We start from the raw sequence: 72,089 nt of genomic DNA, 5'->3' as shown, positions 1-72,089 counted from the left end.
TCTGCTAACAGTCATTGGATCTCGACCAACGTGAGCAGCAATGTCGCGATACGATAAACCGCAATCGCGATAGGCTACAATCCGACCTTTATCAAAGTCGCAAACGTGATGGTACGCATTTCTCCTCCTTACACGAGGCATCACAACAACGTTTCACCAGCCAACGCCGGTTAACTGCTGTTTGTGTATGAGAAATCGGTTGGAAACTTTCCTCGTGTCAGCACGTTGTTGGTGTCGCCTCCGGCGCCAACGTTGTGTGAATGCTCTAAAAAGCTCATCATTTGCATATGACAGCATCTTGTTACTGTCGGTTAAATTTCGCGTCTGTAGCACGTCATCTTCGTGACGTAGCAATTTTAATGGCCAGTAGTGTATCTTAATTTCACATTCAATGGCTTACCTCGCGCTTACATTAACCTGTGATCTTGCAATGTTAATCACTTAAATGTATCACCTACATAAATATATTTCTGAAATTTCATTCCTCCACGTTAATTATTCTTGGTGTCACAATTTTTTCCGTCAGTGTATTAATATGTCGCTGTGAGTAATGACCAGCACGGCGTTCCGCGTTGACAGTTACGCCGTAGTTGCAAATATTGTCTCTCCCTACAATCCGTGATAAATATTGCATCGCTCGACTCGCTGGTAATCTCTCTGCGCGCCTGTGTTAGAGAGCAGCCAGACCGTTCCAGCGGCTAATTAAAGCAGTAGCATTCACCCTCTGCTGTGTCCCGGGCTTTTGACTATTCATGACGCAACGTGTGTCCGCCAAGGGGATAAATGTTATACCAGAGCAACGGCGGTACCCCTACGCAGCGCATCCGTATTGTTGCAGCCGTCGCAGAGATTCCACTGATTAATGAGAACAATAGAAGTGTCTCGAACTACCCTGAACAGTAGGAAAATACCTAACAATACAGCTATGCTGTTTCAGTTAAAATATGCAGATATGTTGATTTGTTTTGTTCAATAAAATTTAATTCTGAAATCTGTGCCAGTAGTGGTAGGATGCTAATATTCGCTCTGATGTGTTTGACGTTTTAAAGCCATCACGTTAGTCGACATGGCTCGCGGAGTGTAATTAGATTGTTGCAATACCGTGTGAGGTAGAGCACCTCTAGCGTACAAAATGTTGTCGGGCAGAGAATCATTAATTGTGGTACCAATAAGAATATTGATGCATGTCTTGAACATTCATTATTTTGTTGATACTAAATACATGAAAAATCTACATTATTTCATATGAGTACAAAGAAACTGCGATTACCCACATACAAACAAAAAATACATCCCTACATGAAAACGATTTTTTGTGTAAAAGGTGAAGGGCAGTCCTATGTAAGAGGAAAAGAATGACGAAAGATATCTACGAAGACTGGTTTCACACATAAGGCTTCTGATTCTACAACTGCCAAATCTGCTGAAGTTTAGATCGTAAAACGCAGCTGCGACAGGAACCGTCAATGAATTGTCGTAAATTTATGTTCAGAGTGGGGGAGTATTTCACAGCCTCATAGAGATCGTCCATAATTAACCGGTTTTTCTCTATCTGACTAACAATATGCATCGCTTTGAGAATTTCAATGATTTAAGTGGTTATTCTCGCGGCTGACGTTAAAAAGCGCATGGGATACATAAACAGTATTGTTAAGATACGCATCGTGCTAAAGGAGATGTCTCTATAACTTGATACGAACGCAACTTTTACCGCGAGCTGCAGAAATAACTTCCTTGGCTGTGATAATAATTCATTACTCTGTCATAGAACGTAATACCTTTTGAGAATCCCTGTATAGCCATTACATCGTCATTCAATGTTTCTAACGTCTTGTAATGATTTTCAATTACATTACCGTATGTATCAACGTACTATGGCTTCCTGTAAGTTCCTCAGTAATTTCCAGGTTCCTGTCACAATATCCTTCTGCTCTGAACCAATCGTCTATATAGAATCTGATTCTTAAGTTGCTAAGAGTGATAGTAAAATCTTAGTGTCTTCAGTATCGTTTTTAATGTACAGTGCGCAACACAATTTAAAAAAAATCACTTTTTTTGAGACTCGGTAACTGTCTCCCATTGAAAATTGGCTCAAACGTGCCTACAACATTCCTCTGTAATGGTGCTAAAGCGTGGCGCGCTGCGACATCACCATCGCGTTTGGCGACGCTTCCAACAGCAAGGTAGCGACTTAGTGCCGAAAAATGGCCAGAGCTCACACGTTCACTTGAAGTGTGAGGTGGATTACTGATGTCACATTGGCACCAAATTTCACAATAGTTCTGCCAACGCCATCGGGCACACATCAAGTGATGAGGAGGTCATCACATTCCCTCTCCCCCACATTTCACCCATTATTTTGACACCTCCGAGAAGAAGGTCAGAATTGCAACACTCAGGAATGAATTCACTCTGTTTTCTTATGGGTGGCCGAGGAAAATATAGCAGACACAGCTCTGTTGAGAATCGACATGTGAAGGTAGGAATAGGCCGTCAGTGTAAGAACCCTTCCAATGAGGCGTCGATTCCCATACCTACGCGATCGAAAACGACAGTCTGCAGTGCGATCAGCAACAGGATGGCGTTGTTGTGAACGTTACACACTGCTGACACCCTCTCTACGAATCAACCCTTCTGTAACGACATAGTGGGGCTGCAATCCCACTGAAGATGCTACGGTAAACAGTGTGGAACCAGTACGAACCATTCGGAATAATTCGTCTAAATCTGAACGTGATCAGAAGCAGCAAAGAGCGTTCATGCTGTCTCAGCCCCCTGTCTTCTGACTCTCTCTTGGTTTCATCACGATAGAGTGAAACATTGACACACGCGTAAATAAAACATCCGAGGGTCTCTCTATGACCCTCCATTCTGCAACACTCTCAGCTGAACCGAAACTTCGACGCCCTTTCACTCGACAGACGCTCCACTGCTGCTGTAACGCCTGAGAGCAGGCAACCCCTTCGTCACGCCTTAGATTCGGAAAGGCTGCTCTCACGCGCCAGAACACTAGCGGAGTTCAAATCAGGTTAAGTATCTTTACAGGAACATTTTTAAAGTGTGCAACAAAGGTGCAGAGGTGGCACTAAGAGTGCTCCCAATCTGGGGGTCTTAGAGCCATCCTTTGTCGTTTTATTCACAGATGCGTCAATGTTTCAACCCACGGCTGCCGTCACCTGTCATTACGCCACAGCAGGGCTCGAAAAAGGAGGGCTGCAAATGTATAGACACACTTTGCTGCTTCGGATCACGTTCAGTAATCTTCGAATGGTTTTGAACGTTCCCTATTGGTTCCAACCTGTATACCAGAGCTAAAACTGTGCTCGTTCTACACATCAAAATGGGCAATGGCCTTGCCACAGTGGATATACTGGTTCCCGTCAGATCACCAATGTTAAGCGCTGTCTGGCGTGGCCGGCCATTTTTCGGGGTACACTCAGCTTCGCGATGCCAATTGAGGAGCTCCTCGAAAGAATAGTAGTGGCGCCGCTCAACCAAAACCATCATAACGACCAGGAGAGTAGTATGCCGACCACACGCCCGTCCTATTCTGACACGGCGGTCGGAGGGTCCCGATGGGCCACTTGTGGCCTGAAGGCAGGGTGCTACACACCAAAATGATCAGATAAAGTTCAATATGATTGCAGCTCCACTACAGAAGGAATGAATTATCTGATGAGTGTCAGCAGTGTAGAAAGCTGTTAAGGCGTCTTTCTGTTGCTCATGAGACTGCGAACTGTAGTTCCTGTCGGCGAAATATGAGGTACTCAAGACTCCAAGGGCAGGGTTGGTCTCATTTACTCTAGGCCCTTTACACCGCACGCTGAATCCATTTAGTGTCCGTTCTGAGCGGCTGAGTCTCTGAAATGTTTTCCCTGCCCACCCATAAGAAACCACATGACGTCCTGGGCGTCGCCGTTCTGACCTCCTCCACGGAGGCGTCAAATGATGGGGTGAAATGTGGGGGAGACGGGGTGCGACGAACTTCCAATAGTGTGACACATCTACAATGGCGTTGCGCACATTGGTGAAATTTGGTGTCAATGCGATATCATTAATTCATCTTACACCTGATATGAAACTTCTGAACTCTGACCTTCTTTCTCGCATGTGCCGAGATATTGCTAGCGGAAGCGTCGTCAAGCCCGAGAATGCCGCTTTAGGGCGCGACGGTTTTGCAGCATTTGAGAGTAATGTTCCAGGCACCTCTGAGACAAATTTCAAATTTATGCGTCGCAATGGGAGACAGTTACGGAATTTCGAAACAGTGATCCTTTAATGGCGTTGTGCAGTGTAGTTTTCAGAAATGAAACGATCACAAATATTAAGAAATCTTTGGCAATGTTCGTGATGTGATACTGATCCAGTGAGAGAAAATTTGTACGCTTCGAGTAATTTAGGGAAATTGCAAAAAGCAAGTCACTCAATAGGTAGAGTGCGAATTTCAACACTATAACTTTAGTGTGTTTTTAACTGTCACAGTATCACAATAAAAGTGGCTTAGCGTATTGTTGGCAAAAGTGCTACAACAAATGTCTTAAAATAGGATTTTTCGCTACCTTCTGTACATACACTAGCTGTCTAAATGAAACTTCGGGAAATAATAACAGCAATGAGACAAGCTCCGCCCAGTTTGAGACTTTCGTATTAAAATGAATGTAATTTATAACATCCATATTTTGGCATCTACTGTTCCTGCAAAGCAGTCTGAAAGACGCTGAACTATAGTTTTCTTAGTTTTGCCTTGTCATCTTTTCTGGTTTTTAGCAATTCTCGAATTTTGGAAACAGCAGGAAATAATTAACATATTTTGTAAAAAATCTGGAATATTATGGGTATGGGTGCTTTTTTCAAACTTTAAATTTACCTTTGAGCACGAACATTGTATATCGCAAATAAGTAATGAGGTATTGTTTTAATTCTACTTAAATAATGTATATATTAACAAAAATGCAGATGCATTGTCGATAAAGAAAAGAAGTCTGACCTACTTGCATTAGAGAAAACGTAAAGTAGTGCATTACACGTATAATATTTAAATCGTGTACATTTGGTTATAAACTTCGAAAACTTTTAAAACGTGAATCTCGATGGACCAATGCAGTTGGTTTGAACGCTAGATGTTTCACAATGACCGTACCACTCTGGTTCGTGCAAAGGTGTTTCATTTTGTAATAGGAGTCGGTGACAGACAATGACATTACGAGCAGGAACGATAAAATTGAAGATTCCTTCGACAATGAGATCATCACAAAGGAGGACAAACTCTGAAAAGGGAAGGTTGGGAACGAAATCGTTCGTATTCATTTCATATGGACCAGAAAGGCATTACCCTTATCCGAGCTTAAGAAACCATTAGACAACCTAAATCAGGGTGACCGCACAGAGATCTGAACTTGTATACTTCAGAATAAGATCTGCGTTATCTTATTATTGATCGGAGGTATCCACAGCGGGTAAGGTGCTTGTGGTTGTTGTTAGTGTTGTTGTAAGGGTTAAGGGAGCTCAAAGTTAACAGAGGCCAATTGAATGTGCTCTTCACACATTATTCCAACTTGAATTTGTAGAATGAGTAGTTTCTCATTTGTATGCAAGGATATCCTTGATAGAGACATTGCTTAGTAGCGGTGGGTAAGGGAGTTCGGTCTTTAACAGCCTTCCCAGTGCCTACCTTGCTCGGCCGATGTGGTTTGGTCCTGGTGTGAAGAGTTACTAACTTTGTAAAGTATAACGAATTTTTCATCGTCGTCGAACGTCGTAAGTGTTTAGTCGAATTTGAGAGACACGTAGTTGAGGTATCGCAATGCGGAGTGGATATAAAAAAAATCTTTTAAAAGACATAAGCTTTTCTGAAAAAGAGTAATGTGACACCAGCAAATATAAATGTCACTGTTAGGAAACCACTTATGATTTTTTTCGAGTTACATCCATCTCACAGTCTTTCTGTCCTTAGTTGCATTAAAATTTCATTTTATTCGATATTCTTCACTACTGCACATTTCAGTTTCTTTAGCCTTTATGAAGTCAGGCATTTAGGAAGGCGTTATGGTGACACTTGTATACGTAGGTCAAGTACAGCAGCTTTCGAAATGTCACATTACAGAATAATGCTGAACATTAGAAGAGTATATTGATTAACTGGTGGATGGAATCGGATAGAAAAGATGGTTATGGCATAATCTGACGAAAAGGATGGATAGGTTGATAACATCCTGAGGAATGAATAGTTAATTTAGTAATGCAAGGGAAGTATGTGGATTAAAACTTATAAAAGACTACCAAAGCTTGACTACAGTATGTAGTAGTTCCTGTAGTAATGCAGAGAGAAAAAAATGCTGCACAGGACAGACTATCGCGTAGAGGCACACGCAGGCAATACTTGGAGTGAAGGCAACAACAATAAAATGTTGGCGGTATCATTTTCTGTGAGTGTAAGTTTCGTCAGCATCGAACAGATCAGCGATATCTGGGAACCTCAGTTCTACAGTGCATGTGTGGGAGGAACTAAGGTGGTGAACTGCATTCCGTTGTCTGATATCGTAACACATCTCCGCTCGGTTGCACCACCACGACAGATACTGTACCTTGTCAGTGAATGACTGAGAGATCGTTCAGAAGGTATGCAAAGCGTAGGATAAATCACGTAAGTCTTGTATTCGTTACAAAGGAGATTTCCGGTATTTTTTAAAATGTTTCTATTCGGCCTCGAAACTACTGAATATTCGACATGCGTCTTTTGGACACTGTCTAGTGTCACAATTTATTCCCAAAGCCTTAACTACCTGTTTAAGCAATTCTGCTGGATGTACAGCTAATAAGTACTTACCAATTCATTTTGCTTTAAATTCAATGATAATGTATAATTTAATCTTTAAAAAGGAGTTTAAAATCTGTTTTGAAGTGTCCTGTTTATTATAAATGAAGAGACTGATAAAAATGTTACTGATGGTCACATATGCACATCTTTCATCGGAGAACTTAACGTTGATTTAATGTAATTTGTTCCTCAGTGACTTTTTTAGAGATGTCTTCACGAATTATAAATTACAGCATGAATAAGAACTAATCCAAAGTAATTTATAAATATGTCTTTCATTATTTTGCATGATAATGCAAATACAAATTCTAGCAGTAAATTCTAAGTATTACGGATCAAATTTATCTCTGGAATTTTATACAGAAAAAATGGTTCAAATGGCTCTGAGCACTATGGTACTTAACATCGGAGGTCATCAGTCCCCTAGAACTTAGAACTACTTAAAACTAACTAACTTAAGGACATCACACACATCCATAGCCGGGGCAGGATTCGAACCTGAGACCATAGCTGTCGCGCGGTTCCAGACTGAAACGCCTAGAACCACTCGCCTACAGCGGCCGGCTTTATACAGGAGGAAGAGATAGATTACACTGGAGAATGAAGTGGAATGATCAGCATAAGGGACATGTCAGTTTTGTTAATGCAGAAATAAGTTGTATCTTTTGGAAGGATAGCTATTTTTTGTGTGGAATGATCCGATAAAAGAGAGTCGAAGTACTGAGAGAAAGAGAGAGAGAGAGAGAGAGAGAGAGAGAGACAGAATCAGTTTTGTAAGTTCAGCTACGAGAAGAGTGAAGATGGTGCCGCATATGAGTAATAGTGTAATTGTTATGATGAGTTACCGAATTTTTCGAAGAAACATCGAGGTTTGTAACTTTTCAATGGAGAAGAGAGTTTGAGGAGAGAAAAGAGGAGAACATGTATTAACTGACACAAAAGATTTTTCAAGATAATCGACATAGAAGATCATCACGGACGACGTAATGAAGTCAACGGAAGAAGAGAACTGTCCGCAGTTTCGTCGATGAGTGTCGCTGTGTATCTGGAGGGTAACAGCTGTGTTTTTTGATCGAAAGGAGGAAAGACTTAATTAACTACACTGAAGTGATAAAAGTCATGGGGTAGGGATGTACATACATACAGAGAGCGGTAATATCGCGTACAGAATATATAAAATAGCAGGGCATTGACGGAGCTGCCATTTCTTCTCGGGTGATTCGTGTGAAAATGTGTCCGACGTGATTATGGCCGCACCACGACAATCAACAGACTTTGAACGCGGAACGGTACTTGAAGCTAGACGCATGGGACATGCTGCTCCAGAAATCGTTAGGGAGTTCAGTATTCCGAGATCCACAGTGTCAAGAGTGTGCCCAGAATTCCAACCTTCTGGGATTGGCGAGAAGCATTGCCTCTCGCCACGCACAACGCAGTGGCCGACGTCCTTCACGTAACGACCGAGAGCAGTAGCGTCTGCGTAGAGTTGTCAGTGCTAACAGACAAGCAGCACTGTGCCAAGTAGCCGCAAAAATTAATTTGGGACGTACGACGAACATATCCTTTAGGACAATGCAGCGAAATTTAGCGTTAATGAGCCATGGCAGCAGATTACCGACGCGAATACCTTCGCTAACGGCGCGACATAGTTTTCAACGTCTCTTCGGAGCGTTCACCATATCGGTGGGACAGTAGACGACTGGAAAATCGTGGTCTGGACAAATCAGCCCCAATTTCAGTTGGTAAGAGCCGACTGGAGGGCTCGAGTTTGGCGCAGACCCCGCCCACTCCACCCTTCCTCCCTTCCCTCTCCCCTCATCTTCGAAACAATGTACCCAAGTGGTCACCAAGCACTGTGCAAGTTGGTGGTGGCTCCATAATGGTATGGGCTGTGTTTACATGGAATGGGCTAGGTCCTCTGATCCAACTGAACGGTTTGTTGACTGGAAATGGTTGTGCTCAGCCCCTTGTGAACATCTGCAGCCACTCGTTGTTCGCAAACAACGATGGAATTTTTTGCATGAAAATGCACCATGTCACCAATCCACAATTGATCGCGACTGGTTTGAAGAACATTGTGAAAAATTCGAGCGAATGATTAGACCACCCAGGTATTCGACATCGGACATAAAATCTTGCAACGGATGTACTTTCGCAATTATAGGCGGTTACAGAGACAACACGGCTCAGTATTTCTGCAAGGGGCTTCCAACGACTTGTGGAGTCCGAGCCGCGTGTAGTTGCGTCACTACGACGTGTAAAAGAGGTCAGACATGATATTAGGAGGTATGTGACCACTTTCTTCAACTCGGTGTACAGCGGACAGTGGATACAAAATGAAGCTGTCTGGCGACTTCTGTGCTACGGAAGACTAACTTGGAAGGTTGCTGGGATTATGAGAGCTATTTAATGTGAGACACAGGCACTAATAGACAGAAAGCAATTTTTGCTAAGGTGTCCATTATTCTAATATAAACAAAGTGTATATGTATTTGTGTATCCAATGGGCACTACCTAAACATACCATCCAAACAGGAGACGAAGAGAAAGGAAATTTTATTCGAAGACTATAGTTAAACTGAAGCCGCTGCAATTTTTCATGTTCACCTGGACTTTACAAATGTTGGAATATTGTTCTTAATAGGACATGTAATCACCATGGACGGCAGTGCTTGCTCTGCAACGTGCTCCACTGGTTGCCTCAAGGTTTTCGGAGAGTTCTTCTGATAGGGAGTTCCATTTCTCCTCCAGCTCTGTTGAAAACTGGGGATGCTCGTTGGTGCATGTAGATGTTCTACAATAGGCCTCCCCAACGCATCCCGCACTTGCGAAGATGGAATTTAAGTCGGGGAAATATTCAGTACAGTCCATTCGCGACTTGTTTCACTGCAAGATCCCACGTACTGGGGGTCCAAAGTTAATTATGGTGAAGAGCCTGTGGCTGTACATTGCTCACGGTATAATGGACGTCGCCGCATCGCTATGAAAAAATAAGATCCAACCAGTTTATCGTTGAAAGTTCTCTAAACACATAAGGGGAATACTGCAGTGCTGCTTCTGATTGTAAGATCTGAGCTGAAATAATAAATGAACTATCGCAATGAAACTTGTGCTGTCGCAATGAGAAGGCAAAGCTGCAATGTAATAATGATTAACTGTCGTAACGTAAAATAATGTTCAAACGTGTGTGAAATCTTATGGGACTTAACTGCTAACATCATCAGTCCTTAAGCTTACACACTACTTAACCTAAATTATCCTAAGGGCAAGCGCAGACTCACACATGCCTGAAAGAGGACTCGAACCTCCTTAAGCTTACACACTACTTAACCTAAATTAGCCCAAGGGCAAGCGCAGACACACTCATGCCTGAAAGAGGACTCGAACCTCAGCCGGGACGAGCCGCACAGTCCATAATGTAAAGGGAGGACTTTCATACTGTAAAAGTCACCTATTGGACTGCAAGAATTTTGAACAGTATAAGCCGCCTGAATAATGAACTTTGACATAAAACCTACGATAATTAGTTTTGCAGAACTGATCCCAGAACTAAAACACATAAAATATGTCTCTGAATGACATTAGTTGGCCAAGATTGAATAAAAAAAAACACATGAAAATATTTAGTAGTTACCTCTATTCTGCGTAAATCTGGATAACGCGTTGCAGTACTGCTCTCTCGTCCTCGCCGCTGTGCTAAATATGCAAATTGATATATCTACAGAGAGACGCTCGTGAGGTGCAATGAGTTCTCTGTTAGTTGCAAAACGAAGTATAATTCTGGTGAAACAATGACCAATTAAAAAACTGTAAGAGAAAGGTAAGTGAAAAATGAAATATGGGCATAAATGACAACACTAAGTTTTGTTGGCATACTGTGAAAAACTGCTCAAGACTGATTTTAAATTTAATAAACGTCTTTAACAACCATACAATATACTTTCCTATCCTTCAAATCTAGGAACTCTCAGAACAATAACCAAGTTACTCCGCCGACGCAGAAATAATAATAATAAAGGAACATCAATATAATATTCAGTCTGGTAAAGGTTGGTTCATTACCGCAATCGAGGTTATATATTAGATTATCACGATTGCTGGCTTTGCTGCAATGTTTGAAGTACATCACTATAATATTTTCCTCTGACATTCCATTTCTGGTATACACTTAGTTCCATTAAACGTCCTCCTTCAGAAATCAGTTTTCGTTACTTTCTTGATATAATAATGTTCATTAAACACATTGATAAACTGAGACTTTACATTTGAAACATAACAATACCATTGCTTCCTCACTCTAACACAGCTTGACATTATATGCTCACTGCGCCCTCACGCACGTCAAAGATTGTAACTAACTTCTGTGATACAGCTAGACAACATTGTTGCTTGCTCACAATCGATTCAGATACCAAAATTATACATGACATCTATCATCATTTAGAATTGTGAAAGACTTGCCAGTGTTAGTTGTGAATCGTCCAATACCAGGTACTTTCTCAACTTATATACATTAAGGGGTGCAATCCTCACTAACAACTACCTGACAGGATGCTCTCCGTATCTATAACTAACCGAGTGTGGCATTAATGAACTGAAAGTAAATGATTAGAAGAGTGAAGTTATCGAATTGATTAATAGTTTAAATGAAAGAGAACAAGAAATTAGTTTTTCTGGACCTGATAATTAAGTGCTGATTATTGAAAAATAATTTGACAAAGCAGTATAGTTAACAAAACTCCGTGTTTCATTTGTATGAGAAGCAATTTACGTAATTATACATCAAATTAGCGGACTCCGTAATCATTTTAAAAACCAATTATTATCGTAGGACAGTCAGTTCAAATCGTAAAATCATTCTTTTCGAAATCTTTACCTTTGCGAAAAAGTTTAATAGCAGTTAGCACTAGTGTGAGAAACGCAGTTCAGTTGTCAGGTAGGTGGTAGTGTAAAGAACTAGTAATTAATTTCATGAAGTATCTACAAGTTTGTTTTGGTTCATTGCTGAAATTTTTCTGGATGAACATTGTATTTTGATAATGAGTGCGAGTGCCATTGCGACTGTCCTCGCCTCCCAGCATCGTACAATAGTAACCTAATTTAATTTCAAAGTCAAGAGATTTAATTGATTTCGCTCACACTAAGTGAGCTGGCGACCGTTCGTTTACAGTAATTTCCAAACAGAGTCAAAATTAATTCATCATTTCGGATCAACAATTCACTAACTAGTTTCCGTATTATTTTGTACATTTTTATTTCTGTCGATTGTTATTAAGCGAAGTAAATCGCACAGTAATTATCAAGTTATGACAACACCTGACTTCTTCCGGGTAATAATTTCCCTTCGAATTCGATGCCTTATTGGTTCAAATGGTTCAAATGGCTCTGAGCACTATGGGACTTAACATCTGTGGTCATCAGTCACCTAGAACTTAGAACTACTTAAACCTAACTAACCTAAGGACATCACACACATCCATTCCCGAGGCAGGATTCGAACCTGCGACCGTAGCGGTCACGCGGTTCCAGACTAAAGTGACTAGAACCGATGCCTTATTGAAATTAATACCAAATCATTAGCGAGACGGTTATTCTTTAATTAGCCTACCACCCGGAGAGAAAGTTCTTTCTACTCTGGTCCAAGTTTCATAGAGCTATGGTACTTTGCATTAGCACATCATGCGAAAGTTACTGTCCTCTTTATGTTTTGCACACCAATGTGTTATTCTATAAGACTCAAGTAGTATAACCTCATTTCGCTGGAGTAGGAATGTCATGTCGTTTATTACTGAACTGTGAAATCACTTTGCTATGTGATTGGAAAGACAACTTATCGTATCTGACTACTGCACAACTAAGGGAACCGTGTTAGAACTGTTTCATATTACACTTTGGGTGAGTTTAGTTACAATTAATTAAGCACGCGTTGTTTAATAGAATGTCAGTAGATTTGTAAATGGTCAGACATTTATAAGTTTACGTAGCAGAAATTTGCACTATCGACATCAATAGGCCTACTCAGTAACCTCGCATGAATCGAGACGTAACCACTTTTAGCTACTTCAATACGTAGTAATCTTGTGTTTGTATCTTTTTAAGTACGAATGTGTACTTGAGAATTTAGGCTTACCTATTGTTAAGAAGTGAAGAATTAAACTTGACCACGTACTTGTCCATAGTAGACATCTGTTTAGTTTTTACTTATTCTGATAAGAACAGCAGTCAGTGAAGGGATAGACCTTCCAGTGATGGCTAAGAACAGTGACAGTGTTAAAGACCGGTAATAGTCAAGCAGTCAGATAATAACAGCCGTTTGGGGCTACTAAATAAAACAATCTCTTGTTTAAAATGTCTGTGCCACATCTTTATTTCCGCGATACGCATGTTTCTACCAAACCTTGCCAAACTCAGTTTTTGACGTAGGAACATACACTTGCTCACAGTTTTAGCTGTTACGTTCAGTCATATAGCACATTCTATCACTACTAGGCAGCATAAGACCACAATTGGCGACTACTGTTCCATTAACTGCAAACTTAACAAGTCAATAAACAGTTGGATGGTTCACATGATATTTGTTACTACACAATACGGCAATATTCAGTAATCAGAAGTTTCGGAACCACGATAGCGTGGCGTGCCGTTAGTAATTTTTCAGCCCATTGGAAGAAAGTCACAAAATTCCATAAAAATCTTAAAATATCCGGAAACTTTGTTTACACCTTTAAGCGAGGTACATTTTTACGAGATTGAATATACAATGTAATTTCTGTAGACTATGACTGAGTGGAGCTGTACCTTGATCTAAACCAATTAGTGACTCAGTAAAAAATTTCGTAACGTAATCTGACACTGGAAAAGAATGAGATATAAATACAGTAGCTCACTGTAGTCGTGCAACTTGTAAAGGTAGGCATGGCTTGAAGAACTGAACATTAACAAGTGTGAAAATTGTTCGCAAGATCATATGAAAATTAAAAGGGTGCAATAGTGACCAACTTGTACTTGAAACACTGTGCAAAGATTATTTCGGCGCTGTCTGGTACTCACTGTACTTACAGTTACATAAGGGTATAATTACTCTCATGTTCAGAAAAAAACTGAACACCTTGATCGACTAGAGACAGACCATATTCACAGGAGATGTACGTTAGTACATTCTGCACAAATGATTGTCATTTGAACCATATTGGCGCGAGAATTCAAGGTCAGAATATTCAAGTCAACGTCGATATCACAGCACAACACCACCAACAGGTAAAATGTGCCTGCGGTTCTCGTTGGCGCTATGAACGGAAGGTAATCGATCAGTGTGACTTGAGCAGAAGTGCAGGATGGCTCGCAGACGAATACGCGAACCGTGCCGTCAAATCAGTGAGTTTGAAAGAGGCCGCAGTATTGGCATGAGAAAATGTGATGCATCCATCTAGGAAATTTCTCAGCGTGTAGGACAAAGTGTTTCGGGTGTGTGCAGAATGGTTCAAGGACGACCGTAAAACACAACGAGATGGGTCACGTCGCATCACGCAGACCACCCCCAGGAAGATCGACACCTCATTCTAATAGTATTGTAGGACACATATGCGCCCCGTTCGGCTCTGGCGCAGCAGCGGAACAGTGGATCACGTCGTACAGTATCAGGGGTGACAATCTGTCAGCGTTTATTACGGCACGGGTTACGCACGCGTCGTCCACTTCTCCGCCTACTTTGACGAACATGCAAAAACATGCTAGTCGGTAATGGTGTACGGAACGACCTCACTGTGGACAGGAATGGCCTCAAATAGCGTTTTCGTACGAATCCTGGCTCCGTTTGTTTGAAAATGATGGCTGCATTTTGGTTCGCCGCAGACAGGGGGACCGGCATCACAGTGACTGCATTAGCTCAAGACATACGCCACTAACTCGACGCCTTATGGTGTGGGATGCTACTGGGGGCAGCCACAATCACAGTTGGTGATTGTCCAAGGAACTGTGGCGAGTGTGACCTACGTGAATGATATTCAGCGATCCGTAGTTACACTCTTCCTGCACAACATTCCAGACACCATTTTTCAGCAAGACAATACACAGCCACATGTTGCTCACGAACACGTGCGTTCCTGGTGTCACAGGACGACAGTATTTTTCCCTGGCCCACCAGACTACCAGGCTTGCCCCCAATCTTAAATGTGTGGGATATGATGAAACGACGGATGCAGGGCTGTGACCCCGTGCCAAACACCGTAGTGGATCCATGTGAATATAGCGTGGACGGCTAAAGGACAGGACACCATTCGCGACTTATATAGGTCGATGATATCGCGCATGGAACAAGTCGTCAGGGTCAATAGCCGACCCTGCCCCTACTGGGCTGTAGAACATACTGCCGTACATGTTCTGTGAATATCAATGTCCTATCTCTAGTCATTCAGGGTGTTCTGTTTTTTTCTGAACATGAGTGCAACACTTAAACGAGATATTTAAATAATGACTTAATTCGAAATAACTGAAACTAAAAGTAGAATTTTGGAATACTGAACACAGAAATGCAATGCACTGTGCAAGTTATTTTGTGAAACATGGCTGCAAACCGTAGAATTATGGCACAGCATTATCGCAGCCAGCAACCAACAACAAAACTCACCTTCACAACTGAAAATGTGCAAAGAAAGGGATAGTAATTACTAATAATGCGGAAGTGATACGTGGAACTTCGAATATTCAGTAGGGCCCAAATGACTTAAGAAATAAGAAATTAATTAAATGATTTGTAGTGACTTCAAGTCAAGTAAGTAAGCAACATGAGCTACTTTGATTTCAGGAAGCACGTGGAACATAATTGCAGTAATCATACATATTTAAACATATGTGCACGCCAACCAGCAAAATATAGATGATCTAAATTCTAGGAAAGAATGGCGTAACTGAATGCATAATGCACCGAACGTGACGACCAATACACGATCCAGCGTGCCGCGGTGGCCGTGCGGTTCTAGGCGCTGCAGTCCGGAACCGCGGCACTGCTACGGTCGCAGGTTCGAATCCTGCCTCGGGCTTGGATGTGTGTGATGTCCTTAGGTTAGTTAGGTTTAATTAGTTATAAGTTCCAGGGGACTAATGACCACAGCAGTTGAGTCCCATAGTGCTCAGAGCCATTTGAACCATTTGAACACCTCTCTTCAACTGATGACCTAAGATGTTAAGTCCCATAGTGCTCAGAGCCATTTGAACCAATACACGATACCTTAACCAGTTTACAGACCACGAAAAGCGCAAAAACTCAGACCTTTTATGACATATGAGCCTAATGAACTGTTCGCCTTTGCAAATCATCACAATTCTGCCATAGGGAGTTAAAGAAAAATAACCGTGGGTCTGGAGTGCCAGATGAGTAAAATGACCGCCAAATCTTGTCTATTAACAACCATTTTGAATAAACTGAACAGTCTCGTCAAAATTGCCGACCGCTGCGGCTGCCGTAGACCCACGTCCACTTCACACGCGACTCTAGGCACCAAGTGCATTTCGAACTATACGAGAGTGTCTCCATGAGACACAAATCAAATAACCTACGCAGCATGTCTATCATAATTACTCTACGTCTTTGCGAACTATTAGCAAAGACCAGTTCGCAAGTTGCTGAGGGCGAAACTATTAAAAAACCTGATCTCATCTTCTCCGTAAAGGAAATCATATTTTTACGAAACCACTGCCACACCGAAACATGTTACTAAACTTGAATAACGACTCCTCGAGATGAGCATGTGCCAGTCTCTCTCTATTCCCCTCTTCTGATTCGCTAGAACGAAATGTAGCCCATCAGCATCTCAGCTTTTCGCACGTAGTAGAGTAGTTTTCCTCCTTCACCGATCCCCAGCGACTGCATACATAGCTGAATAGCTAACGTCACTGCCTTCGATTCCTTTTTCCAGGTAAATTGTTACGTTTCAGCAGACAAGATAAAAGGAACAGAAGCCTGGCAGCGAACGAAACTAAAGGTGAACGAATCGAAGGGCAATAATGGGAGGGAAGAAGGCCCAAAGAAAAGTGCGGTGATGAGGTTTCGATTCCTGGAACATGAAGTTTTTCGGAGGTGTGCAGGTCCACTCACCCTTGTAAGGCCTAATGAGGAGTTTCTTGGATAAAGAAGTAGTGCCGTCATCAGGATTATTCCACTGGCTGTATGGCAGGAGGGCGTAGCGACGTACTGATCACATGACTCACGATCATAGATCTCTCCTCGTATCTCCTCGTAGGCAGGAGTCTGAACAGGCCTAAGTCCTAATCCAAGACTGGTGTTTATTTTACCAGACCACAACTAAGAATTTATTTGAATCATTTTCCTAACTTTGTATTTTCCAAACAGTGAATAAAATCAAAATAATTAGATTTCACCTGTCTCAAGGACACTAGGAAAGACGTTGTTATTGGAATACCTAATTTAATTATTTTAGAGCATATCACTGTGTGTAGGTGACTCACTGCTTGATTACACAATATGATTTACAAGCTCATTCATATTTAATGATGTTAACAAATTACAAGATATATGTCAAATGCAAGCTGCCTTCAGGCCTTTAACCACTCAGAGAGAATTATAAAAGAAAATAACACTGTCAAACTACTGAAAATAATAAGTACCGTTTGAAAACTGAGAACATGAAGTAGCTCTTAATGTTCTGTAAAAAACATTATTTAACTTACTGTTTAGTGACATCTGTTTCAAGCCATCTTCTGATACATTTACAAGAATATATTAATTAATCACGATGGTGTTTCTAGTGGAAACTTATAAAATTTAGATTTTAAGGGATCTTCAATATCACTTGATGTATTTCAAGCACAGAATTGAAATTAGACATGACTCAGTTGTTGATATTCTGAAAGCTTCTATAAAATTCCATGGAGGCATATACTTTGTAAAGGACTTCCATTAATTCACTAGCTAGAGTGTGACCTGAACGATGTGCAAAGCGTAACTGCAATTGAGTGAGCCTGCAACGGGCAGCCACTGAGACAAGTAAGAATGTGTCATCTCGGGTGCCGAGCCACTAAGACGAATCCTAATTGTCAGTGCATATTGCTGTTCCACAATGTGTTTGGAAATGGACGAAAATTCTCCTATAAAGCAATTTATGTTGCATGTTGACTGGTGTTAATTTCTACCACGTTACAAAAAATGTTTGAAGTGGTCACTACTGGATGCAATCCAAGTAAGTGTAAATGCGTCACTCTTTCGAATGTTAAAGTCAGTGGCCGAATAACGTCACGAACGAGGTAGACACGGTGTTCAATGGTCTCTGCATCAGTAACCGGTTCAGCACACTCAACACTTTTCAGATTCCACCACTTACATAACCCAAATCGGGAAACAGAATTGGCTGACACATGAGTTTTCTTCGCCAGTCCATCTCCAGGGTAACATATTGGTGATGTGTGGAATAACAATGTTACCGAAGAAAAGTCGTACTCAATCATCCTTTTGCCAATTACCTGCCTTATGGGTAAAGGGACATTCTTCAGGAAAATAGGCACGATGTTCAGCAGGAATTTTGACATTCGTGTGTCTATTGAGATGCAGCTAAACAGTTGGTTCAAGTAGGTGGTCACCAGCAATCACTGTCATTAACATCGTTAGTAATAATGCAAAGAACTTTGTTTATCAGTATCATCTGCGCTAGGCAACATGGACTACATAAACAATGAATTAATAAAACGTACTTCCTTTGCTCATGCATTTTTCCGGCATCAGACTAGTGTCCGCATGATTATGAACGGATTTTACAAGGTTAATTCAAGGGATCGACGGATGGCTTTCCTGTCGCCAACCCGCTAACCCGCGAGACACAATACATGTACCCTAAATGTCTGCGTGTAGTGTTATTCAGGTGAGGGTGGAATAAAATTTTCTAAATGTTTGTGAATTGTTTAACTAAGGTGAAACTTGGGTAGCAGGGTGGCATTCACGTAGTGGGATGGGGGAAACCGCCTAAAAACCACATCCAAGCTGGCCCATATACCGGGCCCCATCGATAATAAAAAAATGGTTCAAATGGCTCTGAGCGCTATGGGACTTAACATCTGAGGTCATCAGTCCCCTAGAACGTAGAACTACTTAAACCTAACTAACCTAAGAACATCTCACACATCCATGCCCGAGGCAGGATTCAAACCTGCGACCATAGCGGTCGCGCGGTTCCAGACTGAAGCGCCTAGAACCGCTCAGCCACACCGGCCGCCCATCGTTAATCCGGCTAGAGGATTCGATCCGGGTAGGACACGTCCCGAAAGAGGCACTTCAAGAGTCACGACTTTCCGGGCGTGTAATTAGCAAATCGATACCATGAAATGTGTAATGTAACATAGCTTTACTGCAGATTCACCATCTGTTTCCGGATATCCTGGCATTTGTTCCCTTACCTAAAATTTAACTTGCGAAGACTGATAGTTTAAAATGCTGCACGTCACAACTTATGTTGTTTCCCCACATTCACAACTCGTATGAGAAGCAGTACTATAAAAACTAAGGAAGTATTCTTATTATGGGATGTCACTCCTCAATCATGAATAATAATCATACGGTTGTCACGTTGGAATACCTAAATGATAGCTGAATACACACAGAGTTAATGCATCGTTCAGAGATTACTATGGATGTTTCTTCAGTCGACGATGTTACATTATAAACGTCACTGAGGTCTCTCCCACAAAACTGGTATTTTCGCATCGTCGCTCACTGAAAGTGATGGATGCGCGGCACGTGACCTCATGCACTCCTCCGAGGTCAGTCGGAGGTTTTCCTACAGTGGCGAGAGACTGGAGGATGGGGTGGCTCATCGCGTCGATATCCGGCGGACAAGTACCGCCGTCGAGCTGCCAAAGTTGAACGAGAGCGGTGGCTGGGGGCGGAGAGCGGGTGCCTCGCCAGACGCTGCGGGGGCGAGATGAGCTGCCGCAGCCGCGGGGGAGGTAGGGGGCGCCTCCGCCTCCACGCGTGACGCGAATCCAGCACCGTCGCGTTTCCTGCAGCGGTCGCCATCTCCTCCAGACGACCGGGTCCCCATTGTCGGGGCGGAAGAGTACCCACCAGCCCGAACGGAAATTCAATCCTCCGGCACCACATTACTGTACATGAAAACATTATAGTCCAGGGACCTTCTACAGACGAATGAAGTGTTCCCCAGATAACTGAAGATACAGGTAAGTACTCCTCAAAGGAACTGCAGAGTGTTAATCGGTGCTGCGTATTTCCTCACTAAGAGATGTTTCACAGAAAGGACAGAGAGCAAAGAGCTTATACTTACAGCAAGTTCCATAATTACTCATACGTTGTAATGCATTTAGGAGTTTCGCTCTATCAGAACTACAGTTCTATAGATTCGATACGCTACATAAGTGACGTAGTAAGTGATAGTGTTAACGACAGTGTTGGATGCACTAGTAAGGAAAGAAACACAAATAAATGTGTAAGAGATACAATAGGAGCCGACGACTTCTCTTTCTATTTTTTTGTTGTTTGTTTTGCACATAATTAGAAGCGCACATCATTCAGTGTCAATCAGTTGTATATTTTATATATTTACTGAAAATAAAATGCATTTAATAAGTATTAAGACATAGTTGATCACGTAACTTCTATGCTTTTATATAACCTAAGCAGTTACCTTTAATGAAAGTACAGTTTACATGCATAAACACGTACATAATTGTAGTTGTTATTTTGTACTCAATAGAACGTTCTTAATGATAGGTTTCCTGCTGTTACGGAAATATATGAGAAAGTTGTTTATGAGTAACAGATGTTTGAGGAAATTGCATTTTCTGGCACAATATCATAAAACTGTATTATTTTCTTTGTTTTTACTACATCACTCTGTTTCACATTTCAGATAAACTATTTTCGAATGAAACCTTAATTTAACATTGACAGTCTCAAATTTGTTTTAAATGCAGTTTACTCTTAAGTAACAGACATGAGGATAACTATGTAGAACAAAAATGTTCCTTAAGTTACCTCACCCTTTGTGTGTCCTGACTCACTTTCTAGACAGTTCGTCACCTTTGGCTTTTAGGGGAATCTGGTAAGGCATTGATGGAATATATAAAGAAAGCGATCATTATAAGGTAACGCCCAATAGGTAGGTAACACAGCCATCGTAGAGGTAATGTTGTAACTTTAACTGACCAAAGCTACTAGGGAAATACCGCAGTCTGCACTTACTTATGACAGTCTACAGTAGCCTACAGTAGTTTTATTTCCCTAAACGTGTGTGTGTGTGTGTGTGTGTGTGTGTGTGTGTGTGTGTGTGTGTGTGTGTGTGTGTGTGTGTGTGTGTGTGTGTGTGTGTGTGCGTGTGTGTGTGAGGGAGGGAGGGAGAGAGAGAGAGAGGGGGAGGGCAGAGGGTGGGAAGTAGAAACGTTTTGGAAAAAAACGTGATGTTAATATTGTCGCAGAAGACTCTGAGTAGCACAGTAGTGTAATGGTTATGATACTACACTGTTGCCTGGAGGGTCTTGAGTTCAAAACGCATGTGGATTGTATAATTTTAACTTCTATATTCAGTTCGCGTACATTCTAGAATTATCCACAAACGTCAAGAATCATTATACTGGAATGTTCTGTAACTGTATGTATACAGTATGTGTTCAGGCCGGAGGCAGTTCGCTCCACGCTCTTGTATGTGCAAGTGCTGAATAAACCTTCGTTAAGTGAAGTTAGTGTTCGTCATTCATCTAATTACACCTTCTTCTACGTGGCAATATCCTGGTGGAGGCGCCGGGTATTGGAACTTTTGGTAGCGCACGTTATGGACGACACAGTGGCTCCCATCAGGCCACGACAGAGCCGACGTTTACGTGGCGAGAAACCCGAATTCGAGCCATGTTCAACAGATCGCAATCTATCGGATACAGAAGAAGAAGAGGACGTTACGATGACAGAAACTGTGTGCCACCATATGAGACATCCTTCCGGGTTCTCTGGTGACGATGGCCAAGATCCAAACAAGTGGCTGAACGTATATGAGCGTATAGCCAAATTTGATGGGATGACACCGTGTGTTTGGCTAAGGTACTTTTTTACTTGAATGGCACTGCCAAGCAATGGTATGAGAACAACGAGGAGAAATTCACAAACTGGCAAGTATTCCACTCGGAATTGCGCAAGTATTTCGGTGACACACAATGACAGGAGTACAAGGCTGAAGATAAATTGAAGTACAGGGCACAGCGTCCAGGAGAAACTACGGTATCCTACATTCAAGACGTCTTGAAGCTGTGTAAAATAGTGGATCCTAGAACGATGGAGGAAGATAAGGTTACAAATCTCATGTAGGGTGTTGCTGAGGGCATGTATCAAGCCCTACTCCTGGAGGAGGTTTCGACAGCAAACGACTTCATCAAATGGCGCCAGTATATTGAGACACTGCATCAAAAAAGAATTACACTCAAGAAGTTTGAACGGCTTCTAAACGTCGTATCGCTGTCAGTGTTGGAGGAAGAAATTGATTTCACAATTGTTCTTCGTCAGATAGTGAGAGAGGAAGTTCAGAAGGCACTTGGATTGTACGGCTAGCAAAAAACCGAGACGCTTCAACAGGTTATAAGGGAGAAAGTGGAACAGACATCGAACGCAATCTCTCGTCCTTCATTTCCCTTTAAAACGGTGAAACAGTCGAGACCCAGGCGGAGTTACGTTCCTACAATGCAGCATGAGGAACCTGTTTGGGCACCAAGGAAGACTGACGTCTGGAGTATCCAGGATAACCAACCAGTATGTTCCCAGTGTGGACGACCGGGACATGCGGTGCGGTATTGTCGAGACAGGCGGCGGACGCCCGCGACAGAAGACTTCAGACCGGTCTTAGCCGACGCCAACTCCGGGACGACGAGGATGAGCAAGATGATGTGGGTACAGGACGACGTAGGTCACCATCGTTGCAAGCTAGCCGCTGGAGAAGACGCTCCCCAACATGCCGACCAAGGTCTCCATCGCCGTTTAGAAGCTCCGGCCGATCGCCTAGCCGCCACAACCTGGAAGACTAAAGGCTCCGATCTCCCTTGGAGGTGAGGCCGCCGAAGAGAAAAATCCTATTCCGTCGATCACTACAAAAATGATAGGAAACTACGTCGATATCCTCATGGATGGCCAAACAGTCCAAGCTCTTGTGGACTCTGGAGCTTCATATTCAGTCATTTCGGAGAAGTACCGTCGCCAGTTGCAGAAAACTGTATTCGTCGACAGCAAAACATCTCACCCGAACCTGGTTGATGGGAAATACATAAAACCTACAGGGAGATGTATCATTAGTGTTGCTATAAGTGGCCATACAATTCCCTTAGAATTCATCGTCTTACAAGAGCGTAGTCATGACGTCGTTCTCGGATGGGACTTTTTGAAAGCTTCTCAGGCAATTATATTTTGTGGTCGCTCGAATATTATGCTGGACGAGATGATATACTGTGGACAGGGATATGCGCATCCTAGTGTGTGGAGACTATGTCTGCTGGATGAAGTTATCATCCCTGCAGTCAGCTCTAGAAAGGTAACTGTCACGTGTCATGCCATGCATCACCTCATTAATCTTGTAGTGGAATGTAAGAGAAGCATACCACTGACGAATAACTTGATCATTCCAGCCACTGTCGCCTCTTTTAAGAACGGATTTGGTGAATTGTGGATAGTTACCTGTCGTCGAGAACCGCAGATCGTTCCTAGACGCATGTGCGTAGCAAACTCTGGGCCGTTAATTGAAAAACAGCTGAACGTCACAGAAACCGCACATGCCGAGTCTGTGGGCGAAACTAGCGCTAACACTACGAGACAAGATCTTTCTAGCTCGACTATCACCAGATCTCACTAAGGAACAACAGAAGACGCTACTTGTCATTCTTCAAGAGTTCTCTGAATGCTTCAGTCCACAGGTGAAGAGCAAATTAGGCAAATCGACGGTGAAGCACCGGATTAGCACTGGAGACCACCAACCAATAAGCCAGAGAGTATACCGTGTGTCATCAACGGAACGTCCGATAATTCGTGACGAGGTAGAGAAAACGATGAAGAATGACATCATTCAGTCTTCGCAGAGCCCATGGTCGTCACCAGTGGTTCTCGTCAGGAAGAAGGACTGCAGTTACGCTTTTGTGTTGTTTACAGGAAGCTTACTCTCTTCCAGGAATTGACGATACCTAGATTGTCCGAAGGGGACTAAGTTTTTCACAATCATGCAGATGTACTCAGGATACTGGCAAATCGAAGTAGAAGAGGCTGATAGTGAGAAAATTGCATTTATCACCCCTGAGGGCCTGTATGAGCCTACGGTAATGCCGTTTGGCTTGTGTATTGCACCAGCAACGGTTTCAACGGATGATGGGTAATCTTCTAAGTCACCTGAAATGGACGATGTGTGTTTATATGACATTGTAGTGTTCTCAGAGACATTTGATGAACATATAAAAAGACTGATGGCCATTCTTATGCGTCTCCAACAAGGCGGACTGAAACTTAATCCAAGAAAGTGTCTCTCTGGAGCAAAAGAAATCAAATACTTGGACACCTTGTGTCAAACAAAGGTGTGCCGCCAGACCTAGAAAAGGTGAATTCCATATCGGAATGTCTTATTCCTAAAATTATTGGAGATGTGAGAAGCTTCCTTGGATTATGTTCTTATTACCGTCGTTTTATCAAAGACTTTAGTATCAAAGCCAGGTCACTTTAAGAGTTGTCAAAACCTGATGCTACAATTATCTGCGGTGGTGATCAACAAGATTCTTTCGATTTGCTGCGAAAAGCTGTGATGGCTGACACTGTAATGGTCTGTATGGTGATAGAACACCGACTGAACTACACACAGATGCCAGTGCAATGGGATTGGTGCTGTTCTGGTGCAAATTTCGGATGGAAAAGAGAAGGTTATAGCCTATGCATCTAGAACACTTACAAAAGCCGAGAGAAACTACTCAACTGCCGGCCGCGGTGGTCTAGCGGTTCTAGGCGCTCAGTCCGGAACCGCGCGACTGCTACGGTCGCAGGTCCGAATCCTGCCTCGGGCGTGGATGTGTGTGATGTCCTTAGGTTAGTTAGGTTTAACTAGTTCTAAGTTCTAGGGGACTAATGACCTCAGAAGTTGAGTTCCATAGTGCTCAGAGCCATTTGAACCATTTGAAACTACTCAACTACAGAAAGAGAGTGTCTTGCTGTGATCTGGGCCAAATCAAATTTCGACAGTACCTCTATGGAACACCATTCACAGTTGTTACAGACCATCATTCACCCTGTTGGTTGACAGGTCTTAAGGATCAAACAGAACGACTGGCCAGGTGGGCACTACGTCTTCAAGAGTATGACGTTACCACAGTGTACAAAAGTGGAAGAAAGCACCAAGATGCCGACTGTCTCTCAAGAAACCCTGACTAAGACCATCAAGACTTTGATGAAAATCGGGACTGCCTTTCTGCACTCCAGCTTCCCTTTGCTGAGCAGAACAAGGACGCCAAGATATCTCAAATTATGGTTACCTTAAATCGGTCACAAGTTGTGAAAGGACAGTTTAAGGTAGTTAATGGATTACGTTCCAAGAAGAACTTTCATCCGTTTGGAAGTAGGTGGCTACCAGTGATTCCTAAACACATGCCCTTAGATGTTCTACAGAAATTCCATGACACACATGAGGCCGGACATTTAGGATCTATTACGACGTACGATAGGATCCGCAAGAGATTATTCCGGCCAAGTTTATTTACGAATGTCCGTCACTATGTGTCGCACTGTCGAGAGTGCCAGAGAAGAAAGGCAGTTCCTCAGAAACCACCTGGCGCACTCATCCACAAGCCGAAACGCCTTTCCAGCGAGTTGGGATTGATCTCGGACGATATCCAACGTCTGCTAGTGGCAATACATGGATTATTTAATATAAAACAATGGCATTTCAGACTTTGATCGCTATTTTTTATTTTCAATGACCGGTTTCAAGCTAGCTTCCCATCTTCAGATCATATATTGCAGTTACAGAGTATCTTGTCAGTACAGAACTATCGGTTCACTGTCATAACTGAGTTATGACAGACGTTTTCAGTTGGTGAGAGATGTGGAGAATGTGCTGGCCAGTCGAACATTTCTGTATCCAGAAAGTCCCGTACAGGACCTGCAACATACGGTCGTGCATTATCCTGCTGACATGTAGGGTTTCGCAGGGATCGAATGAAGGGTAGAGCCATGGGTCGTCACACATGTGAAATGTAACGTCCTCTGTTCAAAGTGCGAACAAAAGGTGACCAAGACATGTAACCAATGGCACCCCAAACCATCACACTCGGTGATACGCCAGCATGGCGATGACAAATACACGCTACCAATGTGCGTTCACCGCGATGTCGCCAAACACGGATGCGACCATCATGATGCTGTAAACAGAACGTTGATTCATCCGAAAAAATGACGTTTTGCCATTCGTGCACCCAGGTTCGTCGTTGAGTACACCATCGACCATCGCAGGCGCTCCTGTCTGTGATGAAACGTCAAGGGTAACCGCAGCCATAGTCTCCGAGCTGATAGTCCATGCTGCTGCAAACGTCGTCGAACTGTTCGTGCAGATAGTTGTTGTCTTGCACACGTCCCCATCTGTTGACTCAGGGATCGAGACGTGACTGCACGATCCGTTACATCCATGCGGATAAGATGCCTGTCAGCTCGACTGCTAGTCATACGAGGCCGTTGGGATCCACCACGGCGTTCTCTATTACCGTCCTGAACCCACCGATTCCATATTTTGGTAACAGTCACTGGATCTCGACCAACGCGAGCAGCAATGTCGCGATACGATAAACCGCACTCGCGATAGGCTACAATCCGACCTTTATCAAAGTCGGAAACGTGATGGTACTCATTTCTCCTCCTTACACGAGTAATCACAACAACGTTACACCAGGCAACGCCGGTCAACTGCTGTTTGTGTATGAGAAATCGGTTGGAAATTTTCCTCATGTCAGCACGTTGTAGGTGTCACCACCGACGCCAACCTTGTGTGAATGCTCTGAAAAGCTTATCATTTGCATATGACAGCATCTTCTTCCTGTCGGTTAAATTTCGGTCTGTAGCACGTCATCTTCATGGTGTAGCAGTTTTAATGGCCAGTAGTGTACTTAGTTCAGTTCAACAGTTTATCTTTTCTGAATGATGTAATTCTGCTTCACATGCCCAACGAACAGACAAGAGTGTTAAGCCCTCCTTCTTGCACAGCAGGTATTACGCCCTCTACGCAGAGGTTATTTGGGGAACAGTTCGCACTAAGCTGCCGGCTGGCCAACATTATACGTGGCTTGATTTAGATAAGCAAATATAGCGTGTGACGGCACAATTGTTCTCCTGGCCATGTTGTGAAACCTAATGGCAGCGCCTCCATATAGATTTACTGGCACCTTTTGACAAACACGTTGTCTGGTTATCGTCAATGCCTACAGGAAATACGCTTTAGTTTTCCCAAAGCATTTGACGGATCCCGCCAGCACTACCAAAACGCTCGCTTCTGTACTTCCATAGACATCCTTTTTCTTCCTAGGAATCTGCACAATTTTGCAAACACTGTGGAATACAGCTTGACAGGACAGCACCATTCTCGCCACAGTCTAATGGCAAGGCTGAACGTTTCGTTCGAAGGTTCGAGACGCAAATGTCAAAAGTTTCACATTCACGTAAAGATGCCGTACTGATGTGTCTGAGACTGGGCTTGCTGCACTTGCTTCATCGCTACTGTTCAGCTCCAGATTCGGAATTCACCGCAAATTTTCACACGAACGTCAGAGTTCAGCATCGAGTGTACAACAAGCCGCATTTATTGGAACGTGGCGTTGATCTCAGATCAGACCGCAGAGCACTGTATAGTACTCGCGGCAGTACAACCAAGCATCAGCGCCATCAAAATCAAGTACTGCTCGGTAGATTCAGTGATCCTTCCGTAGAACAAACTGTTGCAGATTTCTTCACTGCACGACGTCCGGCCGCCTTGACGCGGCCACTTACCTCCGCATCAACCCCGCCTCCTACACAGCTTACCGTGCGGCTGGCTCCAACCGCGTCGTCTCACAAGTCTCCGCCTGCCCACCTGCGACTCCGTTGGTCGCCTCCCCCATGGACATCGACGCCTTCATCTTCGGTTAGTCGCCGGCACCCTCTGCAGCGCCGGCCGCGGTGGTCTAGCGGTTCTAGGCGCGCAGTCCGGAACCGCGCGACTGCTACGGTCGCAGGTTCGAATCCTGCCTCGGGCATGGTTGTGTGTGATGTTCTTAGGTTAGTTAGGTTTAAGTAGTTAGGTTTAAGTAGTTCTACTTCCCCCGTGAACCATGGACCTTGCCGTTGGTGGGGAGGCTTGCGTGCCTCAGCGATACAGATGGCCGTACCGTAGGTGCAACCACAACGGAGGGGTATCTGTTGAGAGGCCAGACAAACATGTGGTTCCTGAAGAGGGGCAGCAGCCTTTTCAGTAGTTGCAGGGGCAACAGTCTGGATGATTGACTGATCTGGCCTTGTAACATTAACCAAAACGGCCTTGCTGTGCTGGTACTGCGAACGGCTGAAAGCAAGGGGAAACTACAGCCGTAATTTTTCCCGAGGACATGCAGCTTTACTGTATGATTAAATGATGATGGCGTCCTCTTGGGTAAAATATTCCGGAGGTAAAATAGTCCCCCATTCGGATCTCCGGGCGGGGACTACTCAAGAGGACGTCGTTATCAGGAGAAAGAAAACTGGCATTCTACGGATCGGAGCGTGGAATGTCAGATCCCTTAATCGGGCAGGTAGGTTAGAAAATTTAAAAAGGGAAATGGATAGGTTATAGTTAGATATAGTGGGAATTAGTGAAGTTCGGTGGCAGGAGGAACAAGACTTTTGGTCAGGTGATTACAGGGTTATAAATACAAAATCAAATAGGGGTAATGCAGGAGTAGTTTTAATAATGAATAAAAGAATAGGAGTGCGGGTTAGCTACTACAAACAGCATAGTGAACGCATTATTGTGGCCAAGATAGACACAAAGCCCATGCCTACTACAGTAGTACAAGTTTATGTGCCAACTAGCTCTGCAGATGATGATGAAATTGATGAAATGTATGACGAGATAAAAGAAATTATTCAGGTAGTGAAGGGAGACGAAAATTTAATAGTCATGGGTGACTGGAATTCGTCAGTAGGAAAAGGGAGAGAAGGAAACATAGTAGGTGAATATGGATTGGGGGGAAGAAATGAAAGAGGAAGCCGCCTTGTAGAATTTTGCACAGAGCATAACTTAATCATAGCTAACACTTGGTTCAAGAATCATAAAAGAAGGTTGTATACCTGGAAGAATCCTGGAGATACTAATAGGTATCAGATAGATTATATAATGGTAAGACAGAGATTTAGGAACCAGGTTTTAAATTGTAAGACATTTCCAGGGGCAGATGTGGATTCTGACCACAATCTATTGGTTATGAACTGCAGATTGAAACTGAAGAAACTGCAAAAAGGTGGGAATTTAAGGAGATGGGACCTGGATAAACTGAAAGAACCAGAGGTTGTAGAGAGTTTCAGGGAGAGCATAAGGGAACAATTGACAGGAATGGGGGAAAGAAATACCGTAGAAGAAGAATGGGTAGCTCTGAGGGATGAAGTAGTGAAGGCAGCAGAGGATCAAGTAGGTAAAAAGACGAGGGCTAATAGAAATCCTTGGGTAACAGAAGAAATATTGAATTTAATTGATGAAAGGAGAAAATATAAAAATGCAGTAAATGTAGCAGGCAAAAGGGAATACAAACGTCTCAAAAATGAGATCGACAGAAAGTGCAAAATGGCTAAGCAGGGATGGCTAGAGGACAAATGTAAGGATGTAGAGGCTTGTCTCACTAGGGGCAAGACAGATACTGCCTACAGGAAAATTAAAGAGACCTTTGGAGAGAAGAGAACCACTTGTATGAATATCAAGAGCTCAGATGGCAACCCAGTTCTAAGCAAAGAAAGGAAAGCAGAAAGGTGGAAGGAGTATAAAGAGGGTTTATACAAGGGCGATGTACTTGAGGACAATATCATGGAAATGGAAGAGGATGTAGATGAAGATGAAATGGGAGATAAGATACTGCGTGAAGAGTTTGACAGAGCACTGAAAGACCTGAGTCGAAACAAGGCCCCGGGAGTAGACAACATTCCATTAGAACTACTGATGGCCTTGGGAGAGCCAGTCATGACAAAACTCTACCATCTGGTGAGCAAGATGTATGAGACAGGCGAAATACCCACAGACTTCAAGAAGAATATAATAATTCCAATACCAAAGAAAGCAGGTGTTGACAGATGTGAAAATTACCGAACTATCAGTTTAATAAGTCACAGCTGCAAAATACTAACGCGAATTCTTTACAGACGAATGGAAAAACTGGTAGAAGCGGATCTCGGGGAAGATCAGTTTGGATTCCGTAGAAATGTTGGAACACGTAAGGCAATACTAACCTTACGACTTATCTTAGAAGAAAGATTAAGAAAAGGCAAACCTACGTTTCTAGCATTTGTAGACTTAGAGAAAGCTTTTGACAACGTTAACTGGAATACTCTCTTTCAAATTCTGAACGTGGCAGGGGTAAAATACAGGGAGCGAAAGGCTATTTACAATTTGTACAGAAACCAGATGGCAGTTATAAGAGTCGAGGGGCATGAAAGGGAAGCAGTGGTTGGGAAAGGAGTGAGACAGGGTTGTAGCCTCTCCCCGATGTTATTCAATCTGTATATTGAGCAAGCTGTAAAGGAAACAAAAGAAAAATTCGGGGTGGGTATTAAAATTCATGGAGAAGAAGTAAAAACTTTGAGGTTCGCCGATGACATTGTAATTCTGTCAGAGACAGCAAAGGACTTGGAAGATCAGTTGAACGGAATGGACAGTGTCTTGAAAGGAGGATATAAGATGAACATCAACAAAAGCAAAACGAGGATAATGGAATGTAGTCAAATTAAATCGGGTGATGCTGAGGGGATTAGATTAGGAAATGAGACACTTAAAGTAGTAAAGGAGTTTTGCTATTTAGGGAGTAAAATAACTGATGATGGTCGAAGTAGAGAGCATATAAAATGTAGACTGGCAATGGCAAGGAAATCGTTTGTGAAGAAGAGAAATTTGTTAACATCTAGTATAGATTTAAGTGTCAGGAAGTCGTTTCTGAAAGTATTTGTATGGAGTGTAGCCATATATGGAAGTGAAACATGGATGATAACCAGTTTGGACAAGAAGAGAATAGAAGCTTTCGAAATGTGGTGCTACAGAAGAATGCTGAAGATAAGGTGGGTAGATCACGTAACTTATGAGGAGGTATTGAATAGGATTGGGGAGAAGAGAAGTTTCTGGCACAACTTGACTAGAAGAAGGGATCGGTTGGTAGGACATGTTTTGAGGCATCAAGGAATCACAAATTTAGCATTGGAGGGCAGCGTGGAGGGTAAAATTCGTTGAGGGAGACCAAGAGATCAATACACTAAGCAGATTCAGAAGGATGTAGGTTGCAGTAGGTACTGGGAGATGAAGAAGCTTGCACAGGATAGAGTAGCATGGAGAGCTGCATCAAACCAGTCTCAGGACTGAAGACCACAACAACAACAACAAGTAGTTCTAAGTTCTAGGGGACTGATGACCACAGATGTTGTCCCATAGTGCTAAGAGCCATTTGAACCATTTTTTAACCCTCTGCAGCAGTTTCCCTGGCTGTCGCAAGACGGAATGTCGTGACGCGAGTTACTCTGCTCTGGCCCCAGCCAAGCAGTCAGCCGTGACACAGGCCTCATCACTGTCCACGGCACAGGCCTCCACCGTACCTGCAAAGCTGGGTGGGGAGCGGTGCGGTACCGGCCGCGCTTCGGGCCGCCCGCTCAAATATGCGCCCCGCCTATAACGCCATCGCGGCACCTTGGCGCTGCCATTAACGATTACGCCGCTGCCAACGAGACGCAAGCATCCCCTCACCTGAGCCATAGCGGTGGGTTTACTTAAATTGGAACATTCACGCGCTTAGCCGTTTTTGTGTGTTTGCTACCTCAATACCATTTACAGACTTTCATAGTGGCCAGGTCTCGACATCTTCTCAATAGAAGTTCTATTGAAGAGTGACAGTTTAGAAATATTCTGTATCTGTATACAGGGTGGGCCATTGATAGTGACCGGGCAAAAAATCTCAAGAAATAAGCGTCAAATGAAAAAACTGCAAAGAACGAAACTTGTCCAGCTTGAAGGGGGAAACCAGATGGCGCTATGGTTGGCCCGCTATATGGCGCTGCCATAGGTCAAACGGATATCAAGTGAATTTTTTTATATAGGAACCCCCATTTTTATCGCATATTCATGTAGTACGTAAAGAAATATGAGTGTTTTAGTTGCACCACTTTTTTCGCTTTGTGATAGATGGCGCTGTAATAGTCAGAAACGTATAAGTACGTGGTATCACGTAACTTTCCTCCAGGGCGGACAGTATTTGCTTCGTGATACATTACCCGTGTTAAAATGGACCGTTTACCAACCACGGGAAAGGTCGATGTCATGTTGATGTATGGCTATTGTGATCAAAATGCCCAACGGCAGTGTGCTATGTATGCTGCTCGGTTTCCTGGACGACGTCATCCAAGTGTCCGGACCGTCCGCCGCATAGTTACGTTATTTAAGGAAACAGCAAGTGTTCAGCCACATCTGAAACGTCAGTCACGACCTACAACAAATGATGATGCCCAAGTAGGTGTTTTAGCTGCTGTCGCGGCAAATCCGAACATCAGTAGCAGACAAACTGTGCGAAAATTGGGAATCTCAAAAACGTCGGTGTTGAGAATGCTACATCGACATCGGTTGCACCCGTAGCATATTTCTATGCACCACGAATTGCATGGCGACGACTTTGAATGTCGTGTACAGTTCTACCACTGGGCACAAGAGAAAGTACGGGACGATGACAAATTTTTAGCACGCGTTTTATTTAGCGGCGAAGCGTCATTCACCAACATCGGTAACGTAAACCGGGATAATTTGCAATTTTGGGCAACGGAATATCCACGATGGCTGCGACAAGTGGAACATCAGCGTCCTTGGCGGGTTAATGTATGGTGCGGCTTTAAGGGAGGAAGGACAATGGGCCCCCATTTTATCGATCGCAATCTAAATAGTGCAATGTATGCTGATTTCCTACGTAATGTTCTACCGATGTTACTACAAGATGTTTCACTGCATGACAGAATGTCGATGTACTTCCAACATGATGGTGGTGGTGGTTAGTGTTTAACGTCCCGTCGACAACGAGGTCATTAGAGACGGAGCGGAGGCTCGGGTTAGGGAAGGATTGGGAAGGAAAGCGGCCGTGCCCTTTCAAAGGAACCATCTCGGCATTCACCTGAAATGAGTTAGGGAAATCACGGAAAACCTAAATCAGGATGGCCGGAGACGGGATTGAACCGTCGTCCTCCCGAATGCGAGTCCAGTGTGCTAACCACTGCGCCACCTCGCTCGGTCCCAACATGATGGATGTCCGGCACATAGCTCGCGTGCGGTTGAAGAGGTATTGCATAGCATATTTCATGACAGATGGGTTGGTCGTCGAAGCACCATACCATGGCCCGCACGTTCACCGGATCTGACGTCCCCGGATTTCTTTCTGTGGGGAAAGTTGAAGGATATTTGCTATTGTGATCCACCGACATAGCCTGATAAAATGCGTTAGCGCATTGTCAATGCACGTGTGAACATTACGGAAGGCGAACTACTCCCTGTTGAGAGGAATGTCGTTACACGTATTACCAAATGAATTGAGGTTGACGGACATAATTTATGAAACGCCCCCTTTTAATAATTTTACACGGGACTGTGCTTATACTGACACACAATATTTTGTTAGCGCAACGCAATCTGACTTTCAAAATTCCCTACAAAAGAATGGCCCTGACTAACATTAAACTATACCTTTCACAAATCACTTACCTCACAAAAATCTTCGCTGCTCAAGCTACTGCAATACAGCGAGCGCCACTACTGCCAGCTAAATAAAAGATTCAAACTATGGAAGGCACTAACTACTGATAGGGATAGTTAGCAAATGAAAGATATTAATAGAGAACAAAGAATGTATTTACCTTGATATCATCATATATATAGCAGTTCATGACAAATTACAAAACTCCGCCATCTCTCTCCCCACATCCACCACTGCTGGCGGCTCACCTCCAACCGCGCAACGCTACGCGCTGTTCACAGCCAGCTGCCTAACACTACAATGGCGAGTATTACAACAATGCAAAGCAGCCACAGACTGCACACAGCACAGCCAGTGATTTTCATACAGAGGTGGCGTTACCAATAAAAAAACCTAAACAGCCTACTTACAAATTTTGAGCATTTAATGCATTAATGTGGTATTTACACGTAATCACGCTGTAAGAGCTTGTGTTCTCAGAAATGATAAGTTCACAAAGGTACATGTATCACATTGGAACAACCGAAATAAAATGTTCAAACGTACCTACGTTCTGTATTTTAATTTAAAAAACCTACCTGTTACCAACTGTTCGTCTAACGTTGTGAGGCATATGTTTCTGACTATTACAGCGCCATCTGTCACAAAGCGAAAAAAATGGTCCAGCTAAAACATTCATATTTCTTTACGTACTACACGAATATGTAATAAACAAAGGGAACCCCCTTTGTAATAAACAAAGGGAACCTATTTTAAAAAACTTACTTGATATCCGTATGACCTATGGCAGTACCATCTAGCGGGCCAACCATAACGCCATCTGGTTTCCCCCTTAAAGCTAGACAAGTTTCGTTCTTTGTAGTTTTCTCGTTTGACGCTTATTTCGTGAGATATTTGGCCCGGTCACGAACAGTGGACCACCCTCAATATTTCTGCATTCAAATCTCCAGTAGCAGCTGACGCTCAAACTTCGGGAACAAATGTATACATTATTTTCAATATTTGACATTAGATGTGGCATAAATTAGTATCTGAATTCTCCGTCCATGAACAGCATCAATTCCTCGCTCCTGCAACCACTAAAGAAGTAAGCAGCTTGCAAGGAAGTCATAACAGTCAAGAGTGTACTGCCCTTCACGGAGAACGCCGACCGCCAACGCTCATACCGCAAAAACTGTGTCCCGGCGATGCTGACATACCGCAAAAACGGTGCCCCGGCAGTGCTGACCAATTACGAGTACTTTCCAGGAAGCACCGGATATGCCATCCACCACAACCGCCCAATCCCGACTACCATCCTGCCTTTTCGCACAACCTACTTCCTCTCTCCCAACAGAGTTAAGACCAAAGATCTCTGACCGGTAAAGAAAGCGCTCAATTCGACGGGAGCGAGCTATCGATCTCGGCACACGGTTCGCCAGCCAACATATTTTCGTCTTTTTGATCACTTCGAATTACCTTATTTCTTCCTCTGTTTTCGTCATTGTTTCTTCATTCTTAATCAGTCCACTTCACTTAAGCGTTCTTCTCCATAACAATATTTTTACTTTCTAAATATCTTCTTCTTTATAACCAATCATGATTCAATGCTGTATAGCAATACACTCCAGACATAACATTTAGCTAAACTTTTCCTCAGCTCTATTGTAATTCTTCTAAATCTCAGTAACCACTGTAACTTTTGAAACGCTCTCTTCCCCACGTATATGTTCCTCCTCGGTTTCTTCTGCAGGAATTCCATTCCACCTCTCTAAACTTCCCCGACAGAAAAAATGGTTCAAATGGCTCTGAGCATTATGAGACTTAACATCTGAGGTGATCAGTCCCCCAGAACATAGAACTACTTAAACCTAACTACCCTAAGGACACCACACACATCCATGCCCGAGGCAGGATTCGAACCTGCGACCGTAGCAGTCGCGCTGTTCCGGAGTGAACCGCTCGGCTACGGCGGCCCGCCCCGGCCAGAGAACGGGTTTTATTTGTTGTACTATTTTCCGTCTAAGAATTTCTTAAATGTCACTTCGATTTTGATTATTTTCACCACGTTTGTCTTTCCTGTATCTCCACTCCATAGTTCTTGCCGCTTGTTGCAATGCTCTTCAACTTTTTCTGTAGCTCCTCTTCGTATTCCGTCGACGCTGTTTGATCATCTGCATATTTTATTGCCTTTATCCCTTCTCCTCTAATTACAATGCCTCTTGCACCCCGTATGGCCTTACATATGAGTTATTTTCCATATATGTTTATTAGCTTCAGTCACAGTGAGTTTCCATGCCTAACACCCCTACAAATGCTCATCTCTTGCCTCCTCCTTCTCTACTCTGTCACTTTTTGCTTTGTATGCATCTCTTTACTAGCCTTCTACCATTTCAGTCTGCAGCCATATATCTTAAAAATCATAGCAGTGTTCTCAGACTTATATAAAACCTTCTCCCAGTCGATAAAACAAACATATACCTCCTCGTTGAGTCCTGCCATTCTCTCTCCAGCTGTTCTCGGATAGACAACTGCACGTATTGTTCATTCAAAAGGTTTAAAGAGCGTAACAAAAGATTACTGATTCATCGTAGGTGTCTAAGCACCTTAAGAATGGGCAGCGTTCGTTAGGTAGCGTCACAGAGGGTATTGCACTTTGAAGAAAAAGGGTGACTGCTGTCAGAACTGGAGAAAGTCGAGATTTCTTGCGCTTTAACAGAGGAGTGCGTCAGCGTGCTAAATGAGAAGACTGGAGTGTCCAAAGCGTGTATCTGAGCCCTCCTTGTGACGCAGCCACCTACTTGTTTCACTTACCTGCGTTACGCCTCAGTGTGTCCTATTGGTCTTTCTGTATGGATGCACACAATGGAACACACCCACAGCTGTTTTTTTTTTGTGATTTTCTAGGACTTGACGTACCATTCTGAGATTTTCAGTTCTCATATTTGTGTTACAAAAATAGTACTATCTTTGATAGATGAAGGCGGGTGTCTTTAGTTTATAACTGATATTTGTGACGGTGTTATGCGTCAGCTTTAGATATTCAGGGAAGAGTTTTACGTCCCACTAAGCAAATTTGTTGTTAGCTTTTTACTTTTGACGGTGCTTAATGCAGGACAGTATAGATATTTATTTTCATGGTCGTCAGTATGCATAGTACTGCGATGTATTGATTTGTTTCCTCCTCTTATAACATTTGATAACGGGAATTTCCGAACACCTATGTATATATGGTGATCGGAAATTCCCGTTACAAACTTTTAGGACTTGTAGAGGGGAGTGAGTAGGTAGTATCTTGAGTTGGAGCCCACGTCCGGAATCATGTTGAAAACTTGTTGGTGACGCGTACACTTTCACAAATAATTGTTTAGGCGTCACCCAGTACATCACTTGTTTGACAATTAATAACCAAAGAAATTACTCTTGCAATTTTTGACGGTTTATCTTCAACTTGATACGGTACGGCCTCTTCGATGTCGGATGTGCGGCGTCTCCTTGGAGCACCAAACTCACGCATGCTGACGGTCAAGGTAACTTTTCACGAAACTGTTGCGTAATGGTGGCGAAAAGGATATGTAGTGGAGTAGGACGTTGTGGAGAACGATCTTGACAAAGGCGACGAGCACCTCGTCCATTACCGTGAGTTTCGCCATTCGGGAGCACCATGTCGGTGTATTCTACACACTTGTACTCAACTTTGTTGGTGTAATACTCACAGACACGAGACTCGAAACATGTATGAGGGGTATGATAGGCGTCTAATCATATCAACGTACCCGATGTGACCACCCGTCACCATTACTATCCTGTCGCATATCTACAAAGCAAACGGGTGCAGCATGGAAGCAGTATTCTTCGGACATGGGTTTCTAGCCGAAGTATTATGTAATCACTGCCCTCTTCAAGTCCTAGAAGTCTGTATAGGGAATTTCCAAACATCCTGCGTAACTGGTACGTAACATTCCAACAACTGATTCATGAGAGGGTTTTAGATGGCTTCACAACGACAAATTCAGATAAAGCTGAGATTATTTGCCTATGTGTTGCGCTGTAGTATGCGACATAAGGAAAAGCACAGGCCTTTTGCGAACGTCTAGAGGCCATGTTTCTGGTTTGGTTACGCAATCATAAGTGACATGTAGCTGTGTGTGGTTTACTAACCGTAACACTGTCGGCAATAATAAAAAGTGATTCGAAGTAATTTGTGTCTTGAGGCGTAAAAACGCACGTAATTAAATTTGTACAGCGATGAACAGCGTCAGATAATACAGGGTTATTACAAATGATTGAAGCGATTTCACAGCTCTACAATAACTTTATTATTTGAGATATTTTCACAATGCTTTGCACACACATACAAAAACTCAAAAAGATTTTTTAGACGTTCACAAATGTTCGATATGTGCCCCTTTACTGATTGGGCAGACATCAAGCCGATAATGAAGTTCCTCCCACACTCGGCGCAGCATGTCCCCATCAATGAGTTCGAAAGCATCGTTGATGCGAGCTCGCAGTTCTGGCATGTTTCTTGGTAGAGGAGGTTTGAACACTGAATCTTTCACATAACCCCACAGAAAGAAATCGCATGGGGTTAAGTCGGGAGAGCGTGGAGGCCATGACATGAATTGCTGATCATGATCTCCACCACGACCGATCCATCGGTTATCCAATCTCCTGTTTAAGAAATGCCAAACATCATGATGGAAGTGCGGTGGAGCACCATCCTGTTGAAAGATGAAGTCGGCGCTGTCGGTCTCGAGTTGTGGCATGAACCAATTTTCCAGCATGTCCAGATACACGCGTCCTGTAACGTTTTTTAGCACAAGTAAAGGGGGCCGTAAACTTGAAACCGTGAGATTGCACAAAACACGTTAACTTTTGGTGAATTGCGAATTTGCTGCACGAATGCGTGAGGATTCTCTACCGCCCAGATTCGCACATTGTGTCTGTTCACTTCACCATTAAGAAAAAATGTTGCTTCATCACTGAAAACAAGTTTCGCACTGAACGCATCCTCTTCCATGAGCTGTTGCAACCGCGCCGAAAATTCAAAGCGTTTGACTTTGTCATCGGGTGTCAGGGCTTGTAGCAATTGTAAACGGTAAGGCTTCTGCTTTAGCCTTTTCCGTAAGATTTTCCAAACCGTCGGCTGTGGTACGTTTAGCTCCCTGCTTGCTTTTTTCGTCGACTTCCGCGGGCTACGCGTGAAACTTTCCCGCACGCGTTCAACCGTTTCTTCGCTCACTGCAGGCCGACCCGTTAATTTCCCCTTACAGAGGCTTCCAGAAGCTTTAAACTGCGCCTGCCATCGCCGAATGGAATTAGCAGTTGGTGGATGTTTGTTGAACTTCGTTCTGAAGTGTCGTTGCACTGTTATGACTGACTGATGTGAGTGCATTTCAAGCACGACATACGCTATCTCGGCTCCTGTCGCCATTTTGTCTCACTGCGCTCTCGAGCGCTCTGGCGGCGGAACCCTGAAGTGCGGCTTCAGCCGAACAAAACTTTATGAGTTTTTCTACGTATCTGTAGTGTGTCGTGACCATATGTCAATCAATGGAGCTACAGTGAATTTATAAAATCGCTTCAATCATTTGTAATAGCCCTGTACATTTACCCCACTGTGAGACCAAACATTCATGCCTTTATATGAAAACGTTTGCGGTTGCCTATGGAGTCACAACTGCACTCATGCGTGCACGTCTACGGCGAAAGCAAATCGACGGTCACGAAAGCTTCCTTCAGGGCTCCAAAAATAACGAAGTGGCTTGGGCAGGGATCGGAACTGTAAGGAGAGTGTGTAACTACTTCCGAGTCAAACTTCTGCGTCGGAGTAGAAAACAACAGACACGGCAGCTCCTTTAACTGCAGAAGGCCGCTGATCATTGATCAACTCCAAACACCCCGAAACGTAGACACACTGCATCATTCTGTTGCAGAACAACGCCATCCCAAATGTTACCAAAGTTGTTTCGAGAACGCTGCAGACATTGTTCTTGGAAGACCTTACATATCCTCAGTACAGTCCCTACATTTCCCCATGTGATTTCCCAATTTTTGGAGCGCTCAAGAAAGACATTCGTTCAAATGGTTCAAATGGCTCGGAGCACTATGGGACTCAACTGCTGAGGTTATTAGTCCCCTAGAACTTAGAACTAGTTAAACCTAACTAACCGAAGGACATCACAAACATCCATGCCCGAGGCAGGATTCGAACCTGCGACCGTAGCGGTCTTGCGGTTCCAGACTGCAGCGCCTTTAACCGCACGGCCACTTCGGCCGGCAAAGACATTCGTGGCTGTCGATTTGGTTCGGACGAACGATGCATACTAGGGTACGAGTTTGGTTGCGTAGGCAAAGGTAAACATTTCTCCGTGAAGTCGGGAACTGTCTTGTCTCACTGTGGGATAAATGTATTAACAGTTTTGGTGATTACCTTTGAAATAATAAACAGATTATTTCCTTTTTTCCCATCTGCCGCGTTTTCAGCCCTTCACTGCCCCTTATACACCTCTAACCTTATGTGGTGGTATGCAGATTGGTTTTACACAAAGTACCATGAGAATCTCCCTTATCCTTGCTGGGGATCAGTCCAACACGTGGTAAAAACTCAGTGCCTTTCTCTTTTCCTTTGCTATTTCAGCGCTGGACGTTGTTCACATTGCCTTATTATGTAATTCACTGCGGAACATCTTCCGTAAGTATTGCCGCGCGGGGTAGCCGTGCGGTTTGAGGTGCCTTGCCACGGCCCGCGCGGCTGCCCCGTCGGAGGTTCGAGTCCTCCCTCGGGTATGGGTGTGTGTGTTATCCTTAGCGTAAGTTACTTTAAGTTAGATTGAGTGCGGTGTAAGCCTAGGGACCTATGAACTTAGCAGTCTGGTCCCGAAGGAACTTACCACAAATTTCCAAATTTCCTTAGGTATTGCAGTTTGTTAGGCAGGCATTCGTGGACACTTATGGCCCAAACCGTGGGGACAAGGTTTCTCCAAGCAACTGATGGGCTGTGAAGCAGATACAGGCAAACGCAAATCCACTATGTCGATCTCCCGATTACGGCATGACTTACGGTGTATTCTTGCTTTTTCCGTAGCTAGATGTCAAGGAATGAGACACTGCCGTCTTTTTCTGCGCCATAAATGCCAGCGAATCTTTGAGTGGCACTCGAATAAATAATGGCGTTACGTCTAAGCTCCCCAAAACTGCATCCTTGTCGAGCCATAGTTTTTCGTTAGTTTCACTCGACGCGCAAGTTGTCGAAGTGGCGTCATATCGAAAGACATGCACCAGGCGAACGGTCTACCCGACGGGAAGCCCTAGTCACACGACATTTTTATCAGTTTCACGAACCAGGACCATGTCTACACATCGAGCGTAAGATCATACATGTACACAATTAAATTACCACAGCTGAGAGCAACTGCATAGCAGCTAAGAAGCAGACAACTGCCCAGAAGTGTGCAGCCACAGTACTTAAATAACTTCACAAACGATTCGTCCGAAATTAAAACGTCTTTATAAGACTCCACTCAGCTGTCCACATCGAGGAATATCAACAACACCTGTCGGCAGCTAAGGGTTTCAGTTAGTCATCATTTATTCCAGGGAAAAGCTGCACGGTCATCAACAGTATTCTGTTTGTGGTGTCACAGCCAGACACCACACGTGCTAGGTGGTAGCTTAAATCGGCCGCGGTCCTGCAGTACATGTCGGACCCGCGTGTCGCCACTGTGTGATCGCAAACCTAGCGCCACCACAAGGCAGGTCTCGAGAGACTGACTCGAACTCAGCCCAGTTGTATGGGCGACAGAGCTAGCGACTAGACGTACGAAGCCTTTCTCTCTCATTAGCCGAGAGACAGAATAGCTTTCAGCTAAGATAATGGCTACGAACTAGCAAGGCGCCATTAGCCTTACAGTGATTGTAATTAGAGTCTCACTTGTGTTCACCATAGAGATGTACAAGAAGAAATTAAAGATAAGTATATGAGAAACTCCGTTCTTTTCTTCATAGCATTAATTACGTATCCTGTTCCAGTACTTCACGCCCGTCTGCGTTAGTCTCGCGTGCCTTTTAAGCCACCTCTATCTACAAGGTGTTGGCCCAGCTGCCGACACATCACATGGCGACGAGGATGGGATTTACTTTGCCCTAATTTCTTTGTGTCATGGCTTCGCCACAATCTCCAGATGTACTGTCCGAATTTTATCGCTTGCAGAATCAGCAGACGCAGGCGTTATTGGATGCTCTTGGACAGCTCGTCCAGGGTCAACGTGCACTGCACACCGATGCGGCCGCCGCCGCTTCATCGCTACCGCAGCCACAACATGCTGTTGCACCTCAATTCAGACCCTTTGATGCAACCCACGAGACATGGCAGGAGTGGTCCCGCCAGTTCAGCTTTCATCTAGCCGCCTACAGAATTCAAGGTAATGAGCGGCAGCCGTTTTTGCTTTCTTGTGTCGGTGTGTCCACCTACCGAGTGATAGTGAAGTTGTTTCCCCGGCGCGACGTAGCAACTCTGTCCTACGAAGAACTTTTGTCTGCTTTAGATGCCTATTTCAAGGAAACAGTAAATGTCGTTGCAAAAAGGTATACGTTCTTTCGTACAAAATGTACGGCCGGTCAGACTAATAGGGAGTGGATTGCGACATTGCAAGGACTTACTAGGGAGTGTGCGTTTGAATGCGAATGTGGACTTCCTTATTCAGATACTATGGTGCGTGATGCAATAGCACAGAACGTTTCTGATGTTCGCATACGGGAACAGATTTTTAAACTAGTTAATCCCTCCCTTCAACAAGTGATAGACATATTGGACAGGCAAGACACACTTGACTTTGCTCAGGACTCGTTTGAAACTTCGCCGGCAGTGTGTCACATTAACCGGCCCGCCGGGCCCGCTGCACGGGACGCTAGGCGGCCCTCGCGCCCGTCAGCGCGGCGGCAGCCTAGCTCGCAAACACGTGCGCCGCGTAAGCAAGCTAATGCAGTGAAATCATGCCCGCGGTGTGCAACTAGACATTCACGTGAAAATTGCCCGTCACGCCAAGCTATTTGCTTTTACTGTCATAAGAAAGGACATGTCCAAAGTGTTTGCCGGAAAAAGCTCAGATCAGACACTCACACCAATTCCAGGCCCTTTGCTTCGCGCCGGAATCGAACCAAGGAAACTCAGGCTCATGAACCTTCGCCCATGGATATTCATGTAGTTCATTCCACCCCGTCCGGTGACAGTGTTCATTCCACAAAAAGTGTGCGTCGACGTCGACGGCAGTCCCGTCACGTCGCACGTGATTCTGTCCCAGTGTCTGTTCCAGTTGCACAAAACAGTCGCTTTTGTCGTCAGCAGGACAATAAACTTTTTGTAGACTTAGACTTTGCAGGCAAAGTGATACCATTCCAGCTCGATACCGGAGCTGCAGTTTCATTGCTCAATCACGACACGTACAACCAACTGGGCAAAACTCTGTTGCGTGCCGCAAATGTTCAGCTCAATAGTTACTCAGGCCAGAAAATACCAGTGTTAGGACAGTGCAGCCTTCTTGCAACATACAAGGGACAAACAAAACTTGTGTCATTTTACGTTCTTCGTTCTTCTACTGCAGTGAACTTATTTGGTTTAGATTTATTTCAGTTGTTTAATTTGTCTATAGTAAATCAGGTCCTATCAGTGAATCAGACTGTGCCTTCCGCCAGTGTTTCTAGTCTATGTGAGGAATTTGCAGACATTTTTGCACCGGGCCTTGGTTGCGCTAAGAACTATGAAGCACATTTGGAACTGAAAGAGAACGCGCAACCGAAATTTTTCAGAGCGCGCAATGTTCCCCACGCATTGCGTGATGAGCTCGCAAGAACATTGCACGATTTAGAATCTCAAGGTGTAATTGAACGTGTGCAGGCTTCTCTCTGGGCCTCACCCTTAGTAATTTTGCCAAAACCTTCCGGAAAATTGAGACTTTGTGTGGACTTCAAGGCAACTGTGAATCCACAACTAGTCACTGCTACTTTTCCTTTGCCCCGCCCGGAAGATCTTTTTGACAAACTGTGCCCGGGAACATATTTTTCAAAGTTGGACCTAGCAGATGCGTACTTGCAAATACCGGTGGACGAAGAATCCCAGCGCGTCTTGGTGGTAAACACGCATCTAGGCTTGTATCGCTTCAAAAGACTGCCTTTCGGGTGTGCATCCGCCCCTGCATTGTTTCAGCAATATTTACAAACTGTTTGTGCGTCGGTCCCTACTGCTGCGAACTATCTGGACGATATTGTGCTCTCCGGAAAGACAGAAGCCGAACATTTGCAAAATCTCCGAACATTATTTCAGGTCTTGCGACAAAATGGTCTTCGCTTGAGGAAGGACAAATGTGTGTTTTTTTCTCGTGACTTCCCGTACCTGGGACATGTAATAAATGCCCAGGGCATACATCCGAGTCCAGAGCACCTCCGTGCCATACAGGATTTGCCGTCACCGCAGAACTTGAAACAGCTGCAGAGTGTGCTGGGTAAAATAAATTATTATCATAAATTTCTGCGCAATGCTTCTTCCATTTCAGCTCCGCTTCATCGCTTACGCCGTACAGGTGTTCCGTTCGTCTGGACGACGGAATGCGAACGCGCCTTTCGCCAGTTGCAATCGGCGTTACTTTCAAATACTTGTCTTACGCCGTTCGATCCCCGGAAACCCCTTTTGTTGATGGTAGATGCATCGGATTTCGGGATCGGTGCTGTGCTTGCGCACAAAGATGGATCGCATGATCGCCCTATTGCCTTTGCGTCAAAATTGCTCTCATCTGCGCAAAGAAATTGTTCACAGATAGAGAAAGAGGCTTTAGCTCTCGTGTTTGGTGTTACTAAGTTTCACGATTTCTTGTATGGTCGTCACTTTACCATCATCACGGACCACAAACCTTTGACATCGCTTTTTCATCCGCACAAGCCGGTACCTCCGCGTACAGCGCAGAAATTCATTCGCTGGTCTCTTTTCCTCTCGCAGTACCGCTACGATATCTTGTATCGGTCCACTGCTAAGCACGGAAACGCTGATGCGTTGTCCCGTTTGCCTGTTGCCGAGGATAAAGCATTCGATTCGTCCGAACTTGCTTGCATGTTCATTGATGCGGAAACCGATGACGTGGTCGAATCGTTTCCGATTGATTTTCGTCGTGTAGCTACGGCCACAGCTGTTGACCCTGTCCTTGCTACTGTTTTGCGTTTTGTTGCTACGCAATAGCCCTTGTCCAAGTCACGGATCGAGGATCCGCTGGTTCGCCGATTTTTTGCTCACAAGGAGAGACTTTTTGTACGACGTGGTGTTTTGTTGTTGCGTTCTGATAATGATCAGTCCCGAGTCGTGGTCCCACGTTCGTTACAGTCCTCTGTCTTACGGCTTCTTCACCACGGACATTGGGGTATAGTGCGTACGAAACAACTTGCTCGTCAGCACTGTACTTGGTTCGGAATCGATGCTGCGATTACGAATATGTGCTCCTCTTGTGTAGCGTGTGCCGAACAACAATCCGCACCGCCGCGGAAATTCTTTGCATGGCCACAAGCCACTTCCCCTTGGCAACGCTTCCACATCGATTTTGCTGGTCCCTTCTGGAATGCTCGTTGGTTGGTTGTGGTCGATGCTTTCAGTAATTTTCCTTTTGTTGTCAGGATGTCTTCCACGACGTCTTCTGCCACAATCCAAGCCTTGTCTGCTATCTTTTGCATTGAAGGTCTTCCGCAGACTATTGTTTCCGACAATGGCCCACAATTCATGTCCGCAGAATTTCAGTCATTCTGCAAGGCCAATGGTATTCAACATCTGACGTCCGCGCCGTTTTCGCCTCAGTCAAACGGTGCCGCGGAACGATTGGTCCGGACTTTCAAGTCACAAATGTTGAAATTGAAAGAGTCGCATTCTCGGGAGGACGCATTATTGCTCTTTTTGTCCTCGTATCGCTCTCAGCCCCGCGATGGTCGCTCGCCGGCTGAGTTGCTCCATGGTCGTTCTCATCGCACCTTGATGTCTTTGCTACATCCGCCGCATCAGGTTCCTGTGCAGCGGCAGACTCCTGCTTTTGCTCCTGGCGACGTTGTCTTCTATCGCACCTATCGCGGTTCACGGCGTTGGCTCGCAGGGCGCATTCTTCGCTGCCTCGGCCGCGCGATGTATTTGGTTTTGGGGGCCTCTGGTGAGGTGCGTCGGCATCTCAATCAGCTGCGCCTCTGTCGTCGCCCGGGTTCTGCCGCTCCCCGTCTGCTTTCAGCGACGGAGCCGTCAGGTCAGCGCCCTGGGGTCCCATCTACTGGCTCGCCTCATCCCCAGGTGTTACCGACGCTGCCGTCCATTTTGCCTCATGGCGTCGCGCCGCCGCCGCCGCCGCCGCAGCCGCCGCAGCCGCCTCCGGCGCCGCCCGCAGGGGACGCTTCGCTGCAGCCGCCACGCGCCTCCCTGGGTCACGCGCCGCCGATCGCTTCCCGTGACCAGCTGTCCTCCGCCATGGAACTCTTGCCCGCTCCGGACCAGATGTCGTCATCGCGCGTCGGATTCTCCGACCACATGGAGGTCGACCCTTCGGCCCCTCCTGTCTCTTTACGGGCGCATACACCGCATGTTGACGTGCACCCTGGACTAGGTTTTCAGGCGTTTCCTAGCTCCCCTCGGACCGAATGGCCGGGTGCGGGTGGCACAGCCTCGCCTGTTGTTAGGCTCCCCACCTCCTCGCATACGTCAACATGGGGTCCTCCCCACGGCGGGCGGAAGCCTTATCTCACGACCGTTCGCCGATTTGCGGGGGAGGAATGTGGTGTCACAGCCAGACACCACACGTGCTAGGTGGTACCTTAAATCGGCCGCGGTCCTGTAGTACATGTCGGACCCGCGTGTCGCCACTGTGTGATCGCAAACCTAGCGCCACCACAAGGCAGGTCTCGAGAGACTGACTCGAACTCAGCCCAGTTGTACGGACGACAGAGCTAGCGACTAGACGTACGAAGCCTTTGTCTCTCATTAGCCGAGAGACAGAATAGCTTTCAGCTAAGATAATGGCTACGAACTAGCAAGGCGCCATTAGCCTTACAGTGATTGTAATTAGAGTCTCACTTGTGTTCACCATAGAGATGTACAAGAAGAAATTAAAGATAAGTATATGAGAAACTCCGTTCTTTTCTTCATAGCATTAATTACGTATCCTGTTCCAGTACTTCACGCCCGTCTGCGTTAGTCTCGCGTGCCTTTTAAGCCACCTCTATCTACAAGGTGTTGGCCCAGCTGCCGACACATCACTGTTCTTTCGAGAACAGTTACTGTCTTCATATATATAGTCAAAGGTTACCCAGCCATTGACCTTCGTCTGTGCGAATGCGCACAGGTTGTCCAAACTCTTACGGGAATCGCCAAAGAGTGCGCGAGTAATGAGTGAATGGGCAAATGTCTTTAAGGTACATTACATATATAGAATTGTGGGCAGTTGGGAATGTGAGTCTCACGGGAAGCGTGCAAGGGATAAGTCCCTGCAGTCGCGCTATTTATTTGTGTCCTCGGGGGCTCAGATGGATAGAGCGTCTGCTATGTAAGCAGGAGATCCCGGGTTCGAGTCCCGGTCGGAGCACACATTTTCAGCTGTCCACATCGAGCTATATCAACAACACCTGTCGGCAGCTAAGGTTTCAGTTAGTCATCATTTATTGCAGGAATTGTATTGATGTCGCGAATATTTTCGTCGCCTTGGATGATAATAAATTACTACACTCCTGGAAATTGAAATAAGAACACTGTGAATTCATTGTCCCAGGAAGGGGAAACTTTATTGGCACATTCCTGGGGTCAGATACATCACATGATCACACTGACAGAACCACAGGCACATTGACACAGGCAACAGAGCATGCACAATGTCGGCACTAGTACAGTGTATATCCACCTTTCGCAGCAATGCAGGCTGCTATTCTCCCATGGAGACGATCGTAGAGATGCTGGATGTAGTCCTGTGGAACGGCTTGCCCTGCCATTTCCACCTGGCGCCTCAGTTGGACCAGCGTTCGTGCTGGACGTGCAGACCGCGTGAGACGACGCTTCATCCAGTCCCAAACATGCTCAATGGGGGACAGATCCGGAGATCTTGCTGGCCAGGGTAGTTGACTTACACCTTCTAGAGCACGTTGGGTGGCACGGGATACATGCGGACGAGCATTGTCCTGTTGGAACAGCAAGTTCCCTTGCCGGTCTAGGAATGGTAGAACGATGGGTTCGATGACGGTTTGGATGTACCGTGCACTATTCAGTGTCCCCTCGACGATCACCAGTGGTGTACGGCCAGTGTAGGAGATCGCTCCCCACACCATGATGCCGGGTGTTGGCCCTGTGTGCCTCGGTCGTATGCAGTCCTGATTGTGGCGCTCACCTGCACGGCGCCAAACACGCATACGACCATCATTGGCACCAAGGCAAAAGCGACTCTCATCGCTGAAGACGACACGTCTCCATTCGTCCCTCCATTCACGCCTGTCGCGACACCACTGGAGGCGGGCTGCACGATGTTGGGGCGTGAGCGGAAGACGGCCTAACGGTGTGCGGGACCGTAGCCCAGCTTCATGGAGACGGTTGCGAATGGTCCTCGCCGATACCCCAGGAGCAACAGTGTCTCTAATTTGCTGGGAAGTGGCGGTGCGGTCCCCTACGGCACTGCGTAGGATCCTACGGTCTTGGCGTGCATCCGTGCGTCGCTGCGGTCCGGTCCCAGGTCGACGGGCACGTGCACCTTCCGCCGACCACTGGCGACAACATCGATGTACTGAGGAGACCTCACGCCCCACGTGTTGAGCAATTCGGCGGTACGTCCACCCAGCCTCCCACATGCCCACTATACGCCCTCGCTCAAAGTCCGTCAACTGCACATACGGTTCACGTCCACGCTGTCGCGGCATGCTACCAGTGTTAAAGACTGCGATGGAGCTCCGTATGCCACGGCAAACTGGCTGACACTGACGGTGGCGGTGCACAGATGCTGCGCAGCTAGCGCCATTCGACGGCCAACACCGCGGTTCCTGGTGTGTCCGCTGTGCCGTGCGTGTGATCATTGCTTGTACAGCCCTCTCGCAGTGTCCGGAGCAAGTATGGTGGGTCTGGCACACCGGTGTCAATGTGTTCTTTTTTCCATTTCCAGGAGTGTATAAACAATCTGTCTAGGCCGCTTAACGCTATTTAGCGATTTTACTGAACGTTACTTGTTTCGGTTGTTACCATTTTCAGAAACAAAAAAAAAAAAAAATCCACAGAAATTAAATTTACTTCTTATACATATTGACACTGTACTTTATTTCGCATGCTGAAACTTTATATCCAAGGACAGGAAATGATGGCAAGGGAGGTAACGTCAAATAATGTAAATAGTTAAGTGACATTGACGAATATTCACCAAGGTAATTATAGTCACCGATATGTTTTAGAAAACAATGTAAATTATTAATGTAGATGGTAATATCTCAGTGCTTACTGCCTATTTCAATAACATTTCAATGGGGATGATTAATTTGTGAATTAATTTAATATGTAAATCAGAAGATCAAGAGAATTATTGCTTTCGTTGACGTCAGGAAATCGAACTCTTCTGAGTATTGCTTGTTGTAAACGATTCGTTGGAGGCGACATTGGTTTGACGCTCCCTTTTGCTTTTGTTCCGGTGCGTCCATGCTTTTCTGTTTCTCTACCTATCCTCGTTACAATGCCCCTTAGGTTGCCGCATCTTGTATTCCGAAATTTCAGAGACGGCTGTCGTGTTTCTGTTTACATTTTCTCTTCCTCTCTCTATTACCTGTACCATTCACGCTTCGAAGCCGAAATGAAAGAGAGGCCAAACTCAAGTATCGCACGACTGTCGATGAAGATTGCTGTTTCGTATCTGGCGGGGGCGCAGTTCTTTGAGAAACGGAAAAAAAGAAGTTCCTTTTCATGTCTCGGCATAATGAGCCCTTCTGGCAGGAGGCGCAGCATTTTCATTTCATTCAAGAGGCGGACAATTGTGTCGAGAAGGGAAATATTTTTATACACACGGAGAAGCAGCATCAATGCCTGCCGCTCTTTATATTCGTACCTCCCTCCCTCCCACACTGTTCACTATTAAATCTCTACAGACATTCAGTGACCTGGCTCAGACGACGGCAGACTGTGAACGTCGCATTACGGTGGGGTTCACATTGCAGTACTTGTTTCAGCTGTTTTGTGACGGCGAACTTCCTTTTGCGATGAGTGCGCTGTGCTAAGATATTCTTGTAGTCTGATGTTTCCAGAACTATTTAAATACGGTGGCCGCACAGGATGCACAAAATCAAAAATATCGAACATCTAATAGAAATCCTTTTGATTAATCCTTTTCTTTCCAATGATTGCCGTGTGAATCCACCTGATTTAGATAGTCTACCCAGTTTATAAATGGTATGTTACCGGAGCCATTACGTTTACTGATGGTTACTGAACTAAAGCGACCACGAATAGTTCTCATTGTTGGATAGAACGCACTAGCCACCTTCCTGGCTGTATTTAGGCTTCTTGTATTTCCAGGTAGGTATTCTGTAATTTGCTTCCTACATGTGATTATGCAATTCAAACAACTTCACTGTTTGTTGATGGTATGTGTCAATTTGTCTTCAGAATCACGCTTTATGTATCGCAAGTCAGTATGATGAGATAACTTTCGTACTAATAATAATAATAATGGCGTGTGACGAGGGGCTACCGTCGGTTAGACCGCTCGCCTGGTGCAAGTCTTTCGATTTGATGCCACTTCGGCGACTTCCGCGTCGATGGGCATGGAATGATGATTAGGACAACACAACATCCAGTCCCTGAGCGGAGAAAGTCTCCGACCCAGCCAGGAATCGAACCGAGGCCCTTAGAATTGTCAGTCTGTCGCGCTGACCACTCAGCTACAGGGGGCGGACAGCTCTCGTACTAAACAACATAATCATGTGTGGTGTCAGTCTCTACCCACTAGCAAGTAATGATCCTGTTATATTCTTAGCTGCAGAATTCTGAAATTGGTGTGTTGTTGACCTGACCAGTGTTTAGCATTATCAGTTGCTCCATCAGTCAGCAAACGACCAGAAATCAGGACCGCCTGACAGTAAAAATCAAAGTAAAATGGCGGTGTAGCATTTAATGTGGCGTTCTCTTGGTGAGACTGTAATCATACAAATATAATCTTGAGCAAATGTAACGGAGAAAAAGTAACGCATAAAAATAATATAAAACAGATTTCTTCTGGATGTAATTGTACTTGCATTAATTGCAGAGATTTTTGTTTCCATCTATGTTAGTAAAATAACAATTGTAATAAACACATTATTGCTGGTGAAAAAGGATTATACACCTCGCTGTTCAAAGGAAAGAAGAAGACATAATGAAATGTGCCGCACAGACAAATCGATAGGAAGTGAAGCTTTCTGATTGATGTGCCTAAATACCAGTATTATCTACATATATGTCCGATAGCCACCAAACGGTGTGTGGCGGAGGGCACAATTCGCGCCTAAGTCATATTTCCCCTCCCCCCCGCCCCTCCCCTCTGCACCACTCGCGGATCGCGTGCGGGAAAAACGACTGTCTGAACGCCTCAGTATAATTTCCCTTATCTTTCAATGGGGATCATTGCGCGATTTGAAAGTTGGTGGTAATAATATATGCTCTACATCCTCGGTGAAGATAGGATTTCAGAATTCAGTGAGCAGCCCCTTCCGTTTAGGGCGCCGTCTATCAGCAAGTTTGCCCCACTTCAAACTTTCTATGAGATTTGTAACGCTCTCGCGATGGCTAAATGTAGCAGTCACGAATCTTGCCACTCTTCTTTGGACCTTCTCAATCTCTTGAATCAGACCCAACTGGTAAGGGTTTCATAGAGACGAACAATACTCTAAGACTGGACGAACTAACGTATTGTAAGCTATTTCCTTTGTTGAAAGACTGCATTGCTTCAGGATTCTACCAATAAACCGCAATCTAGAGTTCGCCTTACCATTTACTTGTGTAATCTGATCATTCCATTTGATATCATTTCGAATAGTCACACCCAGATACTTGACGGATGTTACCGCTTCCAAGGACTGGGCAATTATTTTGTAGTCGTACATTGATGGGGTTTTCGCCTTGTTAGAAGCAGTAAGTTACACTTACTAATATTGAGAGGTAACTGCCAGTCATTACACCACGCATTTATTTTCTGCAAATCCTCATTGATTTGTTCACAACTTTCGTGTGATACTACTTTCCTGTAGACTACAGCATCATCGGCTAACAGTCTAAGGCCGCTGTCAAAACCATCAACCAGATCGTTTACGTAAATCGTAAAAAGCAGCGGACCTATTACGCTGCACTGGGGCTCATCTGATGTTACGTTTGTTTCTGTTGAAGTCATCCCGTTCAGGACAACATACTGCTCCCTGTCTGTTAGAAAACTTTCTATCCAGCAGCATATATCATCAGATAGACCGTAAGCGCGCACTTTTACCGTTATGCTAATAAAGTAGTAGTATTGTGCATCGGATGATGTTGGTGCCAGCACAGGTTACGATCAGCAATGTACCAGCAGCTTGCTATAATCTCTACATTGGCAAACGATTCCGGACTAGTAACCCATTCAGATCTTAGTGAAGGGCTGCCAACGGGGAGGTGACTATCAGAAAAAGATTGATTACCCAACGAAAGGATAACGTTCCACGAGTCGGAGTATGGAATGTCAGAAGTCTGAAAGGGACAGGGAAGCTATAAAATCTTAAAAGGGAAATACTAAAGCTCGATCAGTGAAGCAAAATGGAAGGTCTACAAGGATTTCTGGTCAGACGAGTATAGAGTAACATCAACAGCAACAGAAAATATTATAATGGGAGTTGGGCTCTTTATGAATAGGACAAGAGTAAGTTACCGTGAAGAGTTCAGTGAAAGTTTTTTTTTCACCATAATCGACAGCAAACCAACACAGATAACAGTAGTTTAGATATACATGCTGACATCGCAAGCAGAAGATGAAGAGACACTAAACGGGTATTCGCTACGTAAAAGATGAAAATCAAATAGTCATGGGGAACTGGAATGCCGTTGTAGGGGAAGGAATAGAAGAAAGGGTTAAGGGAGAAAATGGGAATGACTAATTGAGTTCTGCAATAAATTTCAGCTATCAATAGCGAACACTATCTTCAAGATCCAGAAGAGGAAGAGGTGTACTTGGAAAAGGCCGGGGAAAACGGGAATGTTTCTGTTACATCACATCACGGTCAGGCTAAGATTCTGAAATCACATGTTGACGTGTAAGACTACCCAGGAGCAGATGCGGACTTAGATCTCAATTTAGCGATGATGGAGAGTAGGCTGAAGTTTAAGAGACTAGCCAGGAAGAATCAATTCTCAAAAAAGCGGGAGAAGGAAATACTTAGGAATGTAGTGATATGTTTTAAGTTCTATGACGCTATAGATACTGCGATAAAGAAGAGGTGAGTAATCATTTCTGTTGGAGAGGAAATGATTCCTCTAAAAAGGGCAATTACATGTGTTGGTAAGAAAAAAGTAAGTGTAAGAAAGATAACTGTGAGGAAACCATGGGTAGTAGAATAAATACATCGGTTGAACGACGAAAAAAGGAAGCACAAAAAAGTTACAAGAAATTCAGAAATGCAGCTCACTCATGAATGAAATAAATAGGAAGTGCAAGGAAGCTGAGGCGAAATAGCTGCATGGAAAATGTGAAGAAGTTGAAAAAGAAATGGTTGTCAGAAGGACCGACACAGCATACAGAAAAGTCAAAACAACCTTCAATGAAACTAGATGCAAGAGTAGTAACATTAAGATTGCAATGTGACGTTCAATGTTAAACGCAGAGGAGAAAGTAAATATGTGGAAAGAGTACAATGAACTCTCGTATGAGTGGGAAGAACTGATATCTGATGATATGATAGAAGAGGTAGTTGGAGTCGGTAGGGAAGAAATATGGGATCTAGTATTAGAATCGCTATTTAAAAGAACTTTACAAGACTTAATATCATTCCATCGGAATTTCTAAAATCTTTGGGTTAGTAGCAACAAATGACTATTCGTGATGGTATGTAGAATGTATGAGATGGGGTCGCACTATCTGACTTTCGGAAAAATATCATCCCCACAGTTGAGAAGAGGGCAAAAGCTGACAGGTGCGAGAATTACCGCACAATCAGCTTAAGAGCTCGCGTCCACGTTGCTGACACGAATAATACAGAAAAGAATGGAAAGGAAATCTGATGATCTGTTAGACGACGATTAGTTAGGCTTTAAGGAAGGCAAATGCACCAGAAAGGCAGTTCTGACGTTGCATTTGATAATGCAAGCAAGACCTCAGAATAACGGGAAAAGCGTTCGACGACGTAAAATGATGCTTTCGAAATTCTTTCAAAACTAGTAGGAAAAACGGGTATTATGCAGTATACACCAGAAGCAATAGGCTAATAAGAGTGGAATACCATGAAGGAAGTACTCTGATTAGAAGGGGTGAAAGAGAGGGATGCAGAGTTTCGCCCTCTATTGTTCAATCTACACATCCAAAAATCAAAGAAGGAAGTAAAGGAATGTTTTGAGAGTGGGATTAAAATTCGAGGCGAAAGGGTATCAATTATAAAATTCGGTGGCATAGTTGCTGTCCTCAATGAAAGTGCAGAATATTTACAGAACCTTTTGAATGGACTGAACAGTCTAACGAGTACAGATAACGGACTGAGACTATATCGAAGGAAAACCTGAGAACAGCGAGAAACTTAACATCGGAATAGCAGATCACAAACTGGATGAAGTTGAAAAATTCTGTGGAGCGTGGAGGACATTAAAAGCAGTTTAACACTTGAAAAAGGGCATTCTAAGCCAAGAGAAGTCTAGTAGTGTCTAACATAGGCTTTAATTTAAGGAAGAAATTTCTGAGAACGTACGTCTGGAGCACAGTACTGTATGGTAGTCAAACATGGACTGTGAGAAAACCGGAAAAGAAGAGAATCGAAGAATTTGGGACGTTGTAATACATAAGAATGTAAAAAATTGGATAAAATATTATGTCAGGAATGAGGAAATTCTCCACAGAAGCGACAACGAAAGCAATATATGGAAAACACAGACATGAAGTAGGGATAGGATGTTAGAACATCTGTTCGGACATCAAGGAAAGACTTCCATGATACTAGGAGAACTGTAGAGGGTGAAAACTGCAGACGAAGACCGATATTTGAATACACCATACAAATAATTGAAGACGTAGTTTGCAAGCGCCACAATGAGATGATAAACTTGGCACAGGATAGTAATTCGTGGCTGGCCGCATCAAATCATTCAGAAGCTGATGACTCACTCAACCCTCCCACCACACCCCACTGCAAAAAGAAAGAGAGACTGCTCTATTATTCCACTTCTCGGGCGACAGAGAAAAAGTACAGTAGTGTTATGTGTGGATAAAAATCCTACGTAAAGTAGCAAATTTTCTTTATTGGTTACCGGTTTAGGTTCACTGACGAGCCATCTTCAGATGAATCTGAGATGTTGTTCAGTCAGTGACAATCATTACACATTGTCGTGGCAATAGAGCTACGTGACCCTAAAATGAAAAATCGTAGTTGGTTATTTAAACTGACAACTTTAACCACTAATCAAATATTGTTACAATTCCCATATTGGCATACCTGTTTACAAACTACCAACAGCAATGATAGTTGCAACGACTAAGAAAGAGTTTATGTAAACAGGATATCACTTGTAACATTCATATCTGGTGAAAGGTCAGCCAAATCACCTGAAAAAATTGTTTTGTTTCGTCATGATTAAATTATTTTCTATTTAAAACTGCGATATATTTGTAGTACCAGAACCTTAACACGAAGACTGACGGTCGTCAGCTTCTGTGAGGAACATGGAAGGGAACATCGCGCTACTGTGCGTCTGGCAACAGTCAGTTGACTACATGTTGCTGCCACTCGTTATCGCCTCATTAATTCATGGAATTCATGTGAAATTCATGGAAGCAGACAGGCTATTAAATTTTGGTTACCAGTGGATTTGCACCACGTCGGTATTGTGTGTATAGTTCGTGACAAAAGTTACGGTACTATCAAAGTAAGGAAACAACCTAGAGTGGGAGTTGGCAAAAGGTAGAAGACGGCAACAGATTCCAAACACCCCCCCCCCCCGCCCTCACAAAAGGAAATAGTGTATAATTTTCGGAAACCGAATTTGTAGCCTACCCCACCTGTATTTCTGAATTCTGTATCAGTTTCAAGAAAGCCAGAACATGTAATCTGCAACGGCTAGCAGCAAGGGCAACCAGAGCCACACCGCGTTAAATCTCAAACCTCTTTCGCCTTTCGCCTTTACTCTGTTTGAAACTCAAGATGCCAGAACGCTCTGGATTCTAACAGTTTCCTAAAAATTTGTATCATCATTTTTTTTTCCTCGTATTACCAGCCAATGACAAAAACTACGAACTAGGAAGTATTTCGTACCTAACATCAGAATGATATGTGCAATATCATCCAAACAATAATTTTACAGTTACATACGTTGAAGCTAATAGATTCTTATTATAATTACTATGTTTGATAAATCATACGAGAGTATACATTTTCTCAGTTGTTTTAAATTTTAACCTCTGCAGTCCCTCTCCTCCAACCCCCAACCACTTGTTACTCAGATTGTGGGTACGTTCTTGTGAAAACAATGGAGCGTGATGCATTTCAAAATTGATATTTGGTCATCTGAATCACTTTCCACTTTATATGCAAATGACATATGACACTGAATTTGCAGAAACTTCAAAGTGGCAACTGTCCACACCACAACCCGTGCGACTGCTTGGCACACGAACGTTTGGGAATCTCACACACATAACAGCCACATCTACCTGCTCTTCAAAACGCTTCCACGAAACCAATGAAAAGCAGACTTTAACTACCGCGAACTTTGTCAAAGTTTATACAGGATTTACCATAAATTTTAATGGCTGTCATTACTTTTTATACTGGGTCTTATTACCACATGGGTCCCGTATGACATTCACGTAGTGGTGTTTATGGCTATCTTGCTTTTGGCAACAGTCTACAATGGATTAACATATCCATTTACAGCTGAACTATGGGACGTCGTAGTTCCCAGATTGTTTGAGGGCTGATTATGTGGGTAAAGGTAAAAAAAAAAAAAAACACAGTTTTTCAGTTAATGCATAATGACAAATATTTTTATGAATTTTTGTAAAATGCCTCTCCCTTTCTTATAAAAACCTATGCTAAAGGGTGGCTTTTCAATTAATTCAATTAACAGTGCGTCACTTGACTATGTGCCTATAACGGCTAGGAACCGGTAATTTTCCCAATAAAGGACTACAAAAGAGTTAATATGGCTTGAAGAGACTTTATTCGCTGTGAATCCCCTCAATTCATAAGACCTCTTTTAGGGAAAAAAACAGTTTGAAGATTCTTAAATATTAACAACACCAAGCTCCATTTATCACATTTATCAGAAATACTTAACTTTCCAGGTACACACTGATTCACTCTTACATTGACAAAAAAATTGCAACTTCAAAAAATTATTAATGTAGAATAACGAATATTTAAGTGATTGTTGTTGTTTTTGTTGTTGTTGTTGTTGTTGTGGTCTTCAGTCCAGAGACTGGTTTGAAGCAGCTCTCCATGCAACTTATCCTGTGTAAGCTTCTTCATCTCCCGTACCTACTGCAACCTACATCCTTCTGAATCTGTTTAGTGTTTTCATCTCCTGGTCTCCCTCTACGATTTTTACCCTCCACGCTGCAGCCCCCCCCCCCCACCCCAATACTAAATTGGTTGTCCCTTGTTGCCTCTGAATATGTCCTACCAACCGATCCCTGCTTCTAGTCAAGTTGTGCCACAAATTTCTCTTCTCCCCAATTCTATTCAATACCTCCTCATTAGTTATGTGATCTACCCATATAATCTTCAGCATTATTTAAGTGACTAACACCGCAAAATCATAGATAATGTAAGCGTGTGAAATTCCGGTGCATTAGTAAGAGATTTAAGTGCCACATTTCTGAATGTAAGCATTCACACACACAGGCATTCTATAGTACAGGTGCCAGAAATCAGTTTGTGGGATGTAGTTCCACGCCCGTTGCACTAGGTAGGTCAATACATGGACGGTTAATCCTATTTGTGGATGACGCTGGAGTTGTCGTCGGACGATGTACCATAACTGCTCCATTGCAGACAGATCTGATGATCGAGCAGGCCAAGGCAACATGTCGACATCCTGTAGAGCACGGTGGGTTACAACAGCGATGTGTAGGCGAGTGTTATTCTGTTGGAAAACACTCCCTGGAATGCTGTTCATGAATGGTGGCGCAACAAGCCTAACCACCAGACTGACGTACAAATCTGCACTCAGGGTGCGTGGGATGACCACGAAAGTGCTGCTGCTGTCGTACGAAACTGCAGTCCAGACCAGTACTCCATTTGTAGCTCCAGTGTGTTTGTGTGCAGACAGTCACAGGCCGTCAACTGACCTGCTTTTAACCAACAAACGGCCATCACTGATACAGAGGTAGAAACAGCTTTAATTAGAAAACACAAAAGACATTCACCCTGCCCTCTAATGAGGCCTCGCTTGACCCCACTGGAGTCGCGAATAGCATTACCTTGGGGGCAGTAGAATGCACGCTACAGGACATCTGGCTCGGAGCTGTCCATGAAGTAACCGATTTGTAACTAACAGTTCGTTGTGTCACTGTGGCGCCAAATGCTGCTCAGATAGATGCTGCGTATGCTGTACGATGCCCCACAACAATGCGCAAACACGATTGTCTTCCTTCTCGGTAGTGCCACGTGGCATTCTCGTGACCACCGCTGTCTGCAATCAGGTACAGTGGCTACATTGCTGCCACGTTTATCTGCGATGTCGCAGGAGGACGTCCAGCTTCTCGTATACCTATTACAAGTTCTCGTAAAAACTCAGTGAGGCGTTGTTAATGGCGCCTTTGTCGCCTTAAAAGCATTCTTGACTAACATCAGCTCACCATGACCAGTCTCAAAGGTAAGTAACATGCAGGACCGTTACAGCGTGTTTTTAAATCAAACCTGATTTGCATCCTCACAGTAGCTATTCTAGTGCCACTCTCATGCGACTGGCGTGAAATTTGAACAGACATCATCTTTCGTTTGTGTCGCGCAATTCCTTTTCGGTGTTGCTATATTTCGAAGAGTTGCTCAATGTAGGTGAAAATACGACCACTAATATTTCAGATTTCGATGTACAATGGGATAGGAATGATGATGGAAATAGAATCACATTTGAGGAAGCTGAGAAAATGGTCAATAGATTGCAGTGCAATAAAGCGGCTGGGGTGGATGAAATTAAGTCGGAACTCATCAAATACAGTGGAATGATAGGTCTTAAATGGCTACACAGACTGGACTGGACGAAAGCAGTAATCACACCAATTTTTAAACATGGAAACAGAAAAGATTGTAATAACTAAAGAGGTATCTCTTTAATCAGCGTTGTGGGTAAAATCTTCTCAGGTATTGTTGAAAGGAAAGCGCGAGTATTAGTTGAGGACAAATTGGATTAAAACCAGTGTGGGTTGAGGCCTCTTAGAGGTTGTCAGGACAAGATCTTTAGCTTACGGCAAATAATGGAGAAGTGTTACGAGTGGAACAGGGAATAGTATCTACGCTTTATAGATCTAGAAAAGGCATATGACCGGGTTCCTAGGAGGAAGTTATTGTCTGTTCTACGAGATTACGGAATAGGAGGCAAACTTTTGCAAGCAATTAAAGGTCTTTACATAGATAGTCAGGCAGCAGTTAGAGTTGACGGTAAATTGAGTTCATGGTTCAGAGTAGTTTCAGGGGTAAGACAAGGCTGCAACCTGTCTCCACTGTTGTTCATATTATTTATGGATCATATGTTAGCCGGCCGAAGTGGCAGAGCGGTTCTAGGCTCTACAGTCGGGAACCGTGCGACCGCTACGGTCGCAGGTTCGAATCCTGCATCGGGCATGGATGTGTGTGATGTCCTTAGGTTGGTTAGGTTTAAGTAGTTCTAAGTTCTAGGGGACTGATGACCTCAGATGTTAAGTCCCATAGTACTCAGAGCCATTTGAACCATTTGATCATTGTTGAAAACAATAGACTAGCTGCGTGAGATTAAGGTATGTGAACACAAAATAAGCAGTCTCGCATATGTGGATGACTTAGTTGTGATGGCAGATTCGACTGAAAGTTTGCAAAGTAATATTTCAGAGCTAGATCAGAAATGTAAGGACTATGGTATGAAGATTAGCATCTCAAAAACGAAAGTAATGTCAGTGGGAAAGAGATATAAACGGACTGAGTGCCAAATAGGAGGAACAAAGTTAGAACAGGTGGACGGTTTCAAGTACTTAGGATGCATATTCTCAAAGGATGGCAATATAGTGAAAGAACTGGAAGCGAAGTGTAGCAAAGCTAATGCAGTGACCGCTCAGCTACGATCTACTCTCTTCTGCAAGAAGGAAGTCAGTACCAAGACTAAGTTATCAGTGCACCGTTCAATCTTTCGAGCAACTTTGTTGTTTGGGAGCGAGAGCTGGGTGTATTCAGGTTACCTTATCAATAAGGTTGAGGTTACGGATATGAAAGTAGCTAGGATGATTGCAGGTATTGTTTGTTGTTGTGGTCTTCAGCCCTGAGACTGGTTTGATGCAGCTCTCCATGCTACTCTATCCTGTGCAAGCTTCTTCATCTCCCGGTACCTACTGCGACCTACATCCTTCTGAATCTGCTTAGTGTATTCATCTCTTGGTCTCCCTCTATGATTTTTACCCTCCACGCTGCCCTCCAATACTAAGCTGGTGATCCCTTGATGCCTCAGAACATGTCCTACCAACCGATAACCGATCCCTTCTTCTACTCAAGTTGTGCAACAAACTTCTCTTCTCCCCAATCCTATTCAATACTTCCTCATTAGTTATGTGATCTACCCACCTAATCTTCAGCATTCTTCTGTAGCACCACATTTCGAAAGATTCTATTCTCTTCTTGTCCAAACTATTTATCGTCCATGTTACACTTCCATACATGGCTACACTCCATACAAATATTTTCAGAAACGACTTCCTGACACTTATACCTACACTCGATGTAAACAAATTTCTCTTCTTCTGAAATGCTTTCCTTGCCATTGCCAGTCTACATTTTATATCCTCTCTACTTCGACCATTATCAGTTATTTTGCTCCCCAAATAGCAAAACTCCTTTACCACTTTAAGTGTCTCATTTCCTAATCTAATTCCCTCAGCATCACTCGACTGAATTCGACTACATTGCATTATCCTTGTTTTGCTTTTGTTGATGTTCATCTTATATCCTCCTTCGAAGACACTATCCATTCCGTTCAACTGCTCTTCTAAGTCCATTGTTGTCTCTGACAGAATTACAATGTCATCGGCGAACCTCAAAGTTTTTATTTCTTCTCCATGGATTTTAATACCTACTCCGAATTTTTCTTTTGTTTCTTTAGTGCTTGCTCAATATAGAGATTGAATATCAACGGAGAGAGGCTACAATCCTGTCTTACTCCCTTCCCAACCACTGCTTCCCTTTCATGTCCCTCGACTCTTATAATTGCCATCTGGTTTCTGTACAAATTGTAAATAGCTTTTCGCTTCCTGTATTTTACCCCTGCCACCTTCAGAATTTGAAAGAGACTATTCCAGTCAACATTGTCAAAAGCTTTCTCTAAGTCTACAAATGCTAGGAACGTAGGTTTGCCTTTCCTTAATCTGGCTTGTAAGATAAGTCGTAGGGTCAGTATTGCCTCACGTGTTCCGATATTTCTACGGAATCCAAACTGATCTTCCCCGAGGTCAGCTTCTGCCAGTTTTTCCATTCGTCTGAAGCCATGACTTATTAAACTGATAGTTCGGTAATTTTCACATCTGTCAGCACCTGCTTACTTTCGGATTGCAATTATTATATTGTTCTTGAAGTCTGAGGGTATTTCACCTGTCTCATACATCTTGCTCACCAGATGGTAGAGTCTTGTCAGGACTGGCTCTCCCAAGGCTGTCAGTAGTTCTAATTGAATTTTGTCTACTCCCGGAGCTTTGTTGCGACTCAGGTCTTTCAGTGCTCTGTCAAACTCTTCACGCACTATCATATCTCCCATTTCATCTTCATCCTCTTCCATTTACATAATATTGTCCTCAAGTACATCACCCTTATACAGACCCTCTATATACTTCTTCCATCTTTCTGCTTTCCCTTCTTTGCTTAGAACTGGGTTTCCAACTGAGCTCTTGATATTCATGCAAGTGGTTCTCTTTTCTCCAAGGGTCTCTTTAATTTTCCTGTAGGCAGTATCTATCTTACTCCTCATGAGATAAGCCTCTACACCCTTACATTTGTCCTCTAGCCATCCCTGCTTGCACTTCCTGTCGATCTCATTTTTGAGACGTTTGTATTCCTTTTTGCCTGCTTCACTTGCTGCTTTTTTGTATTTTGTCCTTTCATCAATTAAATTCAGTATCTCTTCTGTTACCCAAAGATTTCTACTAGCCCTTGTATTTTTACCTACTTGATCCACTGCTGCCTTCACTATTTCATTCCTCAAAGCTACCCATTCTTCTTCTACTGTATTTCTTTCCCCCATTACTGTCAATTGTTCCCTTATGCTCTCCCTGAAACTCTGTACAGGTCCCGTCTCCTTAAATTCCCACCTTTTTGCAGTTTCTTCAGATTTAATCTACAGTTCATAACCAATAGATTGTGGTCAGAGTCCACATCTGCTCCTGGAAATGCCTTACAATTTAAAACCTGGTTCCTAAATCTCTGTCTTACCATTATATAATCTACCTGAAACCTGTCAGTATCTCCAGGCTTCTTCCATGTATTTGCAAGTATTATTAGATGGGAACAATTGCAGGAGGGTGTCCACAATGAGGAAATCAAAGAAATACTGGGAATGAACTCTACAGATTTAGCAGTCAGGGCGTGGGGTCATGTTACATGCATGGGAGAAGCAAGGTTACCCAAGAGACGTATGGGTTCAGCAGTAGAGGGTAGGAGGAGTCGGGGTAGACCAAGGAGAAGGTACCTGGATTCGGTTAAGAATGATTTTGAAGTAATAGGCTTAACATCAGAAGAGGCACCAATTTTATCACTGAAGAGGGGATTATCGAGGAATTTTATCAGGGGGACTATGCTCCTGACTGAACGCTGAAAGCCATAATCAGTCTTAAGTGATGATGATGATGATGCGATATTTCTTTCCGTCAGTTTAGATATGCCTACAGGAGCGGCTATTCTTCCACAAACAGACTGCAACGACCGTCACATTATTATCAACAAATTTGACACATTTCCAATGTCCTCTTTCAATTGTTTAAGGTTTAAGAGTGCCGTATTGACATCTGACACATGTTATCGTGACATGGGAATGGAATGATCGGGTGTGGAAAGAAAATGTCATGACATTGGCCGGCTACAATATCATGTTCAAACCGAATTTCAGAGGGGTGAAAGCTCGGATTTTAGCACTGCAAATTGCGTAAATGTTTTTTTTTTTTTCATTATCAGACACGTAACTGTTTCATATAGAATGGTGGCATTGTTTCAATAACCTCAGATGTTAGGTCCCATAGTGCTCAGAGCCATTTGAACCGTTTGGAAACGTGGAGAAACAACCATGGCTAAACTACGACCAGGCAGACCTCATGTACTGGCGGACACAGACGGTCGATGTAGGTAGTAAAACATCAGCATGGAATCAGCGGAATGAATCACTCGTTCAAAATGGTTCAAATGGCTCTGAGCACTATGGGACTTAACATCTGAGGTCATCAGTCCCCTGGAACTTACTACTTAAACCTAACTAACCTAAGGATATCACACACATCCATGCCCGAGGCAGGATTCGAACCTGCGACCGTAGCAGCAGCACGGCTCCAGATTGAAGCACCTAGAAGCGCTCAGCCACAGTGGGCGACAATCACTCGTGAGTTCCAAACTACTACCAGCAATCCAGGTAACACAATGTCTGTACAAAACAAATTAAAATAATGAGGGACAAGGGGCAAGCCGCTGCTCATAAGTCGTACCTGTCTGTAGCCAATGCTAAGTGACACTTGAGGTGGTGCAACAGCGTCGCATCTGAACAGTGGATGACTGGAAACGAGTGATTTGGTGTGATGAGTCAGTATGACCTGTGACAATCCAGTGGAAAGGTTTCGGTTTGACCAATGCCGCGAGAACGTTACCTGCCATCAGGTATACTGCCAACAACGAAGAACGGAGGATGTGGTGTTACAGTATGTTGGTGTCTTTCATGGTTGGAGTTTGTTATTTCGCTTAAGTAAATGCTAGATATGGAAGGATATCAACAGATGTTTGTGCATTGTGAACTCCTTCCAGTAGAGGGAAGTTCAGAGATGATGATTGTGTCTGCACGGCAATGCATCGTGTCATGAAACTGCATCTGTGAAGCGATGGTCTGTGAACAATAGTGTTCCTGAACTAGACTGACCTTCACAGAATCTCGAGCGCCTTGTTAGAGCCATTGCTCCTGCCACAGGTGTTAGCACCCATAGTAGATCTCGCACCCTGTATGTCACCAAATGACTTTCAGATTTAATCAGGAATACTGCTACCACTACGAAACTATTCTTAAAGATCTACACTTTGAGTATATGCTTGTAAGGGGCAGAAATATGGACGGCGAAGAGGGCAGACAAGACAAGACTCTGCAACAAAGAAGCGCTGAGAAGATCAGAAGTCCATTCTGAACGCTCACTGCTTGGAGGAACAACACAACTAGCCACCAACTTCACCATTCGTCATAGTTCGTCGAGAGAATAACGGAAAAAAGAAAGGAAGTCCTAGAACCAGAATGAAATTTATTCTGGCAGAAGAAAGGTATCCAGAGATGATCATCAAGAAAGGAAGGACTATGAGTGAGCCCACCAACTTTGAGACTGATGAGAAAAAGAATATCCTCCTTCTTTTCTGACCTAGTAGATAACGTAGGAAGTTTCTGAAGCTTTTACCGGACGATGCTTTTGTGTACAGAAAAGTTGCAGCGCAAGAAAGTTCTAGCGAAACGCAGTAAGACTTTCAGAGAATCGACGCTTCGTGCAGAGTTTGACAGTTACTAAAGGACCAGTGGGCATTTTAAATAACATAATTATCTTATCTCAAGGTCACGCAGTAACCTGATACCCAACCACGCATCTGCGACATTTTTGTGTGGTACATTCAAGGTCGGGATGTTACCTGATACATGTCACTTGTCCACCCACGTCCCTACCTGTTGCATGGCATAAAAAATGGGGATCCAAGATCAAAATCAAGATCACCCTACCTCTATCGTCTTTGTCTTCCCCCATCACTTCCCACACTTTTATTACCATTTTAGATGTGTAAGTTCCATCATTCGAATCTTTTCACCATGGTGAAAGAAATATCATTTTGGTAAACAGTTTTGGAATACAGTGATCAATAGATTATTATATTTTGACTAAAGTTCAGTCTTGATCACACCATTTATGTTTCAATGATATAGGTAACCGGTTTCGGTTATTTTCACATAACCATCATCAGACCCATGGCTCCCTTAGGATGGTAGGCGGAGCTCTCCTCAGCTGCAACGAAGTCAACTGATCAGTTGACTTCGTAGCAGCTGAGGAGAGCTCCGCCTACCATCCTAAGGGAGCCATGGGTCTGATGATGGTTATGTGAAAATAACCCAAACCGGTTACCTATATCATTGAAACATAAATGGTGTGATCAAGACTGAACTTTAGTCAAAATATAAAGAAATATCAGCCACAGAGCTATTCTACTTAGTAAATGATGGTAAATATCACCAAAATTCATGAAGTAAAACGCTTCTGGGAGATGGATGAACAACTATAGTCCAATGACGTCATGGCATATTCAGCAAAATGGTCGAAAATTTAATATAATTTATAACTTCTGACTCTTTGACGGTAGAATGAGAGGCTGGGCCATAGCTGAATTACCATAATTTAATGACATCACGTCATTCTTCTGAAAACATTGCAAAATGTGAGCGTCTGCCACTGATATTTAAAGTCCGCTAATTCTCCAGCTTGTTAGGATAGTAAACCAAAGAAACACACAAACACATTACTTTAAATTTTTAACAGTTAACACAGAGTATTATTTTAAAAGACACATTCATATCCCATACTAAGCCATTCCCACAACGCGTTATGCAGCAGCAAATATACTGTTGCTGCATACCTTCGGGGCAAGCACACCGACGTATTGCCACATCCATCCATTGCTATAATAGCAAGTCATAATTATTCGTTACCATTTTGTCTGTTTCCTGCCACCTTTCAAGAAGACTCAAACGTAAATAGGATACTGAACGCTTACCACAATATGATACTTAAACACATTACGTTGACATCCCCGATATAAAGTTAAAACTCCACCCAAACAGGCCATGAAGGCCCAACGGTACCGACCGGCCGCCGTGTCATGCTCAGCCCACAGGCGTCACCGAATGCGCATATGAAGGGGCATGTAGTCAGCACACCGCTCTCCCTACGCCAGCTTCCGAGACCGGTGCCGATACTTGTCAATCAAGTATCTCCTCAGTTTGCCTGACAATGGCTGAGTGCACCCTGCCTGCCAACAGTGATCGGCAAACCGGATTGTCACCCATCCAAGTGCTAGCCCAGCGCGACAGCGCTTAACTTCGGTGATCTGACGGAAAGACGGGAAGCGGTGTTAGCACTGGGGTAGTGCGATATTATTGTAATATTACACTACTGCAAAACAATCACTGGAAGCAGTCACATCCATCAAATGTCATTGAGTACGCGTAAGGAGCGATGTAGAGTGGAACAAGCACATAACATTAATCACAGAAGAGGTACACGCCAGACTGAGATTCACTGGAAGAATCCCCAGGAGGTGCAGTCCACCCCTAAAGTAGGTAGCTTACAAAACCTCCGTTTCACCAATACCTCAATACCGCTCGGCTGTCCGGTATCCGTAATATCTTGGGTTGATGAAGGAAACAGAGAAGATACAAAGAAGAGCAGTGTGTTTCGTTACGGATTCACTTAGTAAGCGCGAAGGCGTCACGGACACGCTCAGATAACTGGCATACGCTGGAAGAGATACGTTCTGCATCATGGTGTGTGTGTGTGCTTCGCTGATAAAGTTCCGAGAGTGCACGTTCCTTGAAGGCTTGATCAGAATAACGCTTCCTCCCAAGCAAGAGATCATGAACACAGAGAGATTTGAGCTCATGTGGAGAATTACCATCAAAATGGCTCTGAGCACTATGGGACTTAACATCGAAGGTCGTCAGTCCCCAGAAATTAGAACTACTTAAACCTAACTAACTTAAGGACATCACATACATCCATGCCCAAGGCAGGATTCAAACCTGCGACCGTAGCGGTTACGCGGTTCCGGACTGAAGCCCCTATAACCTCTCGGCCACCGCGGCCGGCCAGAATCACCATCAATCGTTCATCCCGTGAGCCATTCACGGCTGAAGGCGAAAGGATAGTGGTACAGCAAACCCTCGGTTACCCACCATAAGGTGGGTTGCGGGATGTGGATATAGGTGCAGATTAGCAATAAGTAAAATTTGGTTATTTGCCAATCTTCTTGGTGTGGCAATTTTAATGACAATAAGGCTAAATTTTGAGCCGAACAGTTCCACAGCATTCTGTCGCAACCCTTTTCTATCTGCTGGTTTACTTTTCTATTCATATTAGACCCTGCTCGTCAGCAAACACTAGATGGCGAAGGACATATAAAGTGAAAGCTTCCTGTGGCCCTATGTATGTTCCATTCACTGACTGTGCATACTAGGAAAGAGGATCTACGTGAACTCGACTTTGTCTAATTTCACCGTCATTTAGTTGTATACGTAATGGAGGAAATACATTTCTGAATTTTATACACTGCCTCCTAATTTATAGAGCAGATCATTAACGGTACACAACAATTGTCTTGCAGCATCTCTCTTTCTTGTGTTTCTCCCTCACGATAAATCATGAATGTCACTCTTACGTTACTAGGATTTCGTGAAGTCTGTTAGAACATCCATTCTACAAATTTGCGTTGCAAACTCAGGGTCAGAGGTAATAAATTGTATCATATCGCTAATTATCTCTGGTTCCGGTGTCTAATTATCTCGCTCCCGATAGGCCATTAAAACGTGACAAAATTACCCCTGCCTGTGATATTCAATCTTCTCCGGTGGCAGCTACGAAAGGCTGCCATGTTACCGGGGTACGTCTCAGCTCACACTCTCAGGGGAGGTTCCTAATGAGGGAGAATAGATGTGCGAGGATAATGTGGTATGAAACCGAATTCGGCCTTTCTTCTCCCCTACTGTATTTATGTCATAATGCAGGTCACAGGCTTCATATATCAGACTGATAAAATGTTGTCATGTAAACATCAATGGCCGAAAATGATACACTTATCAAAATATCCCGGGCTATTACTCCGAGGTAGGAAGAATTTCTTTTGAAACGCCATGTCTCGTTCCAGTCTGTGGAGGATATCTTCAGAGAGGAAGCCGTGCGGAAGTGGCAGAGGGTTTGAGGCGCAATGTCACGGATTGCGCGGCCCCTCACGTGGGAGGTTCGAGTTCTCCCTCGCTCATGGGTGTATATGTTGTTCTTAGCATAACTTAGTTTAAGTAGTGTGTACGTCTAGGGACCGATGATCTCATTAGTTTGGTCCCTTATGAATTCATACAAATTTTTTCAGAGAGCAGTTGTAGTTCTTTCGAAGGTCCTATCCTTTACCCTGGCAGCCAGCGTATGCATCGGACCTTTGGAAAAGCTACAACTTCCCTCCCGCATCCTCCCAACCTCTTTGGAGATGTCATCCCCCCCCCCCCACCCTCTCCCCCCCCCCCCTCCCCCGCACCCTCACAAGAGGACGAAACGTTTGGTTTCATCAAGAAAGCTATGCGACAACGGCATACTTGCGTGAAATATTTTAATATCTGATGTATGCTAAGCAATTCATTGACTAATATTGAGCATAATATGAAGTGGCGCTGTAAACCTTTACCACAGGTATTAATTGCGTTAAAATGTTTTGTTATAATGGTGAGTGATGTGGACACAGCAAATGTCAAGAGGTTTCCTTCCTTCTTAGATCTTGTGTACCAAATACTTTAGGAATCTACATGACAAACTTTGAGGCATGATTGGCCACTCAAGCAATATTATGTTTTGTTAAGGAAGACAGTTTCTACTCTTTCGTTAATGAGTACATGCATGAGTCACTGGTTCTTGGAGCATCGTATAAAATGTCTGCTTTGGAGGGAAAGATAGATCCGTCGTAAAGCTAAGGTTTATAACCGGTACATAACTTTTAAATTGCGTTGCTACCCGGCAAAGTCACATAAAACTGTAAGTTGAAATTACCAGTTTCTTCAGAGCTACTAGATAGACCAGGAGTTATAATTTGTAAATGAAGCTACAAAGCTTTCGGACAGAATGAAACATGTAAGAGACAGTAAAATCACAACAAGAGGGAGCGGTAGTTCAGTCATAGGTACTTGACAAAACGACATTTTCAATGGAGGTGAGTGAGAACCGTCATGGATATAAAAGCCCATCACTTTGTGGGCACGAAAACAACTATTAACGTACAGTATTGCAAATAAATCGGACGGATTTAGCAAAAATTTAAAAGTGCCTGAATAATTATTTCTAATGTATATGGTCTATAAAATTATAGTAAAGGTACTGAAACTAGTTTGCGTATTTTGAGTTACACATGCAAAGCAACTGTTGTAACGATGGAGTGAGTTTCCGTTCCTAGAGAGTACATCAATTTTGTTTCTTAGTTTATTATAAACTTGCTTGGAACATTTTAGTACATGCGACGATGTGCAATCAGCATTTGCAATCAAGTCCCACCCGTGAGCGGGTTATATAACATTCCAATTTTCTGTATAATCCGTGCAGTTACTAATTTTTGAGTAGTATGTGACGATGAAAGTATGTTTTCTTTAATATTTGGTTGTAACGCAAATAGTAAAATGATAACAATGGTTATAACCTGAAAAATCATTTGCAACTTATCTAGAAACATTTGAGTGAGCTGTATTAAGCAGATACTTACGTCAACGATCAGTTGTTACATGCTGGTGACGGCGATGAAAGAGAATCTGTTTGTGACATAAATTACGTATTCAGATGAGGGCTTGCCACTTGTAGAAAACAATAGGTGGAATATGACGAATCACTTCATGCGATGGTATTACTGTACACGAAAACGGCTTATCCTTCTAGTGGTGAACTACAGTCGGTTAATGAAACGTAATAACTGTAAATTGCCAGAACCGATAATTATTTAACTGTATTATCACAGAATACTACTTTCGTCTCATTAAATATGATATATATGGCATATTTATTTAAGTGGGGGAAAATAACTGCTGCTTTTTGCACCATAGGTCAGCATGGTGAACCGCTGGGTGAACCGCTCAACGCAGGAATTTCAGTGGGCACACTGTAAAGCCACAGCATCTCCTTGACGGAGAGGCCGTTGACCAGTCGATCTCAAACCGTCTTGGAAGCCGCCGCTGGAAGTCCTTGGAGAGCCTTGCCAACAGGTGGACGTTCCTGTATAGCCCGTATCGCCACTGCTATCGTTGCTGCATGCTCCAGCCTCTCAATTTTTGTTAAGCCCTATTTTGAGCGTCTGGCTACTGAAAATATATTTTGTGTTTCTCTGTTTCAATGTGTCGTTGGATTTGATAATTTGGAATGCGGCAAAGAATAGCGTTCTGACTGTCTTCTCAAGCGCAGGCTGGTAAACAGACATTCCACGTAGCTATTAATTTTGGCCCTATCTCAAAGTAATCAAAAGTGCTACTGTGACATTCCAAGAATACATAAATTGATATTAATGACAAGTTAGGGTTTTAACATAAATGATAACATAATCTCTCCCTTTTCCGTATTACATTTAATTTACCAAAGCACTCAAGAATCGAGTTATCATCAATAAGCAAGTTTAATTACTTCTTCTCTCAATAAATCAGTTAATATTCAAACATTGAATATCTAATTCAAATGGTTAAAATGGCTCTGAGCACTATGCGACTTAACTTCTGAGATCATCAGTCGCCTAGAACTTTAAACTATTTAAACCTAAGTAACCTAAGGACATCACACACATCCATGCCCGAGGCAGGATTCGAACCTGCGACCGTAGCGGTCGTTCGGTTCCAGACTGTAGCGCCTAGAACCGCACGGCCACTCCGGCCGGCGAATATCTAATTAATCAAACTATATCTCTGTGGGTGAAAATGTTATCAACTGAAACAAGTAAATCTCTAGCAGTGAAAATTACACCTACATCGTATCTGTACAATGAAATAAGTTGGGGGACGATGACTTTATCTAATCTATTCTCATGTACTCATTGGAGGGTAGGTTAGTAATTAGCTATTGAATTCCTCTGTTCAAAGCGTATGGATGTTGGAGTATGCAACTCTTGCAAAATTGGACTCAACATTTAATTTCGCCAAAAGCGCTTCGTACATTACCAAATGGCAACTGTGGCGGCGCTGTCTCCGTGCTGGATCTGAAATCGATAATTCCCTACTCTGTCCTTGACTGTAAGTTATCAGTCTCAAACGCTATGCGTTCTGTCCAACGTTCAAATTTCCCTAGTCGAAATAAATGGCCATTGCACACGCGCTGTGGGTCGCAGCGACGTGCGCAAAATTCAGCCAGGAAAGATTCCCACAGGAATATTTAACTATCGCTTTACGTTCCTCGCCGTGGTACGTGAAGCGTATTGCCCTCACTTCGCAAATTTGAAGTAGAGTCAGAGTAGCACGTTTACCACGCGCAGGTGTGTTGCCCGCCGCTAGACGCGAGCCCCCACTATCTCTGTGTCTTAATTGAGTTCTCAAAGTGCTTTTATATTATATTATCATCTCCACGCTGATTCTACTACGTCACACGTCTGGCTTCAGCCGACCATTCCCATGTTAAAGGCAAATTCTTATTTTTCTATCCCTGGTCTCCACTCGTTGATGTACTCTGGCCACTTATTTGCGTCTCGGCCGTGTTTATTCTGATAGGTATTATATTGATTGTCCCTTATTTCCTTCTGCAGTGTACCTGGGCTTTCTTTTGGTAAAGCTAATTGAGTCGTTCCAATGTCATTAGATACCTGCCCTGTCCGTCTCCAAGCTGCATTCACTATGTTATATTACTCATGCCCCTGTCGTTAAAAGCGTAAATCGTTTGTTATTCCGTACATGACATGGCTCTAATTATTTCATGTTGTCAATAATACCGTTATTTGATGGGGATTTTATTCGTTA

This window comes from Schistocerca nitens, chromosome 7, assembly GCF_023898315.1.
Source record: "Schistocerca nitens isolate TAMUIC-IGC-003100 chromosome 7, iqSchNite1.1, whole genome shotgun sequence".
NCBI lineage: Eukaryota > Metazoa > Arthropoda > Insecta > Orthoptera > Acrididae > Schistocerca > Schistocerca nitens.
This window is presented reverse-complemented; position numbering follows the sequence as displayed.